This window comes from Rhinatrema bivittatum, chromosome 7 (assembly GCF_901001135.1).
Source record: "Rhinatrema bivittatum chromosome 7, aRhiBiv1.1, whole genome shotgun sequence".
Taxonomy (NCBI): domain Eukaryota; kingdom Metazoa; phylum Chordata; class Amphibia; order Gymnophiona; family Rhinatrematidae; genus Rhinatrema; species Rhinatrema bivittatum.
The window spans coordinates 145,700,677-145,772,765 of record NC_042621.1 but is presented as its reverse complement, the minus strand read 5'-3'; positions in this window follow the sequence as shown (position 1 = coordinate 145,772,765).

The following is a 72,089-nucleotide window of genomic DNA, read 5'->3' as shown; positions in this document are numbered from 1 at the left end:
GCAGGACTACGCATGGACCTGGATAAATTGATGGCCATCCTAGACTGGCCTCAACTGCTGGGGCTCAAAGTCCTACAGTGATTTCTAGGGATGTACAAAAGGAAAAAATGTTTCATTTCGTGGGGACCACAATTCTTTTCATTAGTTTCATAGGGGGGGGAAACCAATTCGTTGTTTAGTTTTATTTGTTTTCCCATTAAAGTCAATGGGGGAAGTATTTGCAGCCTATTTTTGGCTGCAGAATTGGGGTTTTCTTATCAATTCTTATGAAACTTCTGGGGAGCAATCATGAGAACGATAAAAGAGCTCCAAGGCATTTAGACTGTGGCAAAGTGGCACCAAAGTGGCATGAATAGCCTAAGGCACTGTAAAGGGGCAAAGGGGTACCAGGAGTGGCAAGAGTGCTTTAACAGAGGTGCAAAGCAGCAGCGAGAGTGTCAAAAACACACCACAGCTTCAAAAGAGAGCACCGATAACAGTTGCATGATCTCTCAAAGGCAGCACGACAAGCAAAGTGGTAAGACAAGTGGCATCAACATCCTACAGCACAATGAAGGGGGAACATAGCAAACTGAAAGTCAACGATATTAGCCAGAGGCTCCCAAGAATTTTCTTCGGGGTCAAAACCTTCCCATGATAGAAGGTATTCCCAGGTTTTGCCTCGTTTGTGGACATCAAGATTGGCTTCAACCTTGTACTCAAGGTCATCTTCTGCATTGATGGAAGTTGGTTCCAGAGATGTAGAAGAGAATTCACTGATGATGAGTGATTTCAGAAGTGAAACATGTAAAGCATTGTGGATGTTCAATCCAGGTGGTAACTTCAGACTGTAGGTAGCATTGCCAAGATGTTGGAGGATTGGAAATGGTCCAATGTAGCGAGGAGCAAATCGAGAGGAGGGTAACTTCAGTCTAAGGTGCTTAGTGGATAGCCAGGTTGAAAGATAGGCGCTTTGGAATGATGAGCGTCATAGAACCTTTTGGCTTGTTCGATCGCTTTGAGTAGCATTGCTTTCGTCTGAGTCCATAATTGATGGATTTCTTCAGCAGTAGATTGAGCTGCTGGGGACATCGCTGAGAGCTTCAGTGGAAGTGGCGATGATGGTGAACATCCATATACCACTTCAAATGGTGTTGATATAGTTGATGTTGCTGGATGAGAATTAATTAGCTCAAAAGGAACATCATCAATATGACTGTGTTATTAGGATGTGATACCTCATATTTTGTGTGGAGCCTCTCAATATTTTTTAGAGGGTGCTCTCGTCAAGTCTTATTTCAAGCGTTAACCATAATATGTGGACTCGGTTATACGCTGTGCGGACTTGTTGTTTTTATAATCACTGGTATCAACAATCCCTGGACTTAAAGCAATGCATTTGCAAACAAAATTTTTTTAAGGAATTTTTTAAAGTAAATTATACGATGGAAAGTGTTCACTTATCGTATTATGCTGAGCGTGCATGGGTGACAGCTTTTTTTTCCCAAAACACCGGTCTAAACCCGACACGTCCGTGTTTCGTGGACTTCTTCAGGGGTTTTTTACATTCTCAACGGTGTCTGAAATGTAAAGAATACAGGTTAAACTTCTAGACCTTAATTTCAAATGAAAATTATGTTCAAATATACGTCATCCAATGCTGTAGGCATACGTGGTTGAAAGCTTGTCCCATCTTATAGACGCTTCGTGCGTGATTACAGCTTGAAAAAGCAGGATCCGCCATTGTACTAACGCGCTTTATTTAAAGAGACATCTCTCAGTCAGCTGCAGACCAGTCGAAATAATGCCGGGAGTGACGTTAACAGACTCAGGCTAAAGCAATGATGTCCACTCAATAGTGTCATTGAGTCCTGCTGGTACCTCAGTGGCCAGAGTAAAAATCCACCATTGTTCTCTCTGGTTGAGATGGTTCATGACGTCACCGCCCCTTGAGTTGATTTGTACCTGTTCTAAAACGGTCCATTTTAATTGGTCAAATGTGTGCAAATATTGGGAACAGTGTTTGACAATTGGGGCTTCAATATTCCCTGTATTGATGCGGCTCCGATGTTCACGTAGTCTGACTTTTATCTGCCTTTTGGTGCGACCCACATATAGTAGAGGACATGGACATTGGATTAGATAAATAATGTGTGTGGATTCACATGTAGTGTTAGCGTTTTTGTAATAGATTTTTTGAGTTGTGGGATGTTGCCATTCATGCCCTTCAATGCTGAACTCACAAATGTCGCATCTTCCGCATCTGGTGTGTGTGCCATCGACTGACTTGGGTTTAGTGTGTGTTAAAGAAGCATGCACCACCTGATCCTTGATGTTATTACTACTCAACTTAGGATTATCCTTCGTTCCATTCAAGAATCATAACGCGTTTCAAAGCAGAATCGCGATAGCTAGATTTATCCGCAAGCTTCAAATTAAACTTTATTGTTATGTAAATATGGTTCCTTCTGACACTATATCAATAGTACGCCCCAAATCTAACTGGATTCCACCTGGACCCATGGACCCAAACATCAGCACATTTCATTCTCTAATTCTTAAAGACATCGAGGAGTTTGAAAAAACACCAACTCAGCCTTATGTAAACTTATCCTCAGATTTAAAATTATCCCTACAATCCCTATCAGAAAATAGAGACATCGTCATCAAGCCGGCCGATAAGGGAGGTAGTATAGTGGTGCAAAATCGCACCACTTACATTGAATCCCTTTCTACCCAACTCACAGAATTAAAATATTATCGTCGACTCCAAGAGGATCCCACATCACAACTCGTTAACAGGATCAAAGACCTTCTAGACGAAAAAACGTCCCCTTTTTTGACACGTAAAGAACGACGCTTTCTACAAGTGACCCACCCGCGTATTCCAATATTATATGGGGTACCAAAGGTTCACAAATCCACACATAATCCCCCTCTCAGACCCATAATTTCCAGCAATGGGTCCGTTTTGGAACCGCTAGCTATTTTTCTGGACTCTTTCCTTCAGCCTTTTGTCAAAGAAATGCGTTCTTACGTCAAAGATTCAACACAAGTTTTAAAAAAATTGCAGGAAATTCAGAACACAGCACCGGACGTAACTTTAGTTACCATGGATGTAATATCCTTGTACACAAATGTATCCCAAACAACAGCATTGTCCATTGTGGAAGATTGTTTAAAAGAGAAGCAAAAAGGTAGTCACATTCCATTTAAATTCATCTATGAAATAGCACAACTAGTCTTACAGCACAACTATTTTCAGTTTAATGATGAATTCTTTTTACAGATCCATGGCATCGCAATGGGGTCCTCAGTGGCCCCCTCAATAGCCAACCTAGTTATGGACCGTTTTGAATGTTCATTTATCTATTCTTCAACCTGGTTTTCACACATTAGTTTCTGGATTCGTTACATAGACGATCTTTTATTTCTTTGGACAAAGGAAGAAACAAATTTACAGAATTTTTTATCGTGGATTAACAGTTTGGATCCTGATTTAAAATTCACCTTGCAATCCAGTAAAACACAAGTGCCATTCTTAGACATTATGATCTATAAACAAGCCACCACTCTTCACACCACTGTATACCGCAAGGACATTGAAAGAAATAATCTTTTGCGTTACAATAGCTTTCATCCGCGTGCATTTAAAAATGGCTTACCTTTCAGCCAATTTTTTAGAATACGCCGTCTCTGTTCCACTAAAACAGATTTCAAAGCCCAAGCACAAGTTTTGGCATCAAGATTTTTTGAAAGGGGATATCCATTTTCAGCGGTACATCGGGCTTACAAACGGGCTCTCTATTCTCCCCGTGAATCACTCTTACAGTACCGAACAAAGGATCCAGTGACAGCCAGTATCTGTGTTTTACCACACACAGATAAATCGTACCTAATTGTTGAAAGTATTAGAAAACACTGGCACGTCTTACAATTACATTCCTCTTTCAATGAAACTCCACTAATTTCCTATCAACGCAGTAATAACATCAAGGATCAGGTGGTGCATGCTTCTTTAACACACACTAAACCCAAGTCAGTCGATGGCACACACACCAGATGCGGAAGATGCGACATTTGTGAGTTCACCATTGAAGGGCATGAATGGCAACATCCCACAACTCAAAAAATCTATTACAAAAACGCTAACACTACATGTGAATCCACACACATTATTTATCTAATCCAATGTCCATGTCCTCTACTATATGTGGGTCGCACCAAAAGGCAGATAAAAGTCAGACTACGTGAACATCGGAGCCGCATCAATACAGGGAATATTGAAGCCCCAATTGTCAAACACTGTTCCCAATATTTGCACACATTTGACCAATTAAAATGGACCGTTTTAGAACAGGTACAAATCAACTCAAGGGGCGGTGACGTCATGAACCATCTCAACCAGAGAGAACAATGGTAGATTTTTACTCTGGCCACTGAGGCACCAGCAGGACTCAATGACACTATTGAGTGGACATCATTGCTTTAGCCTGAGTCTGTTAACGTCACTTCCGGCATTATTTCGACTGGTCTGCAGCTGACTGAGAGATGTCTCTTTAAATAAAGCGCGTTAGTACAATGGCAGATCCTGCTTTTTCAAGCTGTGATCACGCACGAAGCGTCTGTAAGATGGGACAAGCTTTCAACCACGTATGCCTACAGCATTGGATGACGTATATTTGAACATAATTTTCATTTGAAATTAAGGTCTAGAAGTTTAACCTGTATTCTTTACATTTCAGACACCGTTGAGAATGTAAAAAACCCCTGAAGAAGTCCACGAAACACGGACGTGTCGGGTTTAGACCGGTGTTTTGGGAAAAAAAAGCTGTCACCCATGCACGCTCAGCATAATACGATAAGTGAACACTTTCCATCGTATAATTTACTTTAAAAAATTCCCTAAAAAAATTTTGTTTGCAAATGCATTGCTTTAAGTCCAGGGATTGTTGATACCAGTGATTATAAAAACAACAAGTCCGCACAGCGTATAACCGAGTCCACATATTATGGTTAACGCTTGAAATAAGACTTGACGAGAGCACCCTCTAAAAAATATTGAGAGGCTCCACACAAAATATGAGGTATCACATCCTAATAACACAGTCATATTGATGATGTTCCTTTTGAGCTAAGTATCGATATATACATCATTACTTATACAGTTCATCTTTAATTAGTCGGATGAGAATTAATGGCAAATTCAGCCCATGGTAACAGTTTGGCCCAGTTATTCTGACGGCAACTCACATAGGCCAGAATGAACTGTTTCAGGGTCCTATTCATCCATTCTGTTTGGCCATTAGATTGAGGATGATAGGCAGATGTATAATCTAGAGAGATGTCGAAGAGTTTGCCAAGGCCTTCCAGAATCTTGCCGTGAACTGTAATCCTCGATCCAAGACTATGTGTTTTGGTAGGCTGTGGGGGCGAAAGATATGGACTATGAAGAGCTTCGCAAGTTCCGAGGCTAAAGGTAAGCCAGGCATTGCCACGAAGTGGGCCATCTTGCTGAAGCGGTTGACTGTGACCCAGATGGTATTCATACCTCCAGAAAGGGGTAGATCAATTACAAAAGCAGTAGTGATATGCATCCAGGGCTGTTCTGGAGCTGGAAGAGGTTGCAGCAATCACCACGTTTGGCCAGAAATAAGTTTGTGCTTGGCACAGTTGGCACAAGATGACACATAGGAGAGTGTATCTTCCTTGATTTGTAGCTTCAGCAGGGTATGGCGTTGACCAGGATGGCCAGCCAGCTTGGAATCGTGCACGCAATAGAGCACTTTCTTTCTGAGATGCTTTGGCATGATGGTCTTACCAGCGGGTACAGAATGAGTAGCCACTAAGATTAATTTCTTCGGGTCGATTATGTGCTGCGGCTCTTCCAGAATATCCTCCAAGAGGAAGGAGTGTGATAGGGCATCAGCTCTGGTATTCTTGTCTCCGAGGCGATATTTGAGCACGAAGTCAAAGCGGTTGAGAAATAAGGACCATCTAGCTTGTCTATGGTTAAGATGTTGCACATGGTGGAGATACTCTAGATTCTTATGGTCCGTAAACACAGTAATTTGATGTTGAGCGCCTTCGAGCCAAGGCCGCCATTCCTCGAATGCCAACTTAATAGCCAGGAGCTCTTTGTCACCGATCCCATAATTATTCTCTGCTGGAGAGAAACGTCATGAGAAGAAAGAGCAGAAATGTAAGGACTTGGAATCTCCAGTCTGGCTCAGAACATCCCCCACACTGACGTCAGAGGCGTCGACCTCTACGATGAATGGTTTGTTGGGGTACGGATGACATAGACATGGTTCTGTGGAAAAGGCAGTCTTTAATTCTTTGAACACAGAAATGGCCTCCGCAGACCATTTAGAAGCATTGGCCCTTTCCCGGATCATAGCAGTCAAGGGCACCGTTAAAGAAGAATATTTCTTTATAAAGCTTCTATAGTAATTGGTGAACCCCGAAAATCGTCTCAGGGCCTTCAGGCTGGTAGGTTGGGACCAGTTCTTGATACTTTCTAATTTTTGGGGATCCATCTGGAAGCCATCTTTAGACACAATGTAGCCAATAAAAGGCTCGGAGTCTTTATGGAATTCACACTTGGATACCTTGGCGTAGAGTCGGTGTTCTCGGAGTCTTACTAGAACTTGCTTGACGTCTTCTAGATGAGTAGACAAATTCTGAGAAAATATCAGGATGTCATCTAGGTACACTATGACACTCTTGTACAACAAATCCCACAGAATGTCATTCATCATGTTCTGGAACACGGTGGGTGCATTGCACAGGCCAAAGGGCATTACTAAATACTCAAAATGACCGTCTCGAGTGTTGAAAGCCGTTTTCCACTCATTGCCACTGCGAATTTGGACTAAATTGTAGGCCCCCTCCAGGTCAAGTTTTGAAAATATCTTGGCCCCCTGAAGCCGGTCAAACAGCTCTGAGATTAAAGGCAGGGGGTAGAGATCTTTAATCATAATCTTGTTCAGACCTTGATAGTTGATACAAGGACGTAAGGTACCATCCTTCTTCCACACAAAGAAGAATCCTGCGCTGGCTGGTGACTTCGAAGGTCTAATGAAACCTTTCTGTAAATTCTCCTCGATGTACTCAGACAGAGTGTTATTCTCTATTGCAGAGAGTGGATAGACACGTCCCTTAGGAGGTTCAGTGTTAGGTTTCAACCGAATGGCACAGTCGTAAGATCTGTGTGGAGGGAGGATGTCAGCAGCTTCTTTGGAAAACACATCACTGAATGGCGTGTATTGAGGAGGCAGTCCTGCCATCACTGGAGTTGTAGGCATGCAGAGAACAGGAGAAACTTCCTTGAGGCAACTGCCATGACAATCTTTGCCCCAGCGGGAGAGTTCCAAGGAGGACCAGTCGAATTGAGGCTGATGCAACTGCAAACAGGGTAACCGCAGAACGATAGGGTGCATTGCCTTCTCTAACACAAAGAAGGGGATTGTCTCCGTATGGAGGGCTCCAGTGCGAAGAGTCACTGGTTCGGTGCGATAAGTCACATCACCGGGCAAAGACTCTCCATGGATAGAAAACAAGAGTAGTGGAGCTTCTAAAGTATCGAGGGGAATCCTCAAATGTTACACTAGGCGTCAAAGTATAAAGTTTCCTTGTGCCCCTGAATCTACAAGGGCAAGAGTTTGGATTGTAGACGGTCCACAAGTCAGGGAGACTGGTAGAGAGAGCAGAAGAGAAGGCAAAGTAAGGCCTAAGAACAGTCCTCCTGCAGGACTTAGGCCCGTCCTTTTTCCGGATGAATGGGGCATGTTGGGACATCGTGACCAGCTTGTCCACAGTACATACATAAGCCTTGTCTCTTCCGAAGTCTTCTATCTTTTGAAGTCAAATGACTGCGACCAATTTGCATCATTTCTTCTCTACTGGCAACAGGTACAGCTGGAACCATCTGAAGTGCAAGTTTAGCACGAGTCTCCTTCTGAATTGGTCCTTTAGTGGGCTTGAGTTCTTTCACCTTACCATGAAGCCGGTGGTCAATTCTAGTAGCCAAGGCCACTAGTTCATCCAGCGAGTCAGGTGTCTCATGAGTGGCAAGCTCGTCCTTCAAGCAAGTATTCAGACCTGCTTGAAGGATGAGTTTTCAGGCATCTAGGTTCCCAACATAATTCTGTAGCAAGAGTCTTGATTTCTATTGCAAAATCAGCCAGTGGTCGGTTGCCTTGCTTCAGGTCCACCAAGTTAGAACCAGCAACAGTCACTCGAGCACTTGGACCACCAGGGACTTTTTGTAAGTCTTGGGGGGGGGGGGTAAGGAGGGTAGGGGTTTTATTCGTTAATGATACGTTGCATTTGTGGGGGTTCGCCATACATGTCGGGACCTCACGAATGCAATGAATAGGGACCTAAACATTACGGATTGCACATTCATTCAAAACGAATGCACATCCCTAGCTGCCACTGACTACCTGTCATGCCCCTTATATGCCATCTTAGGGGTATTTCTGCTACCACTCTATATATACAGCTATGTCCATTATATACTACCTTAAAGGTGAGTTTTGAAAACTCAGCATGTGCATCAATTAGGGGATGAATTATGAAGTTGGGCTCACGCGTGCCATCTGTATTATAAAAAGTACCTAGATACACACATAAATAGTACTGCACTCACATCTCAAGTTTCTAAAAAGGAGTGGGGTGTGAGCCTGGCATGGGCATTTTGGGGCCTGGCCAAGAGAGGTGTACATAAATACTTATGCACTCTGGCTTGCACCAATGTCCCCTTCCGTGTAAGTTTACTTCTGCTATAGATGAAATGTCAGTTATAAAATAAAATGATCGATCCATTTCTGAGGAGTTTAAAGGTCATGGGTAGCTGGTAGAGTGTAGGCTACCAAGCCAGGGGCTTTGGAGGACCTAGCTGTAAACTGGTGGATGAACTGGTAAGTTGGGAATGGCATGGACATGAGACCCTATAGGGAGAAGAGCTCTGATTTCTAACACCACCTCTCTTTATGTATGTACCTACTATGTAACAGCGACCCTTCTGTTCTTTGTTAGAACATTTACCCAACTGTCTGAAGAAAAACAAATCTCCTTTATTTATAGGTTATACAGGACTTAGCTTCACATGTCATTATGTAATGCACACAGCCTATAATAAAAGAAATAGTGACAAAAGCATATTTGATGTCCAGAGTTTATCCAATTAACATTAATTTCTGCTGGTCTCATCTCTCTTTACCTAAGACTTAATTTGGAATGTTAATAAGCTCTACCTTACTAATCCATGGGATAGGAAATGGAGCCCAGGTTCTTACCATGTGGCTAACAGTAGCTTATATTCTCAGGCTAGTCTGAAGGTCTCTGCCTACACTGGTCTCAGCACAGATGCAGAGAGGACAGTCATGGCCACCAAAGTGACAGACTGTTCAACTTTCAAGTTTCTTAGACTTTGTCCCTGCAAGTCATCTCTGCCCAGGATGCATTGGGGGGGGGGGGGGGAGCAGGGATGGAAAGCCACAGCACTCAGATGGGCCATTTCCTTCTCTTCAGATGGCTAATGATGGGCTGATGACAGATGGCCAAGAGTGCTGTTAGCTGGCTCTTTTTCAAGGGCTCACCTATGCATAATCCATCAGATCATGCATAGTCAGATGAATGTGTAATTAAAGCTTTTAATTGGCAGAGCTTCCCACTCTTTTACCAGTTTCTTTGCTGTGGAGTTCAATAAGAGGTCAGTTCTGATGAATGACAGTAACACAGGTTTGACAGACTCTGATAAACTATGATCCCGTATGGACATTTAGGAATACAAAAAGAGGCCAAAATATTATTGCAGGTATGATTCCCACACCAGAGCATCTGTATTGATGTTTCATTTGGCCCCATTTTGGTGCCAGCTTGGCTAGCAGGCTAATAAATCCTTGGGCTTGTCACATACACAATACTGCATTTGGCTGTCCATGGCAGAACAGGACCTGTCTATTTTCTGTGCATTTTGCTGTGTATATCCCAAATAGGCCAATGTCCTTGTTAGCAAGACTTGGGATATTTCCTATACCCCTTTTAAAATCACCTGACTTATGTGGTAGAAATGGGATTTGTGCACCCACTTAAAATTAGACACACATGTGAACACTGAAAGGCTATTTTTTAACATGCACACATATACACATGTACATTATAAAATGGCATGTCCCTAGGTGTGGGCTAATACACATGTGGAAATGGGCGCTTGCATGCCGATTTGAAAGTTACCATTCCTGGGTTTCTTGCTGCCCCGTGCCTACCTGCCATGCCTCTTAGGGATCTTGCTTTTACTGATCTGCCTACCTGTCATGCCCTGTATGTACCACCTTAGGGGTCTTACTGCCATAATGCTGTCTACCAGCCATGACCTAGATATACCACTTTATGGGTCAGTTAACTGAGGTATTTTGTCCCAAGAAAAATAATATTGAAAAAGGAAAAAATAAAAATTTCTCCTCCTATCCCATTTTGTTTTCTGGTTCTCTGCTTTACTGTTTTGTTGTACCCCTCTAGGATCCCAACTTAGTTCTCCCACTCTTCTTTTTCTTGGTTACACTGGGGTGTTTTGTTCCCTAAAACCCACAGTCAGAAGAAAGAAATACAGGCACAACAGAAAAGATGCATAGGAGAATCTTTTACATGTTCTGAATGTGGTGAATGTTTCAGTGGGAAGAGAGAATTATTACAACATCAGAGAATGAACAAAGAGAAAAAATTGTATTCCGCTAAAAATGTGGAAAAAGCTTTCTTAATAAAGCAAGCCTCATAAATTACCAGGAAAGACACTCTGAGAAGAGATCATTTTCATGTTCTGATTGTGACAAAAGTTTCAACTGAAAAGCAAATTTCACAAGAAACTCAAAATTCCACCCAGCAGCAAGATCAAGTTCAAATAGGGAATGTAATAAATCATATGTCACAAAAAGAATACTGATGACAGTTTGTTCTCTTTTACTAAATCTGACAAAGGGCAAGTGCTTCAACAGGAAGACAGACATCTCACATGCCACTCTGCCTTGTTGTTATAGACCTTATCTCACTTTAGAAGTCGTTCTTCCATTCAGCATTACTGCCATACACAGACATTGCACCTTGTGTTACTCTGCTTGCAGTCATAACCACTTTGGTGGGATGATTTGCATCTCTCATGGTCCTTGGTATGTTGCTATAGTCTTTATTCTGCTTTGTCTCTTTATAGGTGCCTTGTGTTTTTTTCTTGCAACCTTTTCTGCTTTTTTCCCCTTCATACATTAGGATGTTGATTCTACTCTTGGTGGCACTTTGTCGCTTATACTGCATTTGAGAATTCATGCCACTGTTAGTGTTCTCTGGGAGCCTTGAGTTTCTTTTGCTACTCTTGCTGCTTCTTTGCTTCTCTGATAGTACTTTAGGGAACTCTTACTACTGCTGGTATCAGTTTGACCTGTTGCAGATCCTTGGGCTCTTCATGTCACTTTTGGTGCTACATTGACATTAGGGATGTGAATCGTTTTAGGACGATTAAAATTATCGTCCGATAATTTTAATATCGTCTTAAACCGTTATGGAACACAATACAATACAGATTCTAACGATTTATCGTTATAAATCGTTAGAATCGTGAGCCGGCACACTAAAACCCCCTAAAACCTACCCCCGACCCTTTAAATTAAATCCCCCACCCTCCCGAACCCCCCCCAAATAACTTAAATAACCTGCGGGTCCAGCGGCGGTCCGGAAAGGCAGCGGTCCGGAACGGGCTCCTGCTCCTGAATCTTGTCGTCTTCAGCCGGCGCCATTTTCCAAAATGGCGCCGAAAAATGGCGGCGGCCATAGACGAAAAAGATTGGACGGCAGGAGGTCCTTCCGGACCCCCGCTGGACTTTTGGCAAGTCTCGTGGGGGTCAGGAGGCCCCCCACAAGCTGGCCAAAAGTTCCTGGAGGTCCAGCGGGGGTCAGGGAGCGATTTCCCGCCGCGAATCGTTTTCGTACGGAAAATGGCGCCGGCCATACGCATATGGCCGGCGCCATTTTCCGTACGGAAAATGGCGCCGGCAGGAGATCGACTGCAGGAGGTCGTTCAGCGAGGGTTCCGGCGCCTCGCTGAACGACCTCCTGCAGTCGATCTCCTGCCGGCGCCATTTTCCGTACGAAAACGATTCGCGGCGGGAAATCGCTCCCTGACCCCCGCTGGACCTCCAGGAACTTTTGGCCAGCTTGTGGGGGGCCTCCTGACCCCCACGAGACTTGCCAAAAGTCCAGCGGGGGTCCGGAAGGACCTCCTGCCGTCCAATCTTTTTCGTCTATGGCCGCCGCCATTTTTCGGCGCCATTTTGGAAAATGGCGCCGGCTGAAGATGACAAGATTGAGGAGCAGGAGCCCGTTCCGGACCGCCGCTGGACCCGCAGGTTATTTAAGTTATTTGGGGGGGGTTTCGGGAGGGTGGGGGATTTAATTTAAAGGGTCGGGGGTGGGTTTTAGGGGGTTTTAGTGTGCCGGTTTTTCGATTTTTTGATTTTTCGATTTTTAACGATGTTCCGGCGAGGGATGGGGTTCGGGAGGGTGGGGGATTTAATTTAAAGGGTCGGGGGTGGGTTTTAGGGGGTTTTAATGTGCCGGTTTTTCAATTTTTCAATTTTTAACGATTTTTCACGATATTTTACCCCCCCAAACGGCAACAATACGATTCCCTCCCCCTCCCAGCCGAAATCGATCGTTAAGACGATCGAGGACACGATTCACATCCCTAATTGACATAGTCTTGATTTGTTGGCATGCCTTCATCCTTCTGATAATATCTATCCACCATTTTAATTAGAAATAATTAGAAAATCTCAATTTGGGAACCTAAAATATGATGTGTTGCTTCCCCCATTGACTTTAATGGGAAACAAAAAATGAATGAGACTATTACAATTTTTTTCAATTGAAAAAAATGAAACAAATGTATGTGTTCTATAAAATGAATGAACCAATGAAATGAATTTTCTTTCTCTGCACATCCCTAATTTTATATTACCTATCAACTAAAAATCAAATAAATAACAAAACTTTGTACTAATAGCTAGAACTTACAAATATTTTTGCTGTCAACAACTTACTTTTTTCTTTTTCCTTTTTTTTTTTTTACACCAGCTAATAACAGATATCAGTTCTGACATTATTTGAATGTATGACAGGGCCCTCACTCTTCACCTGCTGCAACTATATCCCGACGCATCCTACTCATCACATTTCCCGTTGCACCAACATAAAGACAGTCATATTTCTTCAATGCTGTAGGATGTAGGAAGCTTATGAAGTAATAACTCAGGATATATTTAAGAAACATAAAAATGAGGAATAACTAGATAGTAGGTGCCCTAAGGGAAATGATTTTTCATTCAATGTACTTGTTAGGGATGTGAATCGTTTTAGGACGATTAAAATTATCGTCCGATAATTTTAATATCGTCTTAAACCGTTATGGAACACAATACAATACAGATTCTAACGATTTATCGTTATAAATCGTTAGAATCGTGAGCCGGCACACTAAAACCCCCTAAAACCCACCCCCGACCCTTTAAATTAAATCCCCCAACCTCCCGAACCCCCCCCCAAATAACTTAAATAACCTGCGGGTCCAGCGGCGGTCCGGAACGGGCTCCTGCTCCTGAATCTTGTCGTCTTCGGCCGGCGCCATTTTCCAAAATGGCGCCGAAAAATGGCGGCGGCCATAGACGAAAAAGATTGGACGGCAGGAGGTCCTTCCGGACCCCCGCTGGACTTTTGGCAAGTCTCGTGGGGGTCAGGAGGCCCCCCACAAGCTGGCCAAAAGTTCCTGGAGGTCCAGCGGGGGTCAGGGAGCGATTTCCCGCCGCGAATCGTTTTCGTACGGAAAATGGCGCCGGCAGGAGATTGACTGCAGGAGGTCGTTCAGCGAGGGTTCCGGCGCCTCGCTGAACGACCTCCTGCAGTCGATCTCCTGCCGGCGCCATTTTCCGTACGAAAACGATTCGCGGCGGGAAATCGCTCCCTGACCCCCGCTGGACCTCCAGGAACTTTTGGCCAGCTTGTGGGGGGCCTCCTGACCCCCACGAGACTTGCCAAAAGTCCAGCGGGGGTCCGGAAGGACCTCCTGCCGTCCAATCTTTTTCGTCTATGGCCGCCGCCATTTTTCGGCGCCATTTTGGAAAATGGCGCCGGCTGAAGACGACAAGATTCAGGAGCAGGAGCCCGTTCCGGACCGCCGCTGGACCCGCAGGTTATTTAAGTTATTTGGGTGGGGGTTCGGGAGGGTGGGGGATTTAATTTAAAGGGTCGGGGGTGGGTTTTAGGGGGTTTTAGTGTGCCGGTTTTTCGATTTTTCGATTTTTCGATTTTTAACGATGTTCCGGCGAGGGATGGGGTTCGGGAGGGTGGGGGATTTAATTTAAAGGGTCGGGGGTGGGTTTTAGGGGGTTTTAATGTGCCGGTTTTTCGATTTTTCGATTTTTCGATTTTTCACGATTTTTCACGATATTTTACCCCCCCAAACGGCAACAATACGATTCCCTCCCCCTCCCAGCCGAAATCGATCGTTAAGACGATCGAGGACACGATTCACATCCCTAGTACTTGTTTCCCCCATCTTGGTAATATTTTTTCTTAACAAAACCATACAAAACATAGAAGATATGTTGGCTAAAAAGGACCATAAGGTTCATCCAGCCTGAGGTGCTACTCAATCTGTAGTCTTTTCTGTCCCTTTGCTGCTGAATTCCAAGATAACCTATTGATTTTAACTGGTTATATTTAGGGGAATTTTCATCTGAACCTAGAAACATAGCAACATGATGGCAGAAAAAGACCATATGATTTATCTAATCTGCCCATCTGCACCTAATTGGTTAATTAGCTGAAAATTTGGCTAAAAGTAGACTGTCAAAATTTGACCAGTTAGATTTAGCACAATTCTATGTGTCTTGGCTCCCCAGCCAAACTTAGCCATTTCAGCCATTTTATGTATTGGAATCATTGCAATGAGCATCTGAAACTGTACTATATAAAAAAATTAATGAAACAAATAAAAATTAGCTCTTATAATCAGCACTTACTGGTTAAGTCTTTTTAATAATATTTAAAAAAACAGGCTTAATCCCCCCACATTTCCTTTTGGCTTCCCATATTTAAATAAAACAGTTCCTCTTTGTTAGGATTCTGAGATACCAATTGGTGTATGTGAACCCTGGGCTGCAGTGAGAGGTGTTACAACCCATGGGGAGGAGCCCCATGAGCCTCACTGTCGGGAGGCTAGGTCTCAGCTAAGGAAGGCACTGAATGAATAGAGTCTTTATTAAAGAGATAGGAGCACTACCTGTGGAAAGGGGTGTGCCAGAGAGAGATGGACACACAGACCCTGAGATACAGGGTCGATGGGATAGGTAGTGCCCTGAGGGAATACCTCCGTAGAGCTGGTAGTAGTAGTCCGTGAAGCGGGTACAATGGAGAGGTCTCTTGTGGAGATGGTAGTGGCCTGCGAAGTGGGATATACCGAAGAGGCCTTGACAGAGATGGTAGTGGCCCACGGGGCTGGGTACACCAATGATGTCCTCGGTAGAGATGGTAAAAGCCCGCAGAGTAGGATATGCAGATGAATTCCTCAAAAGAGATGACAGCGGTCTACAGAGTGAGGAGCACAGTTGAGGCCCAAGGTGGAAGGGGTAATGGCCCGCAGTGCGGGGTACACCGGTGAGGGTCCTCGGTTGGTCTAGTAGCGGTCCAAAAGGCGGGAAGCATCTGTGAGGTCATCAATACCATAGTACAGCAGGCACTTCTGACGGGGCTCTCTGTAGTGATGGTAATGGTCCTCAGTGTGGGGTACACCAGATAGGCACTTGGTAGGTAGGAAGTGATCCGCAGGGCGGAGTACTCACAAAAGAGCAAGTTGGTTCCAGGAAGCCCTAGGGAACAGAGCAGATGGAGCTCCAGGTGTCAGGCCCTCCGAAGAGTGGATAGCCAGGATGAGAGAGAGGCCCCCGAGGAGCGGGTACCTGAGTCGTCCATGTCAGGACTGGAATCTGGAACGTAGGGTCCTCAGGAAGCGAGGCAGAAATAGCAAGGATGAGACACTTTGCCAAATCGTCTTCAGAGAGGGGCAGCAGGTTTAAATATCCACAGATCCTGATGTCATCGGGAGGGGGACGCCCCCAAGGTTCCCGCCACGATGTGGATAAGTCTGGCCTGTGTGCACACCTGGAGGGACCTGATGGCATGATGGCATGATGGCGGTCGGCGGCGTCCGGGAGGCCTGGAAGTGGTAGGCAGGTCGTAGGTAGCTAGCGGAGGCTGCCAATCTATCCCATGGAGTCAGGGAAGTGAAGAAAGAGGTGAACAGAAGTGGTTGCAGCTGTCTGCGACCAGGCATAACACTCTTGAGCAATGACATACCCTCTCCCTAAAGCAAACAGTTCCCTTAGCATGATCTCTCCTCCCACATCTCAAAAATTGTGGTTTCAGCCCCCCCATACCTATACCTCTTAGAACTCTCCTAACTCACCATGCATGACCCCAAAGCCAAGAAGGCAGGAGGGTTCCCTCCCTCCTGTTTCATAGTAGCTAGCATTGCTCTAACAATAACTACTAGTGCTGTTGTCAGAGTAATAGTGGGTGCTCGTGGAAGGAAAAGGTTTTGGAGATGGGGTGAGGGGATCAAACTAAGAGGATGTGTTTGCTTTAAATATGGAGTGCCAGAAGAGAACAAGTATAGGAAATTTTAGAACCTAAGTAAGTAGAGGTCAATGTTCAGAAAACTGGTAAGAGAACATGTTATCTGGCTAAAGTTTGCCGAATAACATGTATTGGATATTAGTGGAACAAGTATCCCCCTGAATATACTCTGTTAAGGTTATCTGTATAACCTTACCCTGACATGCCTTTACTGCCTGTGTTTGCCACCATTTTCCAAGTTCCTCTGGGACATTTTCTGTAACACCCAGGGTGGTACTTCAACTAAAGCTTTATCACTGATGGTATAACTCTGGAAAGCAGTCCCAAAGCCCTGGTGTTCACCCACTTCCCGATTGATGAGATACTTCTCTTCGTCATGCTCTGGCCCAACATTTTGATTTGGTACCTCTGCTTATCCATCTGTGGCCATGAGATTCATTGATCAGCTGTTTGAACCACATGATGCTCTGTATCTATGAAACATGTCACAGTTCAAACAGCCGAGGAGTGACCTGCGTAGGCCTGAGTCTGGCCTGCACCATTTTGAATGGAAGAAAATAATACAAGCACTGGTGTTGGTAGCTGGAGAATAGCAGGCTTGGTGGTGCTCCATGAATATTTAAATGCATTTTAAAGACTTCATGGGGTAAGGGGGGGGGTCCATGGCATGCTGGGGTTTTGGCAAGGTCATGGGAGATGTTTCTTTTTTTTTCTGCAGGGCAGACTGTACTTTTATAAAATGAAACAAAGGAAAACAGATGCAATTTTGTTTGTTTTAATTTTTTTTTCTTTTTGAACAAAAGCACATTCTTAGAGCTAATACAAGACTTCATTAAGGTTACTGTGTGTTATTTTTATTATCCCTCCCAATGAACCTAGATTAAAACTTTTCTCTCCAGATTAATGAGTCTATGAACAAATGTTCTCTTTCTATTTCTTGAAATACATTTAAATAAATTACTCTGGCTTCTTATATCACCATAAATCATTATATCATGGCAAGAAGTATTTAACCTTGAGGTTCTGAGATAATATTTCCCTTCTATTCAAAGTTTTCATGTTCAACCTATTGATATGGGGGATACTGTCACACATGAATATATGTTAACAATATTCCATATGCTTTAAGAAAACTAAGCAGCTTCTTTTTAAGCAAAATGTATTAGTAGATGAAAAAGTGATAACTTTGCTGTACTCTGATATGAATTTCTGTTGTAAACTATCTAATGATAGTGCAGTTAAAAATACAGTTTCATAAAAGCTAAGCCAGGGGTCATACATTCAAAATGTTTCTGTATCTATATCAACCCTTCAAAAGGAGATATCTGGGGACAGGAAAATACATACAATACCTGAATGTAATCCACTTTGAAATGACTGAACCACAGAATAAAAATAAATATAAATAAATAAAAATACATTAGCTTTTTGGACCTCTTAGATCTTTTAATCGCCTGTCTCAACAGAGAGGACACAAATTTCCTGGCATTATAGTAGCATTTAATGACTATATATATATGTAAACTGAACACGGTTCAAATGTTATTAATTTAGGAGGTAGAAATTTGTGTGCTTTTCTGCCCATGTGCTAGAAAAGCAGGGGGGAAGAATAAAAATTGGGCAGGCTGAATAGACTGTTAGTTTTTATTTGCCATCATTTCCTTGGTTACCATGTTACTAACAGCAATTGCACTAGCCATGAATTCTGTAATAGGAATCTATTGATTTCAAAGGACAGTCTGCCAGTAGAGGTTATGCAACTTAATACTCAGGATAGTGGGATATATGAACTTGGAGGGCAATGAATCCACTCATAGCATCAGTGCCTGTGTAACAATTCAGTTTGATTACACAATGTTTTGATTTTTATTAGCAATATTTTTCATTTTAAAATCTATTTAACGGTCAACAGATCATTTAGGGGTGAATTTTAAAAGTGTTTCTCATGTTCAAAAGCTCATATATGCGAGTATCTGGGCCGCATATGATCAACACATATTTTAAAAGCTGCAAATAATGTGCAAATATGTGCATGCATGAGTAAAAAGAAGGGGCAGAGTTAGGACATGTCAGGGGCGTCCCACGGCGGGTCCAAAATATATGCTTGTAAATTCAAATGTTAAATTCAGTGCCACAGCGCCCAGTGGGCAGTTAGCCATGCATGTTTACTTCTGCTCTTGATGAGGTATAAGTCTGCATAAATATCTGTTTAAGCTTAAAACAATTGGGTGAGGGATCTGGGTCAACTGGGGAAAGTGCAGGCTGAAAAACCAGAGGGGTCTGGATGACCTCGAGATGAACTGGGCAAACTGGTGTACTAATTGGTAGAGATGTGAATCGTGTGCCCGATCATTTTAACGATCAGGTTCGGATGGAGGAAGAAAAAAATTGGATCGTTAGAGATGTGAATTGGAATCGGTTCCGATTCCAATTCACATAGTTAAATTTTTTAGTGAAGGCTGAGCAGATAAAAAAAAACCCCACCCCGACCCTTTACAAATGACCCCTTTGCTCTCCCACCCTCCCAAACCCCCCCCCCCCAAATGTTAAATTACCTGGTGGTCCAGTGGGGGGGGGGGGGCCCCGGCGCAATCTCCCGCTCTCGGGCCATTGGCGCCATTTTGGCTACCACTGATAAAAATGGCGCCGATGGCCCGATTAAAAAAAAACAACCCACCCTGACCCTTTACAAATTACCCCTTTGCTTCTCCCACCCTCCTGACCCCCCAAAAAACCTTTTACAGGTCACAGGGAGCGACGGTCGCTCCCTGTGACATAGTGAGGGCAAAGGCGATCAGCGCCATACTGACAGTCGATCGCCTTTGCCCTCACTTTGCGCTCCCTGTGACAAAGTCCCTTACCGATTAATGACGATTTTAAAATTATCGGACGATAATTTAAATCGTTAAAAAACTATTCACATCCCTACTAATTGGTAATACTGGGAATGTCCTTTACGCGAGCATGTTTTAAAATCTGATCACCTGCGTGCATTAAAGTTAACAAAGTCCTAAGGAAGATACACAAATTAGAAGCTGACCTACACGTGGTAGGCATCTTTAAAATCATACCCATGCAATTGCGCACATATTTAAAATTTCTGCGTATGGGTATCCGTGCACTCATTTTAAAGTTACCATCCCCAGGTTTTCTAGTACAGGGTGTGGGCCAATGGAATGAGTTGTTCAAACCCACCATGAATTGTAGAGCATATGGGTAATATATTTTTAATAGTAGTAATTATAACAATAGTTTATGGTGCCCAGCACATTTTTCAATGTTTTTTCATGCAGAGGGCAATTTTAACGCTCATAATTTATACTGATTTTCAAAGGGGAACAACCCATATGGTTTCCCTGTGAAAATTATCAAGCAAAAAATATGTTCACTAGAAGCATTCATGTATTTTGCCTCTGGTTGTACAGTGGAGATGGGCAAAATATGCATGCTGTTTTCCTCCCTCAACCTAAAATGCCCAAAGGAATCTGTATTTTTTGAGAGATAAAAGTGCACACACTATGGAACCTTAGAATATTTGAGAAGCACAATTTTCAATCATGTCATTTCACTCTGATAAATACCTTTGAAAATGGTCTTTATAAATGTATTTATATAGGGTATTATTTTATTTAATCTTAAAGGGCATCAGACTAAGAAAACATATGGCTAATTTATTGTACTTTTTCCAGATGGAAATAATTTAAAATCATTTGTTTCATTAAAAAAAACAAACAAACAAAAAAACAGCCTTCCAGTGAAAATAACTGGATGATATAGTGAAATTTGTAGGTCCAGCAATGTTGCCACAGCAGTCAGCTATAAACTTCTGAATGCATATTCCCCATGGGCTATCAGAAAAGATTTCCACAGACAAGAGATTGCCCTGCTTCAGCAGGCTGTATTTGATGAAATATACGCTTGACATCGTGCTATGTATAAATGGGGAAATGATTGCTTGAACACAAACCACAGCTTCAAATTCATTATTGCTTAATTGTTTTCAATTTAGCCAGCAGTGAAACAGCCCATATGTCCTTGTACCTTTCCACTGAAGTTTCATAGCTCTGAATCTCAGAGACACATTGTCATTGGCCTCTTGCCTTTGGCGTATGCTTGGGATTAGGTAGTATAGTTAAGACAGAATTTGATCATTAAGGTATCCTATTTTTGTCTTTTCATCTCCTATCTCCATTTTTCTGTTGATGCACAGTTTGCAATCTGGTAAATCACTGATGAAATTTAGTAAATACATCATTAAGTAAGTAGTCCGAGCTGAAAATTAGATTTCTTCTTTTAAGTATGGGATGAAAGTGTTTTGGAGGTCTTACCTTCCCTCTAACAGATGGCAAAATAAAATTAAAGAAAACTATTCCAGCAGCTAGTCTGTTCTACACTTGGGTCCGTTGTTAAATAAGAATACAGCAGGTTAATTAATACATTCATTTAACACAGACGGTACTGGCAAAACATTACCCTTTGACATTTTTTATTAAAGCTACAAAAAATGTACATATAAGTGTCTTTAAGATCTATTTTCAATGACTCCTCTAATAGGCTAATAAATGTAGCATAGATATAAGGGATTTGAGACTGGACATCTCAAAAGACCACAGAATTTGTCGTGCTCAGTGAGACATAGCCAATAATTTGCTTTAATGATGCTTATAATCAAGTGGGAGTGAAGTGGTTCACATTTTATTCTATGCTTTAACACTAGGGAAGCTGAACTGGTGTCAAGCTCCATAAGCCATAAGTTTGAAAAAGCCTGATTGCTGAGAGGGAAATCCTTGGGTAAGCCAAAGGAAAAAAAAATTCTGAAGTAATGAGAAATGTTGCAGAAGAAATCACATAAGAAAGATTCATTGGCCAACATTAAAATTGACTGGTGTTCGAAAGCAACATTATGTTTTCATTTCAATCACATGAGGGTTGATGTTTTCTCTTTGACAGCAGGTTCCGTATGGTTAGTTGACTAGCTGATGAGTTCACAAAGCAGCAAAGCTCCGGTTTCTCTGCTAAGTGGACAAAAAAGCAGTAATGAAAATATGTGGACATTATTACATGAAGCCCTTGATTCTTATAGCCTTTCTAAGGCAGATGTACAAACATTTTCCCATAAGTATAACGTGAACAATCCCTTTAGCATATCTGGTCCTCATATAAGTCCTAGTTAGTATCAAATTCTGTTGTTTTATTGAAAACCATTTATAAAAATTAATTATGAGGTCAATATTCAAAATCATATTAGGTTACAAAACATCACCCAGCATGTATACCTATCTTATATATATATGTGAATATGTCAATATTCAATAGCCATTTATCATTCTAAATGGCAACTTTTGGTATATTCAGACATTCCAGAGGTATAACAGGGAGGAGCTGCTTATCCAGATAACCTAACTGGATATTCAAAGTTATCCAGATTACTTTTCCAATTATATTCAGAAGCATGTCCGCACTGCTGAATATCCCGGCTAAATTAGCATGTTATAAAATAACCTGACCATGCACAATTTTAAGTGTATGCGCACCTATGCATGCAAATGCTACTTCTACCACATAAGCGGGGGGGATTTTAAAAGGTATGCATGCTGATGCCATTACCAGTTTCCCAGAACATTCCCAGTTTGCCCAGATAAGAGAGAGGATTTCCAACCCCCACCTAGTTTAATAGCCTCCCTTCTTTCCTGTTCTCCCCAACTCTTTAACCCTGGCTAATCTATCCATTTATCTTTATTTTATAACATTCACGTCATGCATAGCAGAAATAAAGTTACGCGGATGGGGGACACACGTGTGTTCCTGTGTGCATAAGTATTTACGTGCTAATGTGAAGTTGAAATCCAGGAATGTTCATGTCCCGCCCAGACCACACCCACAACCCACTCCTTTTTGGAAACTTTTCATTTAAAGCTCACATATAACAATTATGTCTGATATGAACAATCAAAAAAGGGCTACAACACTCCCAAAGATGTTCTCTCCCCCTCCCACACCCATTGCATTAAAAAAAATGGCTTCCAAATATTCACAAAGTCCACGTATGGGTCTTTAATGAAGAGTGATTGACAGCACCTACAGAATAGGTATTAAAATTATGCTCTAGCAATATTAGCACTGGATCCAAGCGGAATTTCACTTTAGTGAATCAGTGAATCTAAGAAAGAATTTCAGACCAAAATAAAGCAATAGTGTGGCAAGACCACCACATGTAAAATACAATGCCCTGCTCTCCGCAACCTCTCCAACAAAAAGGATCCTTCTTGCATCCCATTTTGAATAGCCTCAATGACTTAAAATACCACCAATAAAAAATGTTCAATCTGTTCACTTTTGTGGATACGTAGATCAATTTCTCTTTATTCATCCTAAGGCCTAGATTCATCAAAATGCTATAAATATAGAAGAAATACATTTATCGCACCCGCTCTATTTTTCACATTGCATGCTGATTAATCCACCGCAGAAGCATTACCAAACGAAAAGGTTTTTAATCGAACATGTTGATTTCGGGCAGGAGAGAAAGAGAGAGAGATTGAGAGAGAGAGAAAGAGTGTGCCTCTGTAGAGACCAATACGTTAGTTTACTATTTATGTGGGATAAAAATCTTTTTGGTTGGTAACGCAAAGCTAACGCGGGCACAAAGCACAGAAAAATGTGTAGTTATTTCTGGCATTAAAACCCACATTACTATGCATTACTCTATTGCATTTGAGACACTCATTACAATTAACTCTGTCCAAACTCCTCCCACTTGCATAACTAATGTTAGATTTGCATATTAGCATGTGTTGCGCTTTTTAATGCAAAATGATAAATGACCCAGTAAGAAAGATGTCAGTCCAGCCTTCCTTAATTTTAAAACCAAAGCCATTTTTACAAGTACTTATAATACTGTCTAATGAATGAAGTTTAAACTGACTTTAACCCATAAATTCCCAGATATTTCCAAAGGTGACAATAGGTTTAAACCAATAGTCACCCTAATTTTAAGCTAATTGAAAAGCTACACCAGTCCTGCAGATGCAGAATTTCAAGACTTCCAGCAACTGCTGGACCAAAGCACATACTGTGTTTCAAGTCTCACCCACCCCCCAGCAGTGAAAGTACTCACCTTTCAGTGATGCCCATGCCATGTTTCAAGTCCCACCTCCTCACCAACTAAGCAGCCAAAGTACCTGCTGTCTAGTGCCACAAATGCATTTGAAGCAGGCAGGGCTGGTGCAAGGTCATTAAGTGCCCTAGATGAACCTTCTGCCTTGCGCCCGCTTCCCCCCCCCCCCCTCCGGTCCAGGCCCCCAGTTCCAGGCCCCAACCTCAATAACTCAGAAAGGCCCCCTCTTCCACACACACTTAGGTTCCTTGTCTCATTCACACACAAACCCTTACACAGGCTCCTTCCCTCTCTTTCAGTTACACCATTGCTTTCTTGTATATTCTAATAATTATATATTCTAATAAAAAAAGTGAAAAACATTTTCTCTCCTACACACACAAACTCTCTCATGCACGCACACACACAAACAGAGGCGCTGCTCATGGCCTGCCGAGATTTTGTTTCTCTCGGCCACGAGCAGGATGGGCTCTGCTCCTGACACAACGAGTGCCTATATTTCTTGGCCATGAACAGGATGGGTGCTGCTCATGGCCTGCCAAGTGTCTGAGGCTCATGGCTCACTGAGTCTCTACTCTTCTTGGCCGTGAGTGGGATAGGCTCCGCTCGTGGCCCCACATGGCTGGCGCCTAGGTGACCACCTAGTTCGTCTATTGGGACATGCCAGCCCTGGAAGCAGGCCTTGTCCACCAGATGCACTTCCTGGCCATGGATAAAAGCAGAAGTGCAGTGCTATAGAGTACAGGAGTAAGCTTGTTGCTGAAGGAGAGAGGAAAAGTCTGGAGTCACCACCAGTAAGGATGAATGCTGTTGCAGGGCAGGGGAGTCGGTGGGAAAGGGAGATTCTAGGCAAGGGATAAGGGTTGACATGCTGCTGAGTAAGTGGTGGGAGAATTTGCATAATATTGTTTTATGATTCTGGCTTTTGTCCATCAAAATAAACTCTGATATTTACCCAGAAAAATATTGAGTCTTTTTTTCAACTGATTTTCTCTTGTTTTTGTTCTTGTCATAATAAACCTTGATACATTCCCAGTAAAAATAAAGAACAGTAAAAATTAAAAAAGAAGGTCCTTACCTATCCAATAACATCTGATAATCAAACTTTTATTGTCAGGAGTATGTAGCAATAGGACTTCTGCCAAATTTTGACTGGTTCTGAGAGAGTTAAACCCTTAAAGGTGATTTTTAAAAGCCCAGTACATGCATCAATTAGGGGATACATGAAGAGGTTGGGCTCTGGACACCAACCATATTATAAAAAGTGCCCAGATATGTGAGTAAAACACGCTATGTACACATCTGAAATGTTTCCAAAAAGGGGCAAGGTGTAGCCATGGTCTGGGTGGGAGATGAGATGGGCATTTTGGGGCCTGGCTAAGAAATCTGTACATAAATACTTTCACGCCCCAGTGCATGCCAAGATCCCCTGCTGCATAACTTTACTTCTGCTATAGATGACCTAGCTGTTAACTGGTCAAACTTGTGGGCAAACTAGGAAATTGGCAATGGCATGGGCACATGCCCCTTTTAAAATCCCACGACTTACGCAAAGAATGGATTTGCATACCAATGTGCACATGCACTTAAAATCTGGTGCCTATGTGTGTGGCCAGGCTATTTAATAATATACCTGCATATACATATGTGAGTTATAAAATGGCTGCCCTTTGCACCTTTTATGTGACAGGGGCTACCGGTGCCATTGAGCAGCTCCTGCCTCATGATAGGAGCAAAGGACAGCCTGTGCCATTTTGACACGGGGCCCCAAGCTGGACCACAAGGATGGTATTGATGAGTCCTGAGGAGGGTCATGAGGGTAGGGTGGGGGGGGGGGGGGGGGCTCAATATTCTACTAAAAGGGAAGGCTTGGGGTGAGTTCAGGTTGGTTTTATTTTTAATGAAAAAAACACTGATCTTGGTGTGAACCTGAACTAGCCCACCCCTGAAATGACAATTAAAAAATAACACATTTTTGGGGGGACTACCACTCCTAGCTCCGAGTAAGCCTTTTGTAGTAGCTGAAGAATCCTTAAAAGGATGTCAAGGTCTTCAGGTCACTGGACCTTGCCCACATAACCACTGTGTAATCTTGTCTGGAAAATACAAAAAAAATGGCATAAAATATATAATCCAACTGACAATATACTAAAAAATGATATATTACAAACCATAAAAATCTAGAGATGTGAATCGGAACCGAAATCTGATCTGTTCCGGTTCCGATTCAAATCTTAGCTTCCCCCACCCTCCCGACCCCCCCCCCCCCCCCCAAAAAAAAAAACATTTTAAAATTACCTGGTGGTCCAGTGGGGGCGCGGGGAGCAATCTCCCGCTCTCAGGCCATCGACTGCCACTAATAAAAATGGCGCCAATGGCCCTTTGCCCTTACCATGTGACAGGGTATCTGTGCCATTGGTCGGCCCTGTCACATGGTAGGAGCACTGAATGGTTGGTGCCATCTTTAAAAATGGCGTGGGCCATGGCTGGCACATCAGCCTTTCCCCCCCCATCGAATGAACTGTATTCGATGGGGGGGAAAGGCTGATGTGCACGGAGCAGGAGAGAGACCTTGGGGTGATAGTGTCTAATGATATGAAGTCTGTGAAACAATGCAACAAGGCGATAGCAAAAGCCAGAAGAATGCTGGGCTGCATAGAGAGAGGAATATTGAGTAAGAAAAGGGAAGTGTTTATCCCCTTGTACAGGTCCTTGGTGAGGCCTCACCTGTAGTACTGTGTTCAGTTCTGGAGACCGTATCTTCAAAGAGACAAAGACAAGATGGAAGCGGTACAGAGAAGGGCGACCAGGAAGGTGGAGGGTCTTCATCGGATGACATACGAGGAGAGATTGAAGAATCTAAATATGTACTCCCTGGAGGAAAGGAGGAGCAGGGGTGATATGATTCAGACTTTCAGATTCTTGAAAAACCTTAATGATCCAAAGACTATGACAAACCTTTTCCATCAGAAAAAAATCAACAGAACCAGAGGTCACGAGCTGAGGCTCCAGGGAGGAAGACTAAGAACCAATGTCAGGAAGTATTTCTTCACGGAAAGGGTGGTGGATGCCTGGAATGCCCTTCCGGAGGAAGTGGTGAAGTCTAAAACTGTGAAGGACTTCAAAGGGGCGTGGGATAAACAATGTGGATCCATCAAGTCTAGAGGACGCGAATAAAGAGGAGGCAGCAAAACTCTGCATGGAGCGGCAGTAGCCACAGAGGCATTCACGGAGCGGGATGCCAGTGTTTGGTGTTCCACCTTCATGGAGTGGAAGGATGGAGGGCTGCCATCTCCAAAAAAAAAAAAAGGGTTACGCGCATAAGGTACGCGCGTAACCCTTCTAAAACGGCCCTGTGCGCACCGAGCCTATTTTGCATAGGCTCGGCGGTGCGCGCAAGCCCCAGGACGCGCATAAGTCCCGGGGCTTGCAAAAAGGGGCGGTTGGGGGAGTGTTCGGGGGCGTGTGGGCGGTCCGGGGGCATGGCCGAGTGCCCCGACACAGCGGCCTGTGTTAGGGCCTGCCGTGCCAGCACGCGTAAGGTACTACTGCCCGGAGGCAGTTGTAACTTTTCGATTTAAAGGTAGGGGGGCTCTAGATAGGGCCGGAGGGGGGGTGGGTTAGGTAGGGGAAGGGAGTGGAAGGTGCGGGGGGGTGGAAGGATAGTTCCCTCTAAGGCCGCTCCGATTTCAGAGCGGCCTCGGAGGGAACGGGCAGCACGCGCAGGGCTTGGCGCGCGCAAGTTGCACAAATGTGCACCCCCTTGCGTGCGCGCTCTTTTTTAAAATGTACCCAATATTCATACATTTGGACTGATTTCGTTTTTTGAGAGTATGAATATGTTTCAATGGAGTGAAATCAATATTGTCCCCAGGGAAAAGTTTACCCAGAAAGAATACAGTGAAAGTTGTACAGCAGGCCACAGAGTAAAAAAGCAAAGAGGAGAACACATAAAAATACCCACACACATACAGTCACGAAACAAGCCCTAATTCCCAAGGCACCAAGACCAGTGCCAGAAAACAGCCAATAACATCCAGTCTAGAACCCAATAATGGGAAGGAAGGTTAACTACTGTCCCGCAGCATGTATATTAGCAGAAAAAGAAATAGCAATACATAAACCTCAACATACATATGTAAGTAAAGGTACATGAGTAAATTTGAACGTGGAAAAAAGGGGATTGTGAGAAATTGCAAGAGGACCTTGCAAAACTAGGAAACTGGGCATGCAAATGGGTAGTAACATTTAATGTGGACAAATGCAAAGTGATGTACTTAAGGAAGAAAAACCCAAATTACAGCTACATAATGCAAGGTTCCACATAGGAGTTACCATTCAGGAAAAAGATCTAGGCGTTCTCGTTGATAATAACACATTGAAATCTTCTGTGCAATGTGTAGCAGCAGCCAAGAAAACAAATGGAATGCTAGACATTATTAGGAATGTAATGAATTTATTTACAGAATGTATTTATTTACAGAAATTATAGGCCATACCATCCCATGTTCTGGCTGGCCTTCAGGAAAAAAATAACAATAACAATAAAAACAATTATTAAAATCAATTAAAATTGGCTGAAAATATAAAACAATAAAACAACACAAAATAAATAAAAAATTAAAAGTATAAAACAGATAATATCATAATACCTCTATATTGATCCATGGTGCAACCTCTTCCTGAGTATTATAGTATTCAGTGCAGTTCTGGTCACAACATCTCAAAAAAGATATAGCAAAATTAGAAAAGATAAATGGAAGGGTGACCAAAATTATGGAATGTTTCTCCTATGATGAAAGGCTAAAGATGTTAGGACTCTTCAAGATGAAGAAAAGATGGCTGAGGGGAGATATGATAGAGGTCTATAAAATAATTAGTGGAGTAGAAAGACTAAACTTTAATCAGTTTACTCTTTCAAAGATTAGGGGGACACATAATGAAGTTACTAGGTGATACATTTAAAAATAATAAGGGAAAATAATTTTTTACTCTGTCACACCAAGGTAATTGTTTCCTGCCAAGAAATCTTGCTCCTCCAAAGCAGTACAAGGGCTAGACTAGAGTTGAGACTGCTCTACCTTGTCCCTGAATTTCTCCTCTACATATCTCTCTGCCTCAGGACCAGATCTGCCACTCTAACCTCAAGAAGTCAGAATTCTTCTCTGAGAATCAGGAGCTCTTTGCACCGGGTCTACCCATACAACCTCTCACCAACAGGTAGGTAATCATTAATGTGACACTTGGTGCAAAAGAATGGATAGCTCCATCTCGCTGTTGGACTTTTGACTACATTTTATTTTTTGGAGGTAGCTAAAATTTTAAAAGCTGATTAAGGAATGGATTTGTCTAAATTTAAGGGTTTTGCAATCTGACTAGGGTATTTAAAGGTATTTATTGAGTGTCCTTTAAATCTAAAAGAATAACTTTCAAACATGTCTGTGTGGCCCCCATATATGTGCATATATGGGTGCACAGAAATCTACTATACGATTTTACAATCTATTCATATATAGCCTGGGCAGATTATAAAATAAGGGGTATATTTTAAAAACATACACGCTCTAATGTCATCAAACGCAGGGATATTCCTGAAAAGAAACATCTAGAGTCAGCTAAAGAAAGTAACAGAGCTTCAGGAGGAATTAAAGAGAGTAGAAGTGCTGTGAGGTTGTCTTGTCACAGAACATATTTATTTATTTGTGGATTTATTTATCGCCTATTTACAATTCTAGGCGATTTACAAGAAATATTCATAGTCAAATAAAAATGCCTCTACGGACCAATAATATCTAGGTACAGAAGGGTGAATGGATTCTGGAAAATGGGCAGACTGCAGGGGGAATGCTTCAGGGGTTTCCCTCTATGGAGAGGAATAATGATTTTTTTTTGGGGGGATGGGAGTTTGCTGTGCCACGTGAGGATGCATTGGGGGGGGAAATGCCTCAGGTTTGAATGCTGTGCTGTGTGAGATTGATGCTGTGTCTGGGCAAGGGGATGATGTGTCACGGAAGTAACTCTTGTGATACAGGGGTGGTTGGTTCTGCTTGCAGTGGTGAGACAGGAGGGGATGCTTCTTCTGTGCTGTGTGCAGGAGAAGTGGAAATTTCTTGTGATAACTTGTCGAACATGAAGGGTTTTTTTTAGCATGGGGGTTTTTGGCTAGCATCTAAAATGGAAGGCATAGATTTTTGGGGGTTATCATGCATGTTATTATCATGGTGACAACAATATAGCAACATTTTAATGTGTTCACAACAAAACTCTTATCATAGTTAAGCTGAATTGTCCTGTTCACATTAGAGTTTATACTCACTCACACACTAAGGGGTGTATTTTAAAAGGGTTACGCGCGCAAATCCTCAGGATGTACGCGCGTAACCGCTCCTGCTCACACCAAGCATATTTTGCATAGGCCCGGCGATGCGCGCAAAGCCCCAGGACACGCTTATGTCCCGGGGCTTTGTGAAAGGGGCAGGGGCGGGGGTGGGACTGAGGCCTCTGGCAAATCGGCCGTGCTGGGGGGATCGCGTACTGGCAGCTGGCCGGCGTAAGCAAGTTACAGGCAGGTGTAACTAACAAAATAAAGGTGGGGGGATTTAGGTAGGGCTGGGGGGGGGGCGAGTTAGATAGGGGAAGCGAGGGGAAGGTGGGGGGTTAACGAAGGAAAGTTCCCTCCGAGGCCTTGGAGGGAACGGGGAAAGCCATCGGGGCTCCCCTAGGGCTCAGTGCGCGGAAGGTGCACTAGTGTGCACCCCCTTGCGCACGCCGACCCCGGCTGCGCACACATGTTAGAAAATCAGGTGTACATTTGTGCACGCCGGGTAGTGTGCACAAATGTACCCCACATGCATGTTTAAAAATCCATCCCTAAATATTTTTTGTACAAGTTTTATTACATAAGCTCCATTATTGCTTCATCTTTAAATTTCTTATAAATATTGTAGGAAAATATCTTCTTTTACTTTTGCTATAAAGTTTATTTAAATTAATTTTGTATTTGTGTAAGCAAGTCTAGAAAAAGGTAAGAATTCCTAGTCATTCGTTGCCTCAGGTCCTTCTTGTTGACAGGTTAAAAAAAACTAAAAATAAGTGAAGTTCTCAGATGAAAATTTAAAGTTGGAAGAAGTACTGATTAGGTTTTCTTTAAACGATTTTGTTTACAGTCTCTCTCTCTCTCTCTCTCGCTCTTTTGGAAATAGAATATATCTTATTTGACCATTGATTTCTCTGTGTTCTTTGCCCTGGGCACAACAAACGTTTCTACTGAACTTATCTACTCTATTGTACAACATTACTTTAAACACTAAATAAAAATGAATTGCTCGGAAGTGGAAAGGAAGAAAGTTATGAAGGTCCATCAATATAGACAGTTAGATTATTAAATTTCCTTCCTTTTAATCCCATTCTGAAGGCCTCTTAATTTTAAGTGTAGAACGTCATAATCATCTTGAGAAAAACACATGCATGTGACCTCCAGGTGTGTACATTTTGCAGGCTGGGTGGTGTGGCTGGGGGATGGTAATATGTGGATAGAGTGGGACAGTGTGTCTGTGTGCAGTGTGGGTGTGTAAGGTGAGTGTAGGTGGGTGTGCACTTGTATGGGTATCTGTGTGTATGTGTGTGTGGGAATGGAATATGTTTGCTTGGGTATGAAGTATGATGTGTGTGGGAAGTGGAACATAAGTATGGGGTTTGGGATTGCTTGTGGCTCAGCAAGTGTGTGTGGTGAGGTGAGGCTGGGTGGAATGCATGCAGTGCGCTAGTTAACAGAGCAAAATTCACACACACACATACAAAGAAAAAGCAAAGAATGGTATAATGCTCTAATATATTTGTGAATAGTAGCACAGACTTGCAATAGTAATAAATACTGTAACAAAATAAACTAATTCAGAAAGGGCCAGATTTTGTAACCTACTGTGCAGGCGTAGATTGTGCATGCAACCCGGCATGCACAAATCTACGCCCGGTTTTATAACATGCGTGCGCAGCCGCACGCATGTTATAAAATCCAGGCTCGGCACGCACAAGGGGGTGCACACTTGTGTACCTTGCGCGCGCCGAGCCCTAGGGGAGCCCCGATGGCTTTCCCCGTTCCCTCCGAGGCTGATCTGAAATCGGAGTGGCCTCGGAGGAAACTTTCCTTCCGCCCCCCCCCCCCCCCACCTTCTCCTCCTTTCCCCTATCTAACCTGCCCCCAGCGCTATCTAAATCCCCCCCTATCTTTGTTTTATTATTTATGCCTGCCTCTGGACAGGCAAAGATTGCGTGTGCCAGCCGAGTGCCGGCACATGATCCCCAGGCCCTGCAGCAGTAGCGAGACCTCCTGCCACACCCACACCCCACCCCTCCCCACCCACGCCCCGCCCATTTTTTCAAGCCCCGGGACATACGTGCATCCCAGGGCTTGCTCGCATCGCTGAGCCTATGTAAAATAGGCTCGGCGCATGCAGGAGGGGTTTTAAAGGGTTGCACGCGTATATTACGCTCGTAACCCTTTTAAAATCCACCTCTATGTGGCTAGCTGTACTTGTGGTGGTGACTGGCACAGACTGCTCTCTTTGTGGATGCACTGACTCTTGTACACAGTACACACAGACCCAGACTCAGACGGTTAAAACAACCTCTCTATCTTAATTACTGTGGCATAGCTAGTACTGCTGGTACTACACTAGTTCACATAGCAACAGGTTTAAAATTTAATAAATCACTGCCAACACTTCTTTTGCAGGAAACAGCTTGCTTTCCCTGAAGGGAGATGGAGATGAAAAAGATTAACCTTCCTCTAGATCAGTGGCAGTGATAGTGAGTTGTTAAAAAAAAATTAATAATCTGTATTCCCAGATGGAATGTTTATAATGTTGAACAAAAGCACTGTTGATACAGAAGACTGTAGTATAATACAGAATTCCCATGCAACAGCAAAGCAGAATGTATCTTCTACAAGAAAGAGATCCAAATGCAAGCTGTAACAGTCTGGGAATATTATAAGGAGAATAGACAGAATATGATTCGCTGAGTTAGAAAAATGCTTCCCTCTAATATGCTCCCTGTCTTTGTCAGTCTGGTTTCCTTGACAACAGATCCCAGTTCTTCCCTGACTTCACACATGAGTCATAGTCATTAGGACTGGTTGTTATGGAAACTCCCACATGACATGCCTAGCCTCAGACTCTATCTTTCTAATACAGCCAATGTTTTTCAATGGTAACCTAAACAAATTAAACAAATGATATATGTTACATTTGTGGGACTTGCTCATTTGTTTTGGGGGGCAAACTAATCAAATGAATACAGTCTATTCTAACCGGAAAAAGGAGGAGGGACCACATAACTGAAACCCTAGCGGAACTACATTGGTTACCGATTGAACACAGAATTAAATACAAAACCCTATGTACCATCCATAAAGTAATTCATGATGAGAAATCAGACTGGCTAAACACAGCATTACGGGTACACGTCCCGCACAGAAATCTTCGATCAGCAAATAAAGCACTCCTAACCATCCCTTCAGTTAAAACAGCAAGACTAACCCAAGTGAGGGAAAGGGCCTTATCATTAGCAGGACCCACAGTTTGGAACACAATGCCTCCAGAGATCAGATTACAAAGTGATCTCAAGGCATTTAAGAAAAGTTTAAAAACATGGCTTTTTAAACAGGCATTTTACAAGGAGATGGGAGAATAGAAATTATTCAGGAATAAGCAGATAAACACCGACACACAGTACTTATGACAATACAGTAGAGTAGTCTATGAACCCCACATCACAACTAGCATATTGATAACACTATGTATAATAAATTTACCCGTAAAAGTACTTTCAGTACACTCGGTCATGACCCACTTCTCTAAAAATTATTTTGTCTAATGATATATTGTAACCGAACCTTTGACGGCACCTGTTAGAATGTACTATAGTACACTTTTACCTACATTAAACATGTGCCTACATGTAAACCGTTGCGATGGTACATAACTTAGCGACGGTATAGAAAAGATTTTAAATAAATAAAATAAAATAAAATTGTGGATCCACCATTCATTTTAAACAAATGCACATCTTTATACTTTAGTGCTAATCTACTATGTTTGGGTATTATTTTTTAATGTGGAACACTGGTAACCTTATTAATACACATGTTAACTTTGCTTTAGTACTCGTGTGTCGGAAACCTAATTCTTCGTGGTTGCTTGTAGTAAAATAGCTATTAATTAGCCTATATGTTAGAACAGTAAAATAGACCCTGTTATCATAGAGATTATTTATTTATTTATTTATTTATTTATTTATTTAACTTCTTTTACTATACCGATACTCAAGACCAGGTCTTATCGTACCAGTTTACAATGGAACAGGGGGAAACCAATTAACATCTAGGTAGAAATGAAAAGTTACATTAAAACAGGGAGCGCAAAACTTGGAAGATGGAAGATAGGGCAGAATTAAACTATAACAATAAGGAGTGATAAATATAATCAACAAAAACAATAAATTAGTAATACATAAACAGAGATTTATCCTCAGCGGTTATTAACATGGTATGTCCGAGGGATGGTTGCTTCTAAGCAAAGTTGAGGCACAATTCAGGAAGTGTTTATTATAAGTAACATTTTACTAATTTAATACTTATCAAGACCAATATATTACCTCTCCTAACCTATTCCCTGTCGTGGACTTATCAGGCTCCGGCCTATCTTTGCTCGAGCACCCCAGTTACTCTTTGTTCCAGTACCGTACCCAGTCCAGGTTAGGACTAAGCCATCTATTGACTGCAGTCTCTGGGCTGAACCAACTACTCTCACAAACCAACCTCAAGGCCCACCTAAGTCCTGCCGGCCCCGGCACCCGAAGGCTCAACCCGCAAGGAATGAGGGCTGGTGTAGGTGAAGCTCCAGTGGCCTCTACCTTCAGCCCACTCCACCTGCCGATGGTGGGGACCCATAGGTTCTCACTTACAGGTTGTGTCAACCCCACCTCGGCCCAAGGGTCCACTTCTGATGCAACAACATGGGTGGGATTTGCTGCACATTCACCTAGAAGACAGTTCCCATACCACTGCCATTATGTTAGCAGCTATTAGACAAATGCTGGAAGGCTGGCAGATGGATCAGAGAGCCAGAAGTCTTAACACAGGGTTTTTTGTCACTGACAATGACTCTAATATAGTAATCAAAAAATCAAGAAGCAAAACACCTCTCAAATTAATCAAACAACAAATTGAAAAGAGAGGGAGAAGGATCAAAGTCCAATCAACAAAACTCTCAAACAAAATTTTTTGTATATGCAAATGTCAATATCATAACGATCGCTCATGAGTTTTAATCTGCAGCCTCTCGCCACGCAATGGGCCGCAAGCTGTGTTCAGCCTTTAGAGCAATATGATGTATTCAATCATTTATTGTCATTTTGCAATCAATTTTCTTAAATTTTTATTCGCAAAATATATTTTAATAAAGTGCTACTTAAACTACCAACCGGTTTATTCAAATATTCCCATGAAAAAAATAGCTAAATTCCCACATTTAAACTACCCAAAATATTGTTAAAATTCCCACAAAAAGAACGTTGAAGAGAGAATACTTAGCTGAATGATGATAATAGCTTTGCACTTCCAGCAAAGTGCAAAGGCATGGGACCTTCTCCATAAAAAGTTGAGGAATTAGAGATGCCACACAAGGGTCTCATTAAAGATATGGGTACCTGCTGGAATTCTATCTACTTGATGCTAAAGATGCTAGTGGAGCATTAATCACCCCTGCATGATCTGTCTTGGGAAATGGAGATAGGTGTGCAGGCACCCCTAGGGCTTCATGATTTGTCAGTCATGAAACAGTTTGTGAAAATCCTGAAGCATTTTAAGGATGCCACAGAGGAGATGAGTTCCCCCATTTCTGCTTCCTCTTGACACATCCCCAGTCTCAACATTGGGGCTTTGATCGTACTGATTCGTTCTGACAACTTCCCTTCAACAACAATGGGGTCTGACTCAGCTTACTTCCTCCTGACACATCCCCACCTTGGGAAATGTCATTCCTATGGTAAACATCCTGATAGAAAAGTTGGAGGGCTTTCAAAAGGAAGAGAGAATGAGAGGTGAGGTGCTGCATTATTTGGTGTCCTTGGAAAAGCAGGTGACAGAGAGTCTAGGACCTCTGACCAGAACCCTCACATGCATGCTCGCTATGTTATGTGATCCACATGTGAGAGGGAAACTCATATTGCAGGCCAGCAATCTGACACATATGAAGAGCATGCTGACAGAGGAGGTCTGTCAGCTAGAGCACCAGAAGTTGAGGCAGAGGAGGGATATAGCACAGGAGAAAACACCATCATTGCTCTGTCAGACAGTAGTGCAAGTCAGAGCAGCACCCTGTCATCGCCACCTAGCACTAACCGGAGCACAGGAGAATGGAAACAATCCTCAATTCTGTCCTAGGCTATCATGAAAGCAGCTGGTAAGACAGACACATGTCCGATAGCAGCAAAGGAGAAGGCAGCTCAAATCTCAGTGATACACTATCTCGCAAAGACCATCGAGGACATAGAGACAGATGTGCTGGCATATTGGTCCCACAAGTACAGCATCTGGCTAAACCTAGAGCGTGACTCAGCACTATCTCTCTTGGCCACCAAAGTCTTTTCAGTGATAGGATACATCATAAGCCCTCATTGCTCCAAGCTGTCATCACACTTGATGGAGAAGTTAATGTTCCTTAAAATTAATTTGCCTTTACTTGGCTATTCAGGTTTGCCATGTGAGTGGCAAGATGAATGAAAGGAACTTGAAGGCCCTGAATCTGGCTGCTCTGCCTGCCTGCCTACTGTAATAACAGCAATGGGTCTTACATCCAACTTCCAGCAACATCCAGTGACTGTAACTGCAGCTGTCTGCTGTGTCCACAACATCACCAGTTGGGCCACAGTTCAACAACCACACTTTTGTTGCCTCCCTGCCTGAAAAGCTAATCCAAGGGCCAAAACACACTAATGCTGATTCCAGCTGTGTCCCCAACATTGTCTTGCCCTTTCCAATATCACAGGGGCCAACATGCACTGATTCAATCCCATTGCCCTGCCCTTACCAACATCACAGGGACCAACATGCACTGACTCAATCCACCTGCCTTACATTTGCCAATATCACAAAAGCCAATATGCACTGACACATATTGCCTGCATTGGCCTTACAATATCACAGGAGCCAACATGCACTGACAAATCTGCTTGCCTTGCCTTCACCAACATCACAGGAGCCAAGATGCACTGACACAATCTGCCTGCCTTGCCCTGTTAGTGTCTACCATCACTAGAATCAGGCCAGTCCTGCTATCTACTGACTTGTCCCCATCCACAAAACTGTTGCCTTTCACAATATGTTACCTCCTGACGTGTCCCCTTCCACTAAATTTGGGCCTGTCACATCCTGCAGCCTCCTGACATCCACATCCAGAATACCGGGACCTTTCATTAGATGCTACCTTCTAACTTGTTCCAATCCACAAAACCAAGGTCTGACTCAGCTTACTTCCTCCTAACTTGTCCCCACCCAGAAAACTGGAGTCTGTCACTCCCTGCTGCCTCCTGACTTGTCCCCGTCCACTAAACTGGGGCCTTTCACAACATGCTACTGCCTAACTTGTCCCCATCTACAAAGATGGGGTCTGACTCAGCTTACTTCCTTCCTGACTTGTCCCCACCCAGAAAACTGGGGCCTTTCACAACATGCTATGTCATGACTTGTCCCCATCTACAAAACTGTGTTCTGACTCTGCTTACTTCCTCCTGATTTGTTCCCGCCAAGAAAACAGAGGCCTTTCACAAAATGCTACCTACTGACTTGTCCTCATCTACTAAACTGAGGTTTGTCACACCCTGCTGCCTCCTGACTTGTCCCCATCGACCAAACTGGGGTCTCTGACTCAGCATACTTCATCCTAACTTGTCCCCACCAGGAAAACTAGGGCGTTTCACAACATGCTAACTCCTGACTTGTCCCCATCCACAAAACTGACTCAGCTTACTTCCTCCTGACACTTCCCCAACAACTCTGGGACTTCAATCCTCCTGCTTCCTCCTGACACATCCCCAACAACTCTGGGGCCTCAATCCTCTTGGTTCCACCTGACATGTCCTCAGCCTCAACACTGAACTTCAGTTATCCTGCTTCTTCCTGACACATCCCCAAAATCAACACTGGGGCTTCAATCTTCCTGTTTCTTCCTGATTCATCTCCTTCTTCAACACTGGGGCTTCAATCTTCCTGCTTCTTCCTGCTTCATCCCCTTCCTCAACATTGGAGCTTCAATCTAGGGATGTGAATCGGGCTTCGGACGATTGAAAATATTGGACGATATTTTCAAAATTGTCAGAAATTGGGGGCTCCCCCAAAACAATAGGAAAACCCCACGATATTGATCGTGGGGGTTCTCTTATCGTTTTGGAGGAGGGCGGGAAGAACGGCACACAAAAATAACCCCTAAACCCACCCCAACCCTTTAAAACTAATACCTTAGCTTCCCCCACCCTCCCAAACCCCCCAAAATCGTTTTACAGGTACCTGGTGGTCCAGTGGGGGTCCCTTGAGCGATCTCCTGGGCCGTCGGCTGCCACTAATCAAAATGGTGTCGATGGCCCTTTGCCCTTACCTTGTGACAGGGTATCCGTGCCATTGGCCGGACTCTGTCACATGGTAGGAGCACTGGATGGCCGGCGCCATCTTGTGCTCCTACCATGTGACAGGGGCTGACCAATGGCACCGGTAGCCCCTGTGACATAGTAAGGGCAAAGGCTATCGGCGCCATTTTGAATACTGGCAGCCGACGGTCCGAGTGCAGGAGGTTGCTCCAGGACCCCCGCTGGACTTTTGGCAAGTCTTGTGGGGGTCAGGAGGGTCCCCCAAGAGCCTCTGGTGGTCCAGCGGGGGTGCTGCTAGACCCGTGGGCTATTGTTCGTATGGTACAGTAGTGTACCATTGCTGTTGGATATGCTGCCATACCCCGTATTATTGGTGTTGGGGTATGGTAGTGAAATACCGTTACTGGATGTGCTGTCAGCCCATATAGTTTCAGGTCCCAGTGCTGTTGTTGGGCACATGTCAGGAGGAAGCAAGAGGATTGAAGCCTCAGTGTTGAGGTTGGGGGACATGTTAGGAGGAAGCAGGAGGATTGAATCCCCAGAGTTGTTGTTGTGGATATCTCAAGAGGAAGTAAGTTGAATCAGACCCATTGTTGTTGGGCATGTGTCAGGAGGAATAAGGAAGACTGAAATCCAATGTTATTTGAGTATGTGTCAGCAGGAAGCAGAAGGATTAAAGCCCCAGGGTTGAGGTTGGGGCTGGATCAGAAGGAAACAGGAGAATTGAAGCCCCAGAGTTGATTTAGGGATGTATCAGGAGGAAGTAGGCTGAGTCAGACCCCATTGTTGTTGAAAAGAATGAGTCAGAAGGAATCATTAAGATCACATCCCCAATGTTGAGGCTGGGGATGTGTCAAAAGGAAGCAGAAGAATTAAAGCCCCATTGTTGAGGTTGGGACAAGTCAGGAGGAATCAGGAGAATTGACGCCCTAGCCTTGTGTTTGGGGACATTTCAACAGGAAGTAAGCTAAGTTAGACCCCATTGTTGTTGAAGGGGCATGTCAGGAGGAATCAGGAAAATTGAAACCCCAGTGTTGAGGTTGGAGATGTGTCAGAAGGATGCAGGAGGATTGAAGCCCCAGAGTTGCTTTTGGGGACATGTCAGGAGGAAGTAAGCTGAGTCAGACCCCATTGTTTCCGAAGGGAACATATCAAGAGGAATCAGGAAGATTGAAGTAGAGATGTGAATCGGAACCCGAATCGATTCGGATTCCAGTTCCGATTCACATGTGGGGTTTTTTTCATCGGGCCCTATCCCAGTTTTGTTTATCTGCTGCGCCCGAGCCGATAAACAAAAAACCCACCCTGACCCTTTAAAACTAATACCTTAGCTTCCCCCATCCTCCCGACCCCCCAAAAAACTTTTTACAGGTACCTGGTGGTCCAGTGGGGGTCCCTGGAGCGATCTCCCGCTCCCAGGCCGTCGGCTGCCAGTATTCAAAATGGCGCCGATAGCCTTTGCCCTTACTATGTCACAGGGGCTACCGGTGCCATTGGTCAGCCCCTGTCACATGGTAGGAGCACAAGATGGGCATGGCTGGCGCCATCTTTAAAGATGGCGCCGGCCATCCAGTGCTCCTACCATGTGACAGGGGCCGGCCAATCGCACGGATACCCTGTCACATGGTAAGGGCAAAGGGCCATCGGCGCCATTTTTATTAGTGGCAGCCGATGGCCCAAGAGTGGGAGATCGCTCCTGGCGCCCCCACTGGACCACCAGGTAATTTTAAAATGTTTTTTGGGGGGTCGGGAGGGTGGGGAAGGCTAAGGGGTCAGTTTTAAAGGGTCGGGGTGGGTTTTTTTTTATCGGGCCATCGGCGCCATTTTTATTAGTGGCAACCGATGGCCTGAGAGCGGGCGATCGGTCCCGGGGCTTCCACTGGACCACCAGGTGATTTTAAAATGTTTTGGGGGGGTTTGGGAGGGTGGGGGAAGGTAAGGGATTAGTTTTAAAGGGTTGGGGTGGGTTTAGGGGTTGTTTTGGTGTGTCGGTTTTCCCACCCTCCCCCCAAATGACTCCCATTAGTGGACACAAACCCGATTAACGATTTTTCATGGTAAATCCGGGGAATTTCTATTGTTTCACACTCTTTAACAATTTTTGACGATTTAAACAATATCGGACGATATTTTAAATCGTCAAAAAACGATTCACATCCCTAAGCAATATGGTCCCTAAGAAATCTTAATTTTCAACTTGCAAAGTTAGTTCTCAAATGCTATATGGACCTGAAACTACAACACCTTAGCTTTGGATTGTTACAGCTATACTTCTTGCTGCATGGTTCTGCTCCTACCATTCCAATCTTTTAAAATTATTAACCAACAACATTTCTGCTGCTACTGCTCTAAGTTATTCTTGCCATTTACGGAGCCCACTCATTTTGCTGCTCTCTGTATGTGTAAGAACTGGCAAACACCTTTAGGAGTGTTATATGGATATCCTTCTTACTGCATTGCTCTACTCCTACTGTTCAAGTTCTTAAGATATACCAGCAACATTGCAGCTACTGCCATTTCAAGCTGGTTTTAGTTCCTGATGGTACTTCCTATTACTCGAGTTGTAATCAAGGTTCTTGCCCTAGTGTACCTGCCTACTTTTCATCATACTCTAGCTATAAATACTTTGCAAACATACTGAAACACTCCTTAGGATTTTAATACCATTCTTCATTTATAGTAGTCACCTTCTTGCCATCTCTTGCTCTTGCCACAGTTATCCATTCTTTTGCACACTTGTGGCACCGCTCCATGAACCATAACTGATTTCATGGCCCACTCACTGTACTGTGCACTTGGGTACCTACCTACCTATGATATGCATGGCTTACTCCGTGCACAAACATATCATACTTAAATAGTGGATCAACCAAGTGCAGTCATACTTTGACAGGAAGAGTCATCTCCCTCTACAGTTGTCTGTGTGCTCCAACAGAATGACTTGTATCTTCCATGCTACTCTACCAATGGTATGCCCCTCATCCTACACCTTTGGATCCTTGTGCTGCTTGGTTTTGATGCAATGTGCTGATTTTATACCTTTAGATTCTTCACTTCTTTCTCCACAGTACCTTCATGATATACTCTATCTCTTATACTTTGAGGTCTTCTTGCCAATCTGGGGTGCTACCATGCACCTCTCCTATGCTTTTGAAATCTTGATACCACTCTTTTTTATTCTTGGTCCCTTTATCTGTACCTTTGTCTCTGGTTCACTTTGTCAGGTAGTACTGGATGACAGAATCATTAACAAGGAGTACCTTTATAGGTCACTCCCTCTCTCCAAGATCCCATGTCATATAAGTGTAACACATTATTGCACCTAGGAGTTAATATATTAGTATGAGAGCAATAATTTGTATAAGGACAGAGTTTAATAATTAGACAAAAGAAAATGCCATAACAAAAAATATACTTATTTCATCGCTAGAGCTTGCATTTCTCTCAGTGCTTCCTCTCTCACACCCACACATGCTCCCTCTTTCACAAATATGCCTCCTCTCACATGCAAATGCTCAGACACCCACACACAGTCCGCTTCTACTCAAACACATACATAAACAAACACACACCCACACACATATACATGCTCAGACACCAACACACACTCCACTTCTGTACATACAAACATGCTCAGACACCCACATACACACAAACTTGCTCAGACACACATGTGCATACATACACACTTGCTCAGACACAAACACACACACACACATATACATGCTCAGACACACATAAGCTTAGACACACACAGGTTTCCTCTTGCTCATATAAACACTAGGGCTTTTCCTAGTAGCCCTGACCCTCCACTTCTTCTGAGGGGCAGGTTGGAAGCTGCCTGGAGGCTTGTTTTTTTCTTTTGACCATCCTGCAGCTCCTCATTTTGACCTCGGATCTCTGTATTTCATCTTCACCATGCGGCAGGTTGGGAACCACTGTGTAGCCCTTGGGCTCCTCCTTTTCTTCATTGCGTGGCCTTGAAATCAATCATCTTTACCACATGGTGGGTTGGGACCCGCTGCGTGACCCTAGAGCACTTCCTTTTCTTCTCTGGGCAGCCCTGCAAATCAATCATCTTTACTACCCGGCAGCTTGCAAATCGCTGTAAGGCCTTAGGGCTCCTCTCTTCACTACATGGAACTACGACTCCTCCTCCTCTTCGCCATGCGGCCCTCCGCTGCCGCATTTTCATTGCATGGCAGGTTGGGAACCACCGCACAACCCTGCAACTCTCTCCTCTTCACCACTGCAGCCCTGTGGCTTCTCTTCTTCTTTGTGGCATGGCAGCACCAGCAACTCTCTTAATTCGGTCGCAGCCCTGAGGCCGCTACCCCATCCAGACTGCCACCCTGTGCAAGTGCACAGCTAACACAGTGGGTTGCGCCAGCCCTGTAAATAATCATCCTTTATTCATGCATTCCATCACTCTAAAGCTTTTATAAACTTCAAATTTTTTCCCTCTCAACCATCTCTATTCCAAGTTAAAGAGCTTTAACATGCATAGCCTCTGACAATTTACTCCATCTGTTTTTTAACCAATTACCTATCCACAATAAGACTCTGCCTTCTATCCCATTACTTTTTAATTTCCTGAGGAATCTCTCATGGGGAACTGTCAAATGCCTTCTGAAAACCCAAATACACTATATCAACCAGTTCACCTTTTTGTTTATACCTTCAGGAATTATAATAGATTTGTAGGGCAAGACTTCCCTTTGCTAAACCCATGTTGATTCTTTGACTTATAATATTTTGCCTGGCACTGACATCAGACTACTCACCAGTCTAAAGTTTCCCAAATCATCTCTGGAATACTTTTTAAAATTTGTGTTACATTGGCCACTCTCCAGCCTACAGGAACTGTGACTGATTTAAATGATAGGTTACAGATTACTAGTGATGGGTCTGCAATTTCATGTTTAATTGCTTTCAGAATTCTGGGGTGACTACTACCCTGGTAATTTGTTTCTATTCAGATTGTCAGTTTGATATATTGCATCTTCCATTATCACAGAGATTTGCTTTAGTTACTCCAAAATCCTTCTCAGTAAAGAAGACCAAGGCAAAAAATTAATTCATTTTTTCTGCTATTTCCTTGTCCTCCCCAAACACCCATTTTACCCCGATTATCTAGTCATCCAACTGATTCCCTCACAGGTTTTTTTGCTTCAAACGTACTTGAATGTTGCAAATGATATTTTTCATTCAGTATGTCTTCAGAGCTCTGTTCCATGTGGCATGGTAAATATGTTTGTTAAGGCATTTTTAGTCAAGGACCCAATTCTTCCAGAAAAAAATCAGTCTGTCAAATGAAATTATACTTCTTCAATTTTATTTAGCCCTATTTTTTTAAACATTATTTTGCTCTTTTGATACATAGCTTGTGTCCAATTATATTTTGCTTGCTTTCCTCACTTTAGTTTTGCCTTTTATAGTTTTCTTACATTTTGCTTCCCTCCCCCCCCCCCCCCCCCCCCCCCGATTTTGCATTTCTTTTGTAACCCCAAGTGGTGCAATATCTCTGTTTTTACTAGGGCTATTGTTTTCTGAATTATGGCTAATGAGGAGTTCAATAGGTTATCCTATTTTTTAGAATAGGAATGGCTAGTAGGAGGAGATATGTGGATAGCCCTTTCCTTAAGAGGTTGGTATTATGTGATTTTTTTTCTAAAAGGTTAAATGTTTTACTCATTCTTTATAATGGGGAAAATTCCAGATGATGGTTCAAGGCATAGCCCCAGTAGGAATGGGCATGTGTAGTGAGTGGAAAGTGTGATTGCTAGCCAATGGCTGTGAGTGTTGTGTGCATTATAAAAGGAGTATGTGCCCAATGGCAAGAGGCTGTTCAACTGAGGAATGAGAATAACAGGAGGCTCTGGAGTCCATGCCAAAGGGAATAGAGGAGAAACATCTAGTGCTTCAGTGAGAAATGCTTTAAAGGACCTACCATGTGGGTTGACCTTGAGAGAAGAAATCAGTTGTGGATTACAAGTTGGGGAGTGAGCAGAGGAGTGCCTTGGTTGCCAACAACCCAGAGATGATCAGAAGTACACGTGTAGGGATTAGGAGTCCTTGCTGATTAAGACAAAGTTTGAAATTTGGAATTTGGATGCAGAAACTTTGTTGGGGTGGGGGTGCTGACTGGACCTAATGGGAACGTCTGCATCAGGTTATTTCAGTACAAGGCTCAGAACTGACTCTGTGCCTAACAGTCTAGGCATATATGGACCAAGTTGCTGCTTCTGTGTGTAGAGTCTGGATTGTGAACTGACTGAAAATTGAGGACTAAGTATTTGAGAACAAAGGGAAGAAGTTTGCATTTGGGTTTATACTAAGAAACTATACTGGGTGGGGGAGGTGCAGTTGTGGGGGGGGGGGCAGCTTATTTCAGCTCAGGACTTGAGACTGACACTGTGGCCAAAAGATTGGGGGTGTATGGACCCTGGAGCTAGTCCTGAAATGTGATGCTTTGATGTGAGCTGCTTCTGAAGCATGAGTAGATTTGTAACTTCAGTAACAAAGGAGAAGGACCATCATGACCTCCTAAGGTTCCCCTAAACAAGAGACTGGATGAGAAAAAAACTATGTAATGAGAGAAGTGAAAGAGACTGCACTAAAGGACAACATTGTGTGAGGAGAGCATAGCACCCTTGGGGTTCTGCAGTACCAAGTCAAACAAATGGAAAGAGTAAAGTGATGAACGGTGATTTCTGTGATCTTACCAAGAAAGAGATCTAGGCATCATAGTGGATAACACATTGAAATTGTAGGTTCAGTTGCTGCAGCAGTCAAAAAATCAAACAGAATGTTGGGAATTAGAAAGGGAATGGCAAATAAAACAGAAAATGACATAATGTCTCTGTGTCACTCCATGGTGACACAGCAGTTTGAATACTGTGTATAATTCTGGTCACCTCATTTAAAATAAGATATAGTTGCAATGGAGAAGGTACCGAGAATGGCAACAAAAATGATAAAGGGGATGGAACAACGCCCCTGAGAGGAAAGACTAAAGAGGTTAGGACTGTTCAGCTTGGAGAAGAGACGGCTGAGGGGGGATATGATAAAGGTGTTTAAAATCATGAGAGGTCTAGAATGGGTAAATGTGAATCAGTTATTTACTCTTTCAGATAATAGAAAGACTAGAGGGCACTCCATGAAGTTAGCATGTGGCACATTTAAAACTAATTGGAGAAATTTCTTTTTCACTCAACGCACAATTAAACTCTGGAATTTGTTGCCAGGAGATGTGGTTAGTGCAGTTAATGTAGCTGGGTTTTAAAAGGATTGGATAAGTTCTTGGAGGAGAAGTCCATTACCTGCTATTAATTAAGTTGACTTAGAAAGGGAATCCAAGATGGCGCTGTGAAGGAGAGGCACGGAGGAAGCTCTCTCTTTCTGTATACTTACTTACCTCCTTTTTTGAAATTTCTTCAGAAAAATGTCACATACAAAGCGAAAGGGGAAATTGAGAGAATCTGCTCCTCCCTGGGCTGTGAGGATGGACAACATGAGATTGTACAGGCGTCGGCTCCACGGGTGAAAGGAGGTACCTCCAGTAGTCATAGAACTGTGACAAGTACTGGAGGTATATGTATGGTGAGTGGTGCTGTAGGAGATATGATCTCAAAATCTGCAGTGATAACACTGGACTCTGTATGGGTGGCATTAATTTCTTTAGAGCAATCGATTGTATCTCTAATAACAGCAGTGGCGGACATAAACAAACATTCTCAGACATCGGAACAACAGGCTGAACCACACACAGTCAAGCTGCAGGAAATGGAGCAGAAAATGGCTGAGGTACAAAAGGTTCAAGCTGGTTTAATTCAAGGGGAATCTTCACAGAAAAGGAAAATGGAGAAGTTAGAAAATGAGATTAGATATTTGAACCTGAGGGTTCTACATTTTCCTCAGATCCAATATGTTTCCCCACATGAACAATTTAGAAAATATCTACAAGAAACATTAAAAATAGAACCTTTAGCAAAGGTTTACTTTGTATCTTTTAACAAAGAGGAATTACCATCTCAGGAATGTATTGGTGAAGGAGAACCACAGGCATTGAATATTAGAGATGTGAATCGTGTGCCCGATCGTCTTAATGATCGGGTTCGGCTGGAGGGAGAAAAAAATCTGATCGCTGGAGATGTGAATTGGAATCGGTTCCGATTCACATCGTTAATTTTTTTTTAGTGAGGCCCGACCCTTTAAAATTGACCCCTTAACTTCTCCCCCCCCCCCCGAACTCCCCCAAAACGTTTTACGAGTACCTGGTGGTCCAGTGGGGGCGCACGGACTGATCTCCTGCTCTCGGGCCATCAGCGCCATTTTGACTTGTCACCGCATCTCAAAAAAGATATAGTTGTGATGGAGAAGGTACACAGAAGGGCAACCAAAATGATAAAGGGTATGGAAAAACTCCTCTATGAGGAAAGCCTAAAGAGTTTAGGGCTGTTCAGCTTGGAGAAGAGATGGCTGAGTGAGGATATGATAGAGATCTTTAAAATCATAAGAGGAATAGAATGGGAAATGTGAATTGGTTATTTACTCTTCTGGATAATAGGACTAGTGGGCACTCCATGACGTTAGCAAGTAGCACATTTAAAAGTAATAGGAGAAAATTATTTTTCACTCAACACATAATTAAGCTCTGGAATTTGTTGCCAGAGGATGTGGTTGGTGAAGGTAGTGTATCTGGGTTTAAAAATGGTTTGGATAAGTTCTTGGAGGAGAAGTGTTGCGTTCGTGCCTGTTCTCACCCTCGCTCCACCCTCTCTACCTTAGAGGCGACTCCCTTTGAGTCTGACGGACAGATGCTGCCGTGGCTTCTCCTCGCCGCTTCTCCCCGGAATCCCCGGGCTGTCCTGACGCTGCAGATCCACCATGTTCCTGATGATGTAAGGAAGCACATGTGCTCGCGTTCCAGAGTTACCACCACCAAGGGCGCAAACCTCGGGGGTGTCCCCCCGTAGTGACGTCATCTGCTTCAAACTTAAAAGGTCTTTGTTTGCAACTATGAATCAAGTTAGCAAGGAGTAGGAAGGAGGACTTCTCTCTCTGCTGCTCTGCCTCCACAAACTTACCTAGGGGTACCCACTCCACGGGGGCTCCACTCTCTCTTCTTGATTTCAGACTTCTGAGACGGGATCCGGTCTAAATACTAGTAGTAAGTTCTTTTTGAGCAGTAAATTCTTCAGTTTATTTCAGGAAAGTTTGAGGTATTGAAGCATAGGGTGTTCTCTTCTTGTATGTGTCTGAGCATGTGTGCATTTGTGAGCATGTGTGTGTGTCTGAGCATGTATATGTGAGAAAGAAAGGGATCTTGTATGTGTGTGTCTGAGCATATATGTGAGAAAGAGAGGGATCTTTTGTGTGTGTGTGTGTATATAAGAGGGAACATGTGTGTATGAGGGAGAGTGTTTATGTATTTATATGCATGTATAGATATATATCTATGAGAGAAAGAGAGGAGAAAGTTTATGCATCCCTCTCTCACAAATCCATGACAGTCTCACAGTGATTAGAAATCAGAAGTTTTGTTGGATGTTGCGAGGACTTGGGGGTAGAAGTGGTTCCTGTATTTGTAACCATTTCTATTATTCCCCCTGCAGTGGACTCACCCACCCTTATAATGTGCGAGTCCATTGGTCCTACTCTTTTTGACACCGGAGATGTAGGAGAAAAGGTATAATTTTTAGACTTACGTTTCCTTCCCATATTATTTTCTCCTCCAGGGGCGGCTTTGGCAGCTCTTTATCGGACCTCGGGGTGCCTCCCGGTGATGTCACTTCCGGGTTCCGCCCCCAGCCCGAATCTCTCCTTCACCAGGCAAAATCAAGAACGAAGAAATCTTTTAGCAGCGCAAGGTAGGAGAAGGGAGAGCCACCTCCAGCACTCAGTCCCACTCTCTCATCCAACAGAATATCCTACTGAGCCTGCTGTTATTCAGGATTTAAATGATTCCAGGACTGAGAACATGGTTAGGAATACCACAGTACCCTGTCCAAGGGCTTTGGAATTTGATGTAGCAGTGGAAGAAAAAGTAGTGGAACCAGAGAATGTTTCACTGTTAGATTTATGGAGATTGATCTCGAACTTGGATAAAAAGTTTACAGGGGCGATGTCTAGAGTACATGTTTTCTCGGAAGAATCAAGGAAAAAATTGGAGGATCTAGACATCAGAACTGAAAAAACTGAATTATCCTTGGCGAGTTTAAATCCAATAGTTAAGAATATTCAAGCGACTAATGTGACTTTCATAAAAGACAACCTAGCACTACATACTAGATTGGAAACAATGGAAAATGACATGAGATCTCACAATTTGCGAATATTGAACTTTCCAAAATCTAGATTGATGTTGGAGGTTGAATTATTCAGGAAGTATATATTGGAAATCCTTTCCTATGATTCTCAGAACATACCTATTATTTCTAAATTGTATTATTTGCCTTTAAGGAAAATTAATCAGGTAGCTGAAGGAGGTGTTGATGTACTAGAGAGTCCGGGTATATCAACCTTCCTTGAGGATTCTTTAGATAATATTGAAACTCGTGCCACCTTGCTTGTCACCTTTTCATTAAAAAAAGATAAAGATGTGTTTTTCAATAAATATTTTCAGAATAAAAACTTTAATTTCTGTGGGCAGAAGATTCAGATCTTCCCCGACGTTTCCCGTGTAACGCAAGCAAGGAGGAAACAGTTTCTATTATTAAAGCAGGCTGTATTAGATATAGGGGCAACCTTTTTCCTGAAATTCCCATGTAAATGTCAAATTACGTATCAATCTAATAAGTTTGTTTTTTTTGATCCTTTACAATTGCAACGTTTTATTGGGGATAAAAGTTAAGGTGAGTTTGTGGGATTAGAAAGCTGGATGTAGAATAAATGATTGACAGGGATGCACTCAGTCCCTTACATCTCCCCCTCCCCTAGATGTGGGCTAGAGCAGATATAATTTTTTGAAGATATGTATTAAAAGATAATTACTTTTGTATTCTGTATTCATGATTATATCATTGGATGTAAATGTTATAATTTGAAAAAATTGCAAATAAAAAAAAAAAAAAAGAAATCAGAAGTTTTCAGGTATGGAGAGTGTGAATTATTTTATCCTTATTATTTTTAATGTTTGGATGTTCTTTGATGTGTCTGCTGTTTTGAAATATTTTTTTGGTGTTTGAGAAATCTAAAACAGATTAGCAGTTTTTAATTATTGAATCTTCCATTCACCAGCTGTTTTGAAATATTCTTTTTATTAGTATGTTTACACTATTTTGATTAATGTATTTATTGTATTTCTTGATTTTGTTTAATATCTGAGGACTGGTGATGTCTGTTTTTCCATTGTTGCACTGCATAGAGGGGTAGATTTTCAAATACCGCAAATAGGCGTACTTTTGTTGGCGCTCCAGGCGCAAACAAAAGTACGCTGGATTTTAGTAGATACGCACGTAGCTGCGCGTATCCGCTAGGGGTGTGCATTCGTTTTGAACTTAAATGGAAAACGCAACTTATTTTTTTTTTTAACTTAAAAAAAAGATGAGGCTTAAACGATCGGATTTCCAACTTATTCAACATAGCTATGTTGAATACGTTGGAAATCGCGATTGTTGATCTAAATAAAAATTTAAACCCCTCACCCTCCTTAATCCCCCCCCAAGACTTACCAAAGCTGGCCAAAAGTTCCGTGAGGGTCCGGGAGCAGACGCGTGGGGAATCACGTGACGTCCGCGTCACGTCGGAGTGACGCGGCGTCACGTGATTCCCCTCGGGTTCACTCCTGGAACCCTCGTTGGGCCCAAAAGGCACTTTTGGCCAGCTTGGGGAGGCCCCCCCAAGCTGGCCAAAAGTTCCTTTTGAGCCCAACGAGGGGTCCGGGAGCGAACCCGAGGGGAATCACGTGACGCCGCGTCACTCTGACGTGGTGCCGACGTCACGTGATTCCCCTCGGGTTCGCTCCCGGACCCCTCGTTGGGCCCAAAAGGCACTTTTGGCCAGCTTGGGGGGGTCAGGAGGCCCCCCCAAGCTGGCCAAAAGTGCCTTTTGGGCCCAACGAGGGGTCCGGGAGCGAACCCGAGGGGAATCACGTGACGCCGCGTCACTCCGACGTGACGCCGACGTCGCATGCTCCTTGCAAAGGAGTTCAGGAATGGCGTCCTGACCCCGCTGGACCACCAGGGAGTTTTGGTAAGTCTTGGGGGGGGGGATTAAGGCGGGTGAGGGGTTTAAATTTTTATTTGCACATATGGACATAGAATCAACTTATGGAATTCTCCATATGTCCATATTGACCGCAAATGGGACCCCCTTTCGACTTATGGACTTATGAACTTAAACTTTTGGTCTGCACATCCCTAGTATCCGCTAAAATCCGGGATCGGCGCACGCAAGGCTATCGATTCCGTATAGCCGGCGCGCGCCGAGCCGCGCAGCCTACCTCCGTTCCCTCCGAGGCCGCTCCGAAATCGGAGCGGCCTCGAAGGGAACTTTCCTTTGCCCTCCCCTCACCTTCCCCTCCCTTCCTCTACCTAACCCACCCGCCCGGCCCTGTCTAAACCCCTCACTTACCTTTGTCGGGGGATTTACGCCTCCCGGAGGGAGAAGTAAATCCCCGCGCGCCAGCGGGCCGCTAGCGCGCCGGGACGCGACCTGGGGGCGGGTCCGGAGGGCGCGGCCACGCCCCCGGACCACCCCGGACCGTAGCCATGCCCCCGAGCCCGCCCCCCGACATGCCCCCCTCCGAAAACCCCGGGACTTACGCGAGTCCCGGGGCTCTGCGCACGCCGGTAGGCCTATGTAAAATAGGCTCACCAGCGCGCAGGGCCCTGCTCGCCTAAATCCGCCCGGATTTGGGCGGATTTAGGCGAGCAGGGCTCTTAAAATCCACCCCAGAGTGAATTGTTGCAGTTTTCCTTTTCAGTTTTTGTTGCATGTTTCTATTAATGCTTTATGGTTTCTTTTTCCTGTAATTGGTGAGGGTCTGCCTGTGTTCTGCATGTGTGACTGAGGAGGGGTATTCTAGAAGGTAGGAATCTATAGCAGCTTGGTTTCTTCTATTTTCCTAATAGGAGGTGTATTGGTGTTTTAGGGCCTGGTGTAGGGTTCTTACTTTTTTAAGTGCTGGTAGTTAGTGCTGTTTTGGTATGGGGGGTTTATTATATTTTAATTATAATTTACTCATGGCTTTCTGAGGGTCAAGCCCATACCTAACATGCATTACAGCAGCCCTAATGCCATATGGGGTCCAAGTGTCTTTTTTTTTTTTTGAGTAGGATTTTCTGGTTGACACCAAGGAATTGCATGCAAATACTTATGATATTTTTTTAAGCTCAGAAGACTGTACTTTGAATATTCTTTTTCATGTAAAATCTGTTATTATATACACATAAGTTTTAACCATTGGGGTGCAAGGGTATACGATTTGCTTAGGGCACCTAATACTCCTGTACCAGCAATGTGTTCTGGGGGAGGGGGTGAAGACACAGAGGTCTGACAGTTTTTAAAGTTTAGGTTGCTGAAAAAAGCTGGTCTTTTTTTTTTTTTGGCAGGCCTGAGACAGAGAATGAATGGTGGTGGTGATGGTGGGGGGGTGGGGGGTGTAGCACAATAATTGTTCACACAGAGCAGCAAAAAAGTTAGCACCAGCCCTGATTATTTACCATTTCAAATAAGACTAAACAACAAAAAAAAAAGCACACTCCATGAAACTAACAACCAGTAGATTTAAAACAAATTGTAGAAAGTACTTTTTCTCTCAGTGCAAAATTAAGCTGCGGAATCTCTTGCCAGAGGACATGGTCAAGGCAAATAGCATAGTGAGATTTAAAAGACGTTTGGACAAGTTCCTGGAGGATTATAGACTAGGGAGAGCCATTGCTATCCTTAGGATATATAGAAATAGATCTACTTTTGGGGGTCTGCAGTCTACTTGTGACCCAGACTGGCCACTGGCGGAGACAATGGGCTCGATAGACCTTGGTCTGACTCAGTTTGGCAACTTTTATTCTTAGATTACAAATAAAACCATGCCAGCATCCAACTATCTAGAACTCATCTAAAGCAAATTGTCTATACTCTGATGATATGCAGGCAAAAATTATTTAAGGAGGGCAATGCAGTCCACAAAATGAAATAAAATATAAACTGGGAGATTCATATTCAGCTGCTGTGTGGCTCGCCTAGTTAGCTGGATAAACGTATTTCTCTAGTTTAGCTGATATATTCAGCTGTCTTAAAGTTAGCCAGATAAGTTAGCCAGCTAATTCTGAATAACAATGTTAGCTGAATAACTTATCTGTCCAACTCAACTCCTCTCACTTATGCCCCAGGAATACACCTAACTTATCTGGCTAAATTCTAGTCAGCTGACTTATTATCCTGCTAGAATTTACCTGGGTAAGTGCACAAATCTTCATTTAGCCAGATAACTTTTCTTGAAAATAGACCTTAGGATGTATATTCAGGAGAAAGCCACTAATCACTAATGCAAAAATTTTGTCCAAATATAATATGAGTGAAACCAAGGAGGAAAAGTTACTCAGTGAAAAAAAATAACAAAACACATTTTACAATATTAGATCAAAAATCACTGAATGTTTTGAGAGTTTCTTATTCAGCCACTGAGTGGCTTAGCTAGTTAGCCAAATAAAGGTATCCAGCTAATTTATCCCATAGATTCAGTTTTGCAGCCATGCTGCAAAATATATCTGACTATTTTAAAATTAGCTGGATAAGTTTATTTGGCTAACTTTAGGTCATGTCTATAGGCCGAATAGATTTAGCTGGATAAGTGATCCATCTAATTCTGAATATCAGAGTTAGCCTGATAACTTATCCAGCTAACTTAATTCCTCCTAGTTACATCCTCTGAATGCCCCTAAATTATCTGACTAAATTTGTGTTGACTAACTAATTATCTAGCTATAATTTAACTGCATTAATGCCCAAATCTTCATTTAAAATAAATCAAAGGCAACATGAAGCTGCTCTATCGCTGCCAGACTGTATTTTACTGTAAATCATTTGAAAACTCTGTTGTAAATTCAGCAATGACTTAATTAACCTACACTATGTGGAACAAAATTTCAGAAAAACCTTTCAAAGACAATTGAAAAAATGTTTGAAAAAATATTTTTGTGGAGAAGGTAGAAGTTTCATATATAGTGTAGGCGTCTCCGCACCAATGTGTAATTGGTTATAATCATCAACCCCCACCACCTCCAATAAAGCAAAACTTTTTTTTGAAAACATTTTTTTAAATTGAAATTGTGGTCCCAAAACAATTCAAAAACATCCACGGAGGCGTAAATGTTTACCTTTCCTCTAGAAAGGACCTAATATGATCTTATGGAGATGCCCAATTAGCTTAAGGTGGGTCCATAATAGACTTCCCGTAAATGTTGGTGAATCCTCAAGCGTTTGAAATCCGATCCCGACACAAACGGTTCGTGTTTCAGATGTAAATCTTTCTTCAGGGGAGGATCTTTACTAATCTTCACCAACCTTGAAGAATTCTAGCCTCGCCAAAAGTTGTAAAAGTTGTTCTTCATGTTTATCATGGACTCAAGTCTTCTATTCACTGCATCATGCTGGCTGTGTTCCTTTCCAAACCCCCGGATGAATGCCTTGAAACTCACTTTTTCCTATTAAATGTGCAAACAGGGATACATCTAAACCAATCAAAAGTGGTTTACAGGGAACCAACATTTACAGGGAAGTCTATTATGGACTCTCCTTAAGCTAATTGGGCATCTCCATAAGATCATATTAGGTCCTTTCTAGAGGAAAGGTAAACATTTACACATATGTGGATGTTTTTGAATTGTTTTGGGACCACAATTTCAATTAAAAAATTTTTTTTCAAAAAAAAGTTTTGCTTTATTGGAGGTGGTGGGGGTTGATGATTATAACCAATTACACATTGGTGCGGTGTCGCCTACACTATATATGAAACTTCCACCTTCTCCACAAAAATATTTTTTCAAACATTTTTTCAATTGTCTTTGAAAGGTTTTTCTGAAATTTTGTTCCACATAGTGTAGGTTAATTAAGTCATTGCTGAATTTACAACAACAGAGTTTTCAAATGATTTACAGTAAAACACAGTCTGGCAGCGACAGAGCAGCTTCATCTTGCCTTTGATTTATTTTTGATTGTATTGCATTGCTGGAACACAGTGGTGATTTGCGTAGATTTATCCTGGTTTGTCACAAATCTTCATTTAGCCAGATAACTTCCTGCAGGTGGAGGGAGGCCCAGATTTCCTTTGACCCTTCCCATTATCGTATGCAGACCTGCCAGTAGCTCCTCAGCTTGGCTCAATGGTTTGAGTACCAGCTCCAGGCCATGTGCTGGCCTGGAGCTGGTATCTGAGAAACTTTCAGATAAAGCCTGCGGATGATGGTAGAGGAGGAGGGTCCGAGTTGTCCTCAGGAATCTGCTCACAGTAGTGGGACAACTCATAGAGACTTGAATGCCCCACAGCAACTCATGAGCTTGCTGGCATGAGACCTCCTCTACAAAGAGAAGTATCCTATACCTTCAGGCTCTGGCTTCTATAGGACCCTGGACCATTTTTTTTAATATATATAGTTTGCTCCATAGATTCCCCACCCCATCCTATTTTATTTTATTTAAATTGGAAATAGTTTTCCAAAAGTTTGAATTTTTTTACAATCTTGATAAACATTTACTAAGTGTTTATTTTTCTTGGATGTGTGTCTCTACTATTTGTTAAATAAATGGTTACTTTTCTACAAAGGTGAAATCTCTTTAAGGACATCTTGTAAACACATAGTCCAGCATGTTTCTTGCCATTCAGGTTTGTCTACTCATTGTTATCCTCCTCTTATCTACCCACAGATCAGCATTTAGATTTGGTTTCTTTGTATTAACCTGGCACCTTTAAAACAGCTACCACTAATGGAGCCCTCCAATAAAAGCTGTAAATCTACATGTGTCACTTATCCCTCCAAAGGGAACCAGATGTGAATGCTGCCAAGCCACAAGCAGGAGTTTAGTGTATATAGTTACAATTGTGTATCCCCTTAACTAAAATAACTATTTAGGGAGATAAGGAGAAGACACAAGGTATGAAGAGGTGTCATATAGATGTTTTGATGGGAGCTGCATTTACCTGAAACCGGCTACTGCTGAATAGAGATGTGCATAGTTTTTTGTGTTCGTGTCATTCTTCGTTTTTCGGCCGCCATGGAAAATGTCGTTTTTTTTCGGTTCGGGTCTTTTTTTTCGCGAAAAATCGATTTTTAGTTAGTGCGCGCTAACTCCCAGTTAGTGCGCGCTAACTCCCCGTTAGTGCGCGCTAACTCCTGTTAGCGCGCACTAACAAAAACCGTTAGATTTTGTTAGTTTTTGTTACTTTTTGTTAGTTTTTGTTAGTGCGCACTAACAGGATAGCGCGCACTAACGAGGAGTTAGCGCGCACTGACTCCCGTTAGTGCGCACTAATCGGAAAAACGAATTTTTGCGAAAAAACAGGAAAATCCTGATTTTTTTCGGGCTCCCTGAAACATGCTGAATTGGACAATTTCGTTGCAATTTTCCAATTCAGCAAAAATGAATGCACATCTCTACTGCTGAATGGTCTTTTAAAAGACTTCCATGCCCCACAGGCCTTAGATGTCACTGAAAAGAAAAAAATCTTTCATATACTACTAATATGGAAGGCCTATATACTTAATACAGATGTCTGAGAAATGTATGGCAACAAGTCATCCATCTCCATGCTCACACTGACTATCCTGCCTGCCTGGTAGGACCCTGCTTTTTTTCTGAAAGCAGCCTGGTTACATATGTCAAACCTGCATGAAGTTAGCTGAGCACAGGGCTCTTGTAGGTCTATATAGCCCTTCCTCTTAGAAACAGCTGTGAGACGGGATGTAAGAACGCTGAGAAGTTGGGAGCGTCTTTGTGCTCTTTTTGGTGAAAGGAAGTAAGAAATGAAAGTAAAATTGTGGTGTGGACCCGTTGAAAGATTGGGAGTGCAGCACTTTGGCGAAAACAAAGGTGAAATTGTAGATAACTTTTGCTTATCCTCGGTGTGGAAGAATTAAGAGGAATTGAAGAGAGAGAGAGGATACATTTGGGTGAATTGTTGGAGAAGATCATTGAAGATTGGTGTTAGTAATAAGTCACATTATAATATGCTCCCCTGAAGAAGCCTATTGGGTGGCGAAACATGTTGGGAGTATAAAGGGAGAGTAAAAAGAAGCATCAATTTGTGGGGAAATGGTGTTATAAAAAAAAGGGAGTGCAAAATTGTCATAGAGATTTTTTAAAATTGTATGGATGTGTGTATGAATGGTAGTTTTTAATGATTGTTGTTTTTGAAAATTTAATATTCACTTGATGTATCTGATGAAGAATAAATATTGTAAAATGTATTGAAATGTTTAGATGCAATTTTTGTATACAATAAAAAATTTCTAATCAATATATATTTCACTAATTATGGTCTAATAGAATAAGCGGCAAACCTAAATACAATGAAGTGCAATAATCTAAATCATTCAGAATCAGTGATTGTAATACAAAATAAAAGTCAGCTGGTTCCATGAGAAGTTTCAGCCATTGTAGCAGGCACAGTTTATAAAAAGATCTTACAACTGCATTAATCTGGGCTTTTGTGGATAATGTTAAATAAATCAGAATATCTAAATTTCGCACCTGGAAATCACAGACAACTGGGAAGGGTACAGATGGAGATCTAACAGGAGAAGGAATGTTCATCTTATTTTTTTTAACATTAAGCTGTAACTTGTGGGGAGAAAACCATTTTACTCAATTAATACATATATATGCCAAATGGAAAGTGTGAGACCATGATGACTCAAATGGAACAAAGAACTGAATGTCATCGAAGCAAATGTTATAACATCTATGCCGAGACAAGCCAGAACTTTACAGTGGATCAATATAATTATTGAATGTGGTTACTTATAAGGAGGAACCTTGAGGTAATCCTGAGGTTATCACATTCCATTTCAAGATAGCGTTTCCAATTTGTGTTGTTGTAAGCAGTTTGTCAAATAATATGAGAACCAATTAAGAACTGTGCCTGCAATGCCAGTAGAATGAAGCTGAGATATGAGAATACCGTGGTCAAGTGTAACAAAGGCTGCAGATATTTTAATAATACCATAACATAATTCACTTTCATATCAAAGCCCTTTATGAGTGTTTTGAAACTGGAAAGTAACACATTTTCGGTATTGAAAACCTTTCTGAAACTGAATTAACACTAGTCAAGGATTGATCTCTCTTCAATAAAATTATTAAATTATTCTAATACTGCTACTTCTTTGACTTTTGTTAAAGAGGGAAGTGAGGAATTTGGGCAATAGTTAGATAATACCAGAGGGTCAGCATTGGCTTTTTTTCAATATAGGTCTAACTGATTCTTGCTTTAGCAAAGATGAAACTGCACAAGTATTCAAGGAAAGATTTGTAATATCTGCAGTGACTGAGCTGATATTATCCTTAACTAGTTTCAAAATAATTGTAGGGCATAGATTCAAAGGTGATGAAGAAGATTACTGCTTTAAATGTCAGAAGAGATGGAAATATTTATTTATTTATTTAATTTATTTATTTTTCTATACTGGTGTTCGATTTTACATATCACATCGGTTTACATTCAACCAAAAAATGCAGGAAATTGGGCATTTCCTTTGTCTAATACATTGAACATTTGTCTAATACATTGAACAATTGTAACATGGAAGTGGTTAACAACGGATATAAATGGAACATGGAAATGGTTAACGAGAGAGAGGAACATTAATGGAGGTCAAAGGGAAAGGAACTCTTATCATATTGTAGTCAGGCGTAGGATTTACGTCTTACAGTTAGGACAAGGTGGAAGAGCTTCTATTTTACAGTGGTCAGGCCCAGAAATAATATCTTACATTGGAGTCTCAGTGGATAGTGAGAGGTTAATAGAATAGTAAGGGTGTATGTAGGTTGATAGAAGGCTGGTTGTTGACTGGGCTGTAGGGGTTTGTTCAAATGTTTGCATCAAATGTTTCCCAACTAGGATGATTTAAGTGTGTATTCACTATGGAGGTAATTTTAAAAAGAGTTACGTGTGTAAATGTAACATACTTTTGTAATAATTTTAAAAAGTCATTTGCACGCATAAAGAGCACTTACACATGGATAGCCTATGGAAAATTCAATGGCATATATTGTAGCAATTTTCAGAAGCCCACTTACCATGGGTAAAGTACATTTAAATGTGTAAAACCAAATTTTAAGCAGGTAAATGATTTTTAAAAGCAGGGCCTATGGGAATAGAAGAACCAGATGGAAAATATGTCATGTATTGTTTGAATAAAAACTTCTAGGAATGTGCATTTGTTTTTGATGTATGCATAATCCACAACAGATAGGTCCCTTTTTGTTGCATTCGTGAGTCTGCGAAACTGATGGCGAACCCCTACGAATGCTACATATCATTACCGAATTTTTTATGTGTCTTAAGGAGCGAATATAAAAAAACTAACTAAAACCCCTACCCTCCTGATCCCCCCAAGACTTGCCAAAAGTCCCTGGTGGTCCAGCGGGGGTCCTGAGTGGATCTCCTGCACTCGGGCCATCAGCTGCCAGTATTCAAAATGGCACCGATAGCCTTTGCCCCTTACTATTTCACATGGGCTACTAGTGCCATTGGTCAGCCCCTGTCACATGGTAGGAGCACAAGATGGCTATGATATAGTAAGGGCAAAGGCTATCGGCGCCATTTTGAATACTGGCAGCTGACAGTATTCAAATATACAAAATGCCACTGCTAGCAGCTTGTCTTAGTGGGAGAGACAGAGAGACAGTCTGAGATCAATAAAAAAAGTGCGGTCAAAAAAAGCCTGGCTGGCTGGCACTGCAGCAAAAACATATAAATGCCTTACTAGCTACTGGTAATTCTTCTGATCCTTAGGCAGAGCTTGGGACTGGAACTATTCCTTGAATCCTGAACTGTAGGACTTCACAGCAAATCTTCCCTCCATTTAAACTTCTGTCTGATAATGCTGCAGGCTGCCAATTGCCCAGAGTGTCTCCCAAACTAGATCTTGGAACAGAAGTCTCATCCAACATTGTTCCTAGCCTTCTTCTAGTTTTTCATAAGAACCCAAGAACATAATAAATTGCCATGCTGGGTCAGACCAAGGGTCCATCAAACCCAGCATCCTGTTTCTAACAGAGGCCAAACCAGGCCACAAGAACCTGGCAATTACCCAAACACTAAAAAGATCCCATGCTGCTGGTGCAATTAATAGCAGTGGCTATTCCTTAAGTAAACTTGATTAATAACAGTTAATGGACTTCTCCTCCAAGAACTTATCCAAACCTTTTTTGAACCCAGCTACACTAACTGCAGTAACCACATCCTTTGGCAACAAATTCCAGAGCTTTATTGTCCAATTAGTCTTAAATGTGCTACTTGCTAACTTCATGGAATGCCTCCTAGTCCTTCTATTATTCAAAAGTGTAAATAACCAATTCACATCTACTCATTCAAGACCTCTCATGATCTTAAAGACCTCTATCATACACCCCCCCCCCTCAGCTGTCTCTTCTCCAAGCTGAACAGCCCTAACCTCTTCAGCCTTACCTCATATGTGAGCTGTTCCATCCCCTTTATCATTTTGGTTGCCCTTCTCTGTACCTTCTCCATCGCAATTATATCTTTTTTGAGATGTGGTGACCAGAATTGTACACAGTATTCAAGGTGCGGTCTCACCATGGAGTGATACAGAGGCATTATGACATTTTCCATTTTATTAACCATTCCCTTCCTAAATAATTCCTAATATTCTGTTTGCTTTTTTGACTGCTGCAGCATACTGAGCCGATGATTTTAAAGTATTATCCACTATGATGCCTAGATCTTTTTCCTGGGTGGTAGCTCCTAATATGGAACCTAACATCGTGTAACTACAGCAAGGGTTCTTTTTCTCTATATGCAACACCTTGCTCTTGTCCACATTAAACTTCATCTGCCATTTGGATGCCCAATCTTCCAGTCTTGCAAGGTCCTCCTGTAATGTATCACAATCCGCTTGTAATTTAACTACTCTGAATAATTTTGTATCATCTGCAAATTTGATAACCTCACTCGTCGTATTCCTTTTCAGATCATTTGTAAATATATTGAAAAGCACCGGTCCAAGTACAGATCCCTGAGGCACTCTACTGTTTACCCTTTTCCACTGAGAAAATTGACCATTTAATCCTACTCTCTGCTTCCTGTCTTTTAACCAGTTGTAATCCATGAAAGGACATTGCCTCCTATCCCTAGACTTTTTAGTTTTCATTTGGTGTTCTTCCTTCTGACTGCACCAGCATCTTGGCCTCATAGACCTCAGTAAGTGTAGAGAATGTGCTGAGATGAAAATTACTTTCCATAGCAGAAGGATTTGAAGATGAGGGCTGAAGCTCTGGGTTCAGGATGGCTGATACATCTCCCATCTCAGATGCACCTCCAGAACCTACACTGATCAGATTTTGTACTGCTGAAGTTATCACAAACAAACCCATAGGACTAGGCTTATTTGTGATAACTTCAGTAGTACAAGATCTGGTCAGTACAAGCTCTGTACTTTTTTTCAGTATGCTCAGCTATTAATGCCTGCTCTGAGATGCACATTTATGTTTTTGCATTAGGGGTGGATTAGCGCCTATTTAACCCACGTCCAACAGCTGGTTAAACAGTGTGCTCAGCTGAGAGCACTGAATTGCATCGGCCCCTTATTCAGTGCCTTTTCTTTGCTCTGTATCCTTCACCCCCCTCCCCAAACCATTATTATGTATATTTTACCCACCTCCTGTACTACAATTCATGCATCTAATGAAGTGGAATCTGTCCTCAAAAGCTCATGCCTCAATACATTGATTAGTATATAAAGTGACAATTGTCTCCTGTCATTTTTATTTGTAAATAGTGTGCATTTTGAGCATTTAATGAATGACATCTGTAAACAGCACACACTAACAAAGGAAAATCAAATTAATGAAATACAGCAAAACCAAATTTAAACAATACATTAAAATTACCCTCCCACCAACAAAATTAATAAAATGAAACAAAATTTGTATGCACACCCCTAGTGTAAAGGGTTTGATGTGCCATATTTTCAGGTGTATAAGTCTCACCAGTATAAAGTCGCACCCCTCTATATTCTGTTCTTGTAACAAAAAAGTTAGTAGATAAGCCACATGTTGAGCTTCCCAGCCGCGTACGCTCCGCGGCCGGGCCTGCTCACCTCTCCCGACCATCCAAGAGCTCAGGTCTTCCTTCTTCTGCCTATCCCAGCCGTCCCCGTCACTCTCCTCGGCCCGTTCCGACTCCGGCAACATCACAGGCCTCACAGCGGTGCTCCCGCTGGGGGCTCTGCGTCCAGTGTCTCCTCGGCCATGCCCCTAGGCACACGCGCGCAGCCAACCTCCTTCAATTTAAAGGGCCATGCGCGGGAAACCCGGCCAGGTCACTCAGTGATGACATCATCCCTGCCTAGTGTATAAGCGAGGCCCTGTCCCCCAGGACCTCGCCTTGGCAATCGGGTCAATCACCTTATGATAGCAAGTTTGCCGTCCTGCATTTCCTGTGTCTCCTGTTCCAGTTTCTTTGTTCCAGCATCTCCTGTGTCTCCAGTTCCAGTGTCTTCTGTATCTCCCGTTCCAGCGTCTCCTGTGGCTCCAGTTCCAGCGTCTCTTCTGTCTCCCGTTCCAGCATCTCCTGTGTCTCCAGTCCCAGCATCTCCTGCTCCTTTGTCTCTCCATCCCTGGTAGTACCCTTCAGACTGATCTCACGGTACTGACCTCTGCTTGTTCTTGACTACTACTTGATCACTGACTGAGCTGACCTCTGCCTGGAACTCTGACTACGCTTTGCTCACTGCCTGAGCTGACCTCTGCCTGGAACACCATCTACTCTCATCTGCCACCTGGAACCCGACCTCCTCCCTTGAACTTTCTCTCTAGGAGACCCTGTGAGGCCCACCTAAGACCAGGCAGCCCAGGTAACCAAGGGCTCAACCTGAGGGAACCCCGGGTTACTATTGGTGAAGCTCCATCTAGCTTCTATCTCCTCCTGTGCTCCGCCTCCTGGTGGCAGGAGCTCTCTGGGTCCGACCGGAGGGCCATACCAATCCTGCACCAGGCCAAGGGTCCGCTCTCAGCGCAACACCACACCTTTGTATAAGATGCACCTGTGACATCAGTACAGTGTTGTGTGTTAATTGTTGTCTCTTGAAGAAAGAGCTGGTAGCCAAAAACTGCTGTTTGTGAGAATGTTACTGGCTCTTGCAAGGAGTAGGTGCTCGGATGGAATGATGAGTTTACTGCCCATTTTGGCACTGTAACAAAGCCTTGCATGATAGTGTTGAGCAATAGCAACAGCACTGTGAGTGAGAGACCAGATTGCCGTGGAAGTCAGCATTTGTGGGCGCGGTAAGGTAACCACTCTGAGATGGTGACGTGGTTACTGGCAAGGGAGAATGAATATGACAATTGATAGATTGCACCGGTGTATAAATCACAGTCGCTAAAATCGCTGAAAAAAAACCCACAACTCTTACACTAGAAAATACAGTAATAAATATTTTTCACATAGATGCAAAATGAAAAAAACAAACTATAGTCCATCTGGTGGAAAGAAAGATGACATCTGAATGAATTCCTCAGACAAAAGTCAGATAAAATCTCCTGCATTTGTGTTTACCTGCAGCATCTCTCTGTCCAATTACCATTGCTAGATATAAGATTGCTGTAGGCTTGTAAACAATCAATGGTGCATGTTCCTAGTCAGTGTTTATTAGGGATGTGCAGACCAAAAAATGTGTTTCAGTTCATTCATTCATTTCGTTGGGACCCATATTTGTTTCATTGTTTCATTAGTTTCAAAATGAAAAAAAATGTTTATTCATTTCATTAGTTCATTCATTTTCCATTAAAACATATGGGAAAATTATTACAGTCTACAATAGGCTCTAGAATAGTGAATTTTATATCAATTGTAATGGAACTATGTCATACGGGCAACGGTCGCCCGTATGACATAGTGAGGGCAAAGGTAGCGCCGGCGCCATTTTGAAGATTGGCAATACGGCCCGCGTGCAGGAGGTCGCTCCCGGACCCCCGCTGGACTTTTGGCAAGTCTTGTGGGGGTCAGGAGCCCTCCCCCAAGCTGGCCAAAAGTCCCTGGGGGTCCAGCGGGGGTCAGGGGCGATCTCCCGGACGCGTGACGTCGGGAGCCAGGAAACAAAATGGCGCCGGCGCTACCTTTGCCCTGTCACATGATAAGGGCAAAGCGCCACCGGCGCCATTTCTCAATGCAGCGGTGGCCAGAGAGCGGGAGGAGATCGCGTCGGGACCCCCCCCCCCCCCCCACTGGACCCCAGGTAATTTAAAACATTTTGGGGGGGTTCGGGAGGGTGGGGGATTTGTTTTAAAGGTTCGGGTGGGTTTTAGGGTTCTTTTGGTGTGCCGGTTTTCCCGCCCTCCCCCGATTTACGATTTTTAACAATTTTTAGAAAAAAAACTCGACGATCAGATTTCCCTCCCCCCCCAGCCAAAATCGATCATTAAGACAATCGATTACACGATTCACACCTCTAATACATATTAGTCAACTATTTATACTATTGTCGGAGGGTCAACTAGTACTCAGGGTGAGATTTTGGTGGTGGTCTAGTGCTTGGGGGCAGTTTTATATGCACAATCAGAGTATGAACTGCACAGTACACATCAGTAAAAATTTGATGTGATTTGGAGTAACGGAAGGTACACAAAGATGAGATTTGTTAATAATTGCTCATAAACAATTAACAGCTGTCTCAGTTGACCCTCCTACAGTGGTATCAATAGTTGACATATGAAAGCCTTATAAAAAGTCTCTTTCTCCTGCAAAATGATAAATCTAGTTCTATGTTAGCTGCCTTGACTATGTCCTCTGGTAACAAATTCCAAATCTTGATTATGTGCTGAGTGAAAAAAAATGCTGTCTACAAGTTGTTTTTAAACTGTTAGTTCCATGGCATGCTCCCTAATCCTAGTGGTGTTTGAAAAGGTAAATAACCTTTCCCCATTTACCATTTCCATCTCACTCATGATTTTATAAATTTCAAATATATCTTCTCTCGGTCATCAATTTTCCAAGATAAAGAGCCCTAATCTGTTTAGCTTTTCTTTTTAAAGGAGATTTTCTATCCCCTTTATCATTTTTGTCACCCACCTCAGTACCTTATCAATGTCTGCTAGGAATGTGCAGGGAATTTTTTTTTTTTTAAATTTTCTTATTGGGTTTTTTTTTTCCATGAATTTCATTTTGCTTAAAGTTTATTTAATTTTCTTTAGTTTACAAAAATGAAATAATCAGTAAAAAAAATTAAGACACCACAAAACAAATTAAAAGTGAAATGTGGCCTTTTGAGCCCTTCTGTCCCCATTAAACATCCCTCCCACCCAGAAAAATGCCAGGGTTAGGATCCTCCCCAGTCCCTACTTAGATGGTCCAGGGGGATCCACTGACAAGACCTAGGCCCAAGCTAAGGCTTAAGCTTTATGTAGACTTAGGGCATGGTAGGTTACCATGACCTTGGCCTAGGCTTGAGGGCCTGGTCCAATGCCTCAGCCTAGGTCCAACACTGCCAGGGCCTTGGCCTAACCTAGGCCTCAGCATAACTTTGGGGCCTGGTCTAGAGACCGCGTCCCATTGCCTGGGTCTTGGCCCAGACCCAGGTCCGATGTTTGGGCTCTGCCCAGAGGCCAGGTTCCAATGTCTGGTCATTAGTCTAAGCCAAGATCCTGGCCCAGGCCTGATGCTGGGTTTGATACTAGATCATGTTGCCTGGGCCTCAGCCTAGGTCTTGGCTCAGGCCCAGACCCAAAGCCAGAACCCAGTTCAGAGGCCAGGTCCCAAGGTCTGGGGCTCAGCCTAGGCATAGGCTTGATGCTAGGGCCCAGTTCAGAGGTCAGGTCTCAAATCCTGGGCCTCAGGACAAGCCTGATGACAGGGCCCTGCCTACATGCCAGATGACAATGCTAGGGCCTCGGTCAGGGCCCAGGCCCAAGCCCAGTCACAGAGGCTGGATCCCAAGCTTTGCATGTCAATGTATTCTTTTTTTTTTTTTCTTTTCTTTTTATCATTTTAACAATACACAGCAAGACAATTCTTACTATTTGAAAATTATAATGCAATAGTACCCAACTGAAAAAAACTAATATAAGAAACTGCACATTTTTCCATTAATTAACATAAGAAGCAGAGGGGTGAAAAATAAGGAGAACTAACAAGTAACATTTGTATGCAATAGGCTTAACGTGGGAAAAGGCTATTCTTTCAATTATGGATCCTCAGGCCTAAAATTATCAGGAGAGATAGTTGTAACCCTCCTTGTATCAATAAACAATTTCAACTGTTCGGGGGAAAAAAAAAAGACATAACATTCTCTAGGGCACTTAACAACACACTTGCACGGATATCTTAAAGTAAAAGAGAATCCCATAGAAACTGTCTGAGCTCTCAAACAGGTCAATACAGTAAAGAGCGGCCACGGTTACCCTGCTTCTAACCCGCTTTCTACTCACTTTTCAGCCGCGTTAGTCCAACCCGCGATACACTATCCACTTTAACCCATTCTTACCGCCTCTTTAAATCACCGGGTAACCCCTTCCGCCCGCGGCATGTATATTAGATGTAAACGATCAAATTAGCTATTCCCTCCCATACAGTAACGCGCGCCCCGACTATCATTTTTTTAACCTGCAGTTTTGCCACGCGTTTAACCTGCTAACTTATCGCCTACCCTTACCCCTGCTAACTTTGCCGCCTACCCTTACCCCTGCGTTAGAGGCAGGGGTAAGGGTAGGCGGCAAAATTTCCCCCAGCCCCCGCTCACCTGCCCTGGCCGCGTCCATGAGTGCTGGTCTCCGGGGCAGCCCCAGTCTTCTCTCCCCTCCTCCCAAAGCAATGAAAGCGGGAAAAGCGAAAAAGCGAAAAAAAAAAAAAAAAAAAAGTAGCAACGAAGCGACTTACTTTTCTTGCAGCCCTCCTCCGGAGATGGACCGTGGCTCCCCTGCCTCCCGGAAGGGAAGCATTTATGGTTTGCAAGCAAATCAACGAGTCTCCAGCAATCACGGATCCTCCGGAGATGGATCGCGGTGGAGACGGACCGCGGCTCCCCTGCCTCCCGGAGACAGCTGCCAGCGAAGATGGATGCCTGCATGGGCGAAAGCGGCCCCTGTGCATGCAATTTGGCCGCTCAAGGCATGATGTCACGACATTTGGCGTCACGGCATGTGACGTCACGTCTTCAGCGACCAAATTGCACGCACAGTGGCCGCTTTCGCCCGTGCAGGCATCCATCTTCGCCGGTGGGGCCGCTTTCACCTCTGGCTGCCCCCCCGGGAGGCAGGGGAGCCGCGGTCCATCTCCAGAGGAGGGCTGCAAGAAAAGTAAGTCGCTTTGTTGCTTTACACTTTACATGTCGTTTCACCAGTCCTCTCTCCCCCCCCCCTCCCTGAACCTTGCTTTGGGAGGAGGGGAGAGAGGACTGGCAATCCCGAGCATAGGAGAACCGTCCACTTCCTGGTACCTGTCATTTGAAATGACATTTGAAATGACAGATACCAGCGTGTCCGTGAAGCGTTAGGCCAGCGTACCCAGGATACTGTATAGCGCTCTATACAGTAAAATGGGTTGCGCGGGCCTAACGCTTCACGGACGCTTCTTGGACGCAGCTTGCATTTGCATGACATTTCAATATGGTATCGAGCGGTAGGTGAGCCAGACTGTGCGTGCGGCAACCGCGGGTGCGCCCGGAACTAACACAGCTCCCGGGACCCCCGTTGGACCACCACAGATTTTAGGCAAGTTTTTGGGGGATCCAGAGGGTGGGGGCTTGTAAATAACTAAATTTTAAAGGTTGGGTGGGTTTTTTGTTTGTTTTTTTTTAATAAAGGTGCCTCTCCCCCCCATGCTAACCCGAACAATGAATTTTCCCCGAAGTTCGGGGAAAATCTGTCTCGAGATTTGGGTCCTCTGACCCATGCCGAATTGGACTATTTCTTTGAAATAGTCCAATTTGACAAAAACAATTGCACATTTCTCGCAGCTACTAGGTCCCAAATTACCTTCAGTGTAAGTATTGCTGGCTTTGGGGGCATCTGAAAATGGGGAAGCTGCAAAGACTCACCCATTTTCCCCACCGGTGATACTCCAGCCAGCATAGCCTTCCCCGATCCATCCGTGGCTCTGTCAAGTGCCTCCAGCTCCTTCTTAGTTGGGGTTGACATAGAAGGCACTGAGCTCAACCCTGCAGCTCCTGATGTTCCCAGGGCTTCCAGAGGCAGTGTCAGCGTCACAGACTCTCCTCCTCTCTAGCCCCCTCCCATCGGCATTGCAGGAGCCGCATCATTGCTCTGTGACTCGGCAGTCAGCAGGAAGTCAGGGGAAGCTACCATCATAGGAGAACGAGGATCCGGGGGACACAAAGTGATCTCCCCCTGTGAAGTCAATGCTTCCTCATCGATCCTTGCAGGGGGGCTTCTCCCCCCTTCACTATAGCCTTCCCGGATACATAAGATGTGATATGATGCTGTACTGTTGGAAGGTCCAGGTCTGAGGGGTAGACTCAGACCTTTCCCTTTCTTTTAGCAGGCATTTTCTTTAGAAACGTTTCTGGAGGTAACCAGCACAGCTAACAAATGACTGGTTCACGCCACTATCTTGCCCCCTTTTTTCTTCTTTCTTTTTCAAAATGGTGGCATCCCTGGGGACATGCCAAAGTAAATTAAGTCTGGTCCCTTCTTCCTCAGCGGAAAGGAACCATTTTTGATGAAGTCAAGATGATAGTGTTATGCTCAGGTGTAGGCCACAGCCCCTGCTTTGACCTTGGCCTATTCACTAGGCAATGCCTCGGCCTTGGTCCAGGGCATAGGCCTGACTCCACTGACTTTCCCTGCCTGCTTCACCACAAACAGTTGTTGAGGAGAAGAAGGCAAGAGAAGACAAGGGAGTCATACCTCAGTAGGGGTGTAATCACCATCCCGAGACCTGATTCCACTGACTTCTCCATAGGCCTGATAAGTAAACCTTTTTGGGGTTTTCAAAATGAAACTTATTATGCAACAACATTTCATTGGATTTTCAATTGTTTCCTTTTCAGAACAAAATGAAATGAAATAAGAAATGTTGTTGTAATTTCCTATTTTGTTTCTAATGAATGTGCATCCTTAATATCTGCTATATATTTTTTGCAATGGGATGATCAGAATGGCACACAGTACCCAAGGTACCATTGCACCATGGATCTATAAAAGGGCATTATGACATCCTCAGTTTTGTTCTCTATTCCTTTCCAAATAATCCCTAACATTCTATTTTCCTTTTTTTTTACCACCCCTCACAGTGAATTGAAGATTTAAAGGTATTGTCTGCAAAGCCTTTTCCTAGGTGGTGACTCCTCACCCAGAATCCTGTACCTGTAGTTGGGATTATTTTTCCCTACATGCATTATTTTTCACTAGTCCACATTTGATCGCATCAGCCATTTAGACGTCCAGTCTTCTAGTCTCACAATTTTGTGTCATCTGCAGATTTGGTTGCCTTACTCATCAATCCTTACTACAGATCATTTGAATTAAATAAATCACATGCACTTGAGGTTGAAAATAAAATAGGAGAATGACTTCATCTTCAGCATGTTCTAGAGTGTTTACACAGAATACTGTTCCATGTAAAGACAAGCTGAGGCATCCTGCTACACTCAAACTCCAAGAGTCCTGGCCAACTTGATGCATGTCAAATGGATGCTAGACCTTGCCTTCCTATAAAAACAACCAGAACCACAATTATAACTCTAGCATCATTACTATCCATGACCAGACCACATTCCATTCCATCATAACTGGCACTACAAGAACCTCTGTAACTTATGAACCTGCAGTGAAGGCAGGAGGCATCAGGACTTCCAGTCCTCTTCTGCAGCTATGAGGAATTGTCTGTTCATCTTTAAAGGTAAAATGAAAGACTTTAGTCAGTTCTCAACAGCTGCAAGTCAGGATGGTCCATGGGGCTGGGTAAGAGAAAACATGATCTGCAGGCCAGTGATTGGGTTGGATGGGAGGATGGATGGCTCTGAATGGCTGGGTGGTACTAGATGGCTTTGATAAGAGTAAGCTGAAAATACTAGAAGGGGGTTTAAATAGGATCCAAAGTGAAACCTCTTACCCCCAGCCTGAGGAACCAGATTGGGCCTCAGGGCTTTTGAAATGAATCACTGGGAAAAATACTTTGTTCCCAGCAACTTCCAGGGCTGTTGAGCTATATGCAGGCAAACCTGGTGACAGAGCCATAAACTTTTGGTAGTTTAGCACCTGTCTGTGGGTATGGACTGATCCCCTGATCCTGGATTGAACTTGATGTGAGTACTGAAAACTGGACTTGTATATGGTGGCTTGGAATTGGAATCCTTTTTATATAAATATCCTTGGAAGTAAAGGTTCAGTCTTTATAATAAAAACATGATATTATGTATTTATTTATTTATTTGCAATTTTTGTATACCAACATTCGTTAGGAAAACATCACATCGGATTCCATGTAACATAAAGTGGCCAACTGGGCTTTACAATGAAACTGATAGACAAACTGGGTAGAGGGGAAGAGGGGGAAAACAAAGGTAATACTGTACAAATTGAAAAGCGAAATAAAATGGTTAGATATACGCAATGAAAACATTATATACAGGTGAATTATTTACAAAAGTAATTAGGGAAGGGAGTTAGGAGGTGGGGGGAGCGGTAGTATTTGTAAGCAAGAATATTTTTAAGCAATATTTATATTTAATATTTAATATTAAATATTAAATATTTATATATAATATTTATTATATATATTTTTATATATAATATAATTTATAATAATATTAATATTAAATATTTATATTAAATATTTAATATTTGTAAGCAAGAATATTTTTGTTTACTGTTTCTTTACTAATCCTACTATAGCCAAGCTTGAACTCAGCAATCTGGTGGCATAGAATAGCAGAGGCTCAAAACCTGACAGGAAGAAACTAGCATCAGGACACCAGCAAGTTGATAATTAAAAACAGGAATGGAATGCTGCAGAGCTGCAACTTAGCATGACCACTCACGAGGCCATTATCATTTTCTAATTAGTCTTTTCAACCTAATATAATTCACATAGACACGAGAAAATAAACAAGGTTACACTACAACACACATAATGAAGTCCTTGATGTGGTATTTTTTCCCACTATATAGGTAATAGAAGCAGTCATGAGGTATCCTATTACCACAATAAACACCTCGATGGCATTTTGAATTCCCATATTTTGTAATAGTCAAAAACTGTCATCGCACAATCTGCCCTCCATAGACAGTTGTCATGTTCTACAATAGGCCTCTCCAAAGAAATTAGAAACTGAGAAACACAAAGATTTGGAATAGATATGACCTTTAAGATATTTTGCATCCTATTGTGTTTGGATATCTGCGTGTGATCTCCTTTACAGAAAAGTTTCTTCTTACTGTACATAAGAACATAAGAAATTGCCATGCTGGGTCAGACCAAGGGTCCATCAAGCCCAGCATCCTGTTTCCAACAGAGGCCAAACCAGGCCACAAGAACCTGGCAATTACCCAAACACTAAGAAGATCCCATGCTACTGATGCAATTAATAGCAGTGGTATACTTGATTAATAGCCGTTAATGGACTCCTCCTCCAATAACTTATCCAAACTAGGGATGTGAATCGTGTCCTCGATCGTCTTAACGATCGATTTCGGCTGGGAGGGGGAGGGAATCATATTGTTGCCGTTTGGGGGGGTAAAATATCGTGAAAAATCGTGAAAAAATCGTGAAAAATCGAAAAAATCGAAAAATCGCAAAACCGGCACATTAAAACCCCCTAAAACCCACCCCCGACCCTTTAAATTAAATCCCCCACCCTCCCGAACCCCCCCCAAATGACTTAAATAACCTGCGGGTCCAGCGGCGGTCCGGAACGGCAGCGGTCCGGAACGGGCTCCTGCTCCTCAATCTTGTTGTCTTCAGCCGGCGCCATTTTCCAAAATGGCGGCGAAAAATGGCAGCGGCCATAGACGAACACGATTGGACGGCAGGAGGTCCTTCCGGACCCCCGCTGGACTTTTGGCAAGTCTCGTGGGGGTCAGGAGGCCCCCCACAAGCTGGCCAAAAGTTCCTGGAGGTCCAGCGGGGGTCAGGGAGCGATTTCCCGCCGCGAATCGTTTTCGTACGGAAAATGGCGCCGGCAGGAGATCGACTGCAGGAGGTCGTTCAGCGTTTGACAATTTGTGACATTGCTCGTCAGTTTGGCTCTTACACACATCGAATGTGTTTGACATTACAGTTGCTATTTGTAGCTCTGCTATGTGGATAAGAAAAATCAATTGTTTTCGCATGAACTCATCCATGCTGACAACTTATGTGCTACTTTCTACATTGACAATCCCAAGTCCTGGTTTCATTAATTGCCCCTGAGGCAGCTCTGTGCAAAGAGCGAAACTCGGCCAGAGTCGGGCGTTTCAATAAAGGGCTTGTTTTTATCCGATTCCTATTGTCGTCACTGCTATACACCTTGCACTTATCCACATTAAA